The sequence below is a fragment of the Schistocerca nitens genome, chromosome 7 (genome assembly GCF_023898315.1).
Source record: "Schistocerca nitens isolate TAMUIC-IGC-003100 chromosome 7, iqSchNite1.1, whole genome shotgun sequence".
Lineage (NCBI taxonomy): Eukaryota > Metazoa > Arthropoda > Insecta > Orthoptera > Acrididae > Schistocerca > Schistocerca nitens.
In genome coordinates this window covers 175,008,343-175,080,431 of record NC_064620.1, presented here as the reverse complement: position 1 = coordinate 175,080,431, position 72,089 = coordinate 175,008,343, and the positions used below count along the sequence as shown (strand labels likewise).

The 72,089-nt window shown below is 41.2% G+C and overlaps 1 protein-coding gene across 1 annotated transcript; it reads left to right on the top strand.

Moving 5' to 3' along the window:
- The first annotated feature begins 37,040 nt into the window (after positions 1–37,040).
- Positions 37,041–48,817, top strand: LOC126195329 (protein no-on-transient A). The gene is made up of 3 exons (XM_049933899.1): positions 37,041–37,403; positions 37,597–37,718; positions 47,124–48,817. Exons 1-3 carry the CDS (start codon positions 37,304–37,306, stop codon positions 47,901–47,903), a joined length of 1,002 nt encoding a protein of 333 aa, XP_049789856.1. The 5' UTR covers positions 37,041–37,303; the 3' UTR covers positions 47,904–48,817.
- Positions 48,818–72,089: the final 23,272 nt, after the last annotated feature.

The window sequence follows — 72,089 nt, the reverse complement described above, 5'->3', positions numbered from 1 at the left end:
CGGGAGAAATTCTCCACCACATGACCGACAAACAAGAAACTATGTAAACTACCGACAAAACGACAGACCTGAATTCCATCAGAACTGGCGAGCTTCAAACAGAGCAGAGCCCTCTCGTCAAAGTGAATTTGTAGAAGTTAGGTCTCCAAACCCTAATAACGACGCGCGCCAACAAAGAGACAGACAATGACTCGCACAGCAGGCAGCCGCGTGCGCCCGCTGGCTCCGAGAAAAATAACATAGACGCTAACCTTGAGAAAAATTCCAGCATTCTTTACCGATGTATACCGCATGATAATTGCATTCAAGTTCAAACTCTGAGTACTATGAAGAGTAAAGGATTGCACCACACTTCACATATAAAACCGCTTACTGAGAGACAATCCGTTTTTTAACTTAGTCTTTGCCATAAAATTTTTCACTACACGCTACTAGTACAATTTGACACACTGAGAAACTGTTACCATGCAACAATGTTTGAAGTTAAATATCCAATCAAGAACCAAGAAAACTTATTTAAACAGAAATTACGAATGCTTTGTTATTGTGAACAGAGGACACAGTGTTATTGTGTGTGTATATTCTTGCTTGTTAGTTGCACGATTACGTAACGACTATAAGGCTTACATACTTAGAACATATACTGGTACTGCTAATGAGATTTTAATGCAACATTTTGGTTTACTTGAAAATACATTCTGGATTTAAAGTACTTTCTGTGAGATACCAGATGACACAGAGGTTAGTTTATGTGACAGCTACACGATTTTATCACGACGCTACTAATGAGTGACAATTTACAATGTTGCTTTTGCAGTGTTTCTGTTTTATTTCTGCACAGTTTTTCTGTATTATTCTGGAAAGTAAAACATGTTTTAGTAGTAACTTTTGTGGTATAGCTACAATGAGACAGCCTTGTCCGTGGCACAACAATACGTCACAGCACAGTACTTTCTTCATCACAACAATAAGCGTAATAACTAAGATATCTATACGCAAAGCATTTCACTTTTGTGTATCGTGAGGTAAGTACATTGACTTCTGCAGAACTTAGCTTTCGGAGGACGATAACTACGACACTTCCACAGAGATTATCTTACAACAAGACGCACAGTTTAGCGCTACAGTACACGCATTTGAGTGATTAATTTTGTACTTAAAACATTTATTTTTAAAGATATTTGAAGTACAATGATACAAAGGTATTTCGTGATACATTTCATTCCATTGCTGTAATCTGTAACACCTGAGGGTATTATTCATTTATCCTCAGGGGGGTACACGCTTACTTTGTGTACCATGTGTTTGGCGAGCACAAGGAGCCCTAGCTAATATGGTATTTGCTTATACAACTTTACACATCGGTACCATATTTCTCCAACACATAAATTACACAGCTATCTGATTATTTGACAGAGAAACAAACATTCTTTTTACTACGTCAGTGACAGATGTTTACGCAATTACACAGTTGGATAACTTCACACTTACGAAATTGTATGTTGTTTGTACTTTGTGAACTGTTCATATTTTTTCAGAACCATTGTGATACTATGAGGGCTTTGAATGATATATTTGGTAAGGGAGCATGATTTTAAAGTATGTTTGAGGTAGATGACACTTTTGACATGAGCAGAGAATTTTTTTAAGTTTTGATATTATTGGAGGAAGCTACGACGATTTTGAGAGTTGACTGAGGTGTTATGATGTTATTTTTACGACGACGATGTGTATTATGCTGTTGAGGTACGTTTATGATCAATAAGCTGATGCTATATAAGGAATGTGATTACGTGTTTATATGTATATGAATAATCAATAGAAGTTAGGGACTCTGGTTGGAAACCGAGAATCGTACTTTAAGAGTTATGAAATGTGTGTAAATGCGTGAATGTATCACAATGCCGACGAAAATCTTTTTGAACACTGTTATATTCATAGGATTTTTGTTTCTACAGATTTGTAACCCAATTCTTGACCTGTGAAATATTTTTATATGAGACTGTCACTGTAGCGGAAACTGGTGTCGTAAATATTTCGGTAAGAAAGTTCAGTGACCACCTGCACGTAATGCGTCGTGGGCACCCAGCGGAGCGGCCAGGTGTGTCAGATGCCTGGAGAAAAAGCCATTATTGCAAGCCCTTTTCAGCTGCACGGGTAGAAAAAAAAAGGGAGGCCATTATCCTCGCTATTGACGTTCCTTTGTAGAGAGCATCGCAAAAACGACACGGTCGAACTTGAAAACATATGATTACACTGTGAAGCTCTTAATTTATGATATTTACTAAAATGCCTAATGAAACGATGAGAAACATTTCACGGCTATTGTCGTGCTAGTTGAGAGAAATGCCATATGGCTTGCTTTATGTATTTATTAACTCATTTTGTTTAATATCTAGTTTCTAGCTGCACTGCAGCATTGGTTAAAATAAAATTTAATAGATGTACTAATATAAATATTTTATGCCTACAGATCCAGTAAATAATTTTATGATCTGTTCAAAAAAACGAAGGAGCATAAAAAGATATTTCCCTTCACAGGAATTGCATACGGAATTTTCTTTTCAACTACTGGGTAATTTTTTTGGCAGAATAACTTCCTGTGGTGCACCACTTTAATTACTTAGACATTAAGATGTGATTATACATTTCCCTTATCTGCATTGTTGTCTTTACTGTAATATTTTTCTGCTTGAGCGTTGTCATGTTTAGATATAATTTATTGCTTTTGCTTCTGCTGTTTGCCAGGCATAATGTTACTGAATTTGACTTTGTATTACGCTGTTAAGCCAGTTTTACTACTGATTTATTTTTCTTGTTTGCTGCGCATTGCCTCATATTAGTTGTAATGTTGAATTGCTTGGTAATTTAGATTTACTGTAGCTTGCTTTGCCAGCTTGAAATTTTTGTCACTGATGTTTGTGTTACTTGATTTGTGCTGCTGCATTGCCTCGTCCCTTAGTTTAGCATCTGAGCTCAGTAGATTTAAGTTAGCTTAAGAGGGGGTAGACTATATAAGAAACTAACTATGATGAATTGGAAGCAATGCATTAACAAGGTATATGAAAAAGATTTGGGCCTAAATGAGTATTGTACAATGAGCCATATTTATTTTGAAAGAAATATGGTTAGAATACAGAAAAGAGGTACAGATAGGACTTTTTGGGAATAATGATGAACGAAGGGAAATCTCCAAGAACAAAAAAGGTTTTGTTCGCAAAATACTGCAGTACCAAAAGTTACACTGGAAACGAACCCTGTCCTTTCCATTGTGTTATCCCCCTATGTGTTTGTGTACCCTTGTGTATTTGTTTTCTTCCTGTCTCTGTGTAGTTTCATAGAATTTTTTTTCTAATACTATTCACTATGATGAGGAATACTGTTATCCTCAAATATAATTGGTATTAATAATATGTTATTTAACTTGTAAAGATGCTTAGACATTATTTATTCTGTTTTGTTTTAATGCTCATGTGTGAAGTCGATGTTTCAATAATTATTCTGATCTTTTATGTATGTACTTATGTCATTATTTTTGTAACACTGATGTATATGTTTATTTCTATTCTTTTGTAAAGCCCCTATTACTACGAATGTTATCTGTACTATTATGTTTTTAATGATGTTTTCTGTATCTTTGTAATTGTATTCTCATGTTATAAAATTGTAATTGACACCAGGTCATCAAATTAAGTAACTTGTAAGTTACATTTCACTGCACACGTTTCTGTTGGTCATAGTATATGGACAATATGTGAGAAGTAGGGACTGTTAGTGTTTCTATGTGTGTTAATAATTCAGCAAGGGACTGGATAACAGCATTGCTGGTTCTAAGGACAATTCCAAAAACTTTGTGAGTGCACAAGTGGTGGTTATGGACTTGCTAAATTATCCGCAAGACTCTTCAATGGTGATTGTGCACCTGCACAGTCACAACGGATGGCTGCTGGCCATCTCTACAAGGACTACAGTGGGTCTACATCTTTGATGATCCATCAATACCATTATATCTACAAGGACTACAGTGGGTCTGCATCTTTGATGACCCACCAGTACCATTATCTCTACAAGGACTACAGTGGGTCTACATCTTTGATGATCCATCAATACCATTATTTCTACAAGGCATGCAGTGGGTCTGCGCCTCTGGTGGCCCACCAATACCGTAATCTCTACCAGGACTACAGTGGGTCTGCGCTGTGATGACCTACCTACCAATATTCTTCAAAACTTTGACTGACTCAGCTGTGGGTTTGCTCTGTTGTGGCCCATTACCTGCCGGCATGTCAAGAGTCAGCACTGTCTTTCCGTTGGAAGGACAACACTACTTCTTCAAGACTGCATGGAAATCCACTACTTCCGTGTGCATTTTCTTTTACTGCTCAGACTTTGAGAAAAACACTGCAATGTGATGAATGATCAGGACTGTCTTTATGGACTGTGAGAAAATTTTACTTTTTGACCAACATTGTATCAATAAGTGTGTGCATTTGATTTCTTTGTTATTGTAATTACGATTATGAAAAATTTTAACAAATATGTATTGGCCAGTGCCCAAAAAAATTTGTAAATTTTTTTGTGGGGAGCACGGGGGCTATGTAAGTAGGCTGTTTAGGTTTTTTTATTGGTAACGCCACCTCTGTATAAAAAAATCACTGGCTGTGCTGTGTGCAGTCTGTGGCTGCTTTGCATTGTTGTAATACTCGCCATTGTAGTGTTAGGCAGCTGGCTGTGAACAGCACGTAGCGTTGCGCAGTTGGAGGTGAGCCACCAGCAGTGGTGGATGTGGGGAGAGAGATGGCGGAGTTTTGTAATTTGTCATGAACTGCTATATATATGATGATATCAAGGTAAATACACTGTTTGTTCTCTATTAATATCTTTCATTTGCTAACTATCCCTATCAGTAGTTAGTGCCTTCCATAGTTTGAATCTTTTATTTAGCTGGCAGTAGTGGCGCTTGCTGTATTGCAGTAGTGGGAGAAACGAAGATTATTGTGAGGTAAGTGATTTAGTGATTTGTGAAAGGTATAGTTTAATGTTAGTCAGGGCCATTCTTTTGTAGGGATTTTGTGAAAGTCAGATTGCGTTGCGCTAAAAAATATTGTGTGTCAGTTTAAGCACAGTCTAGTAAAATTGATAAAAGGGGACGTTTCAACTGCTTTGCCTTTATTCATCTGTATTTTAGTGAAAAACTTGCTAAAAAAAGTTGTGGAATATCCATTTCATAGAATACATTTACTGATGCGAAGCGAACATACGGAGACCCGCGTAATCGACCAATACGGTCGGAAGCACTGTGACCACCCAATCGGCTGAAGATATCGGTTGACGTCTGTGTAAAATAATCTGACGACCGATGCGGGTTGCACTGTGACTGTACCCTTGTTCATGCAAGGATTATTTATTTAATTAATCAGAAGTTCATATTCGCGGCCTCTCTGGTGTAGTGGTTCGCGTTCCGAACTACTACGCCGAGGGGTTGCGGTTTCGAATCCCGTGGGTAAATGTGGGTGTGACGAGCACGAGCATTTATACCAACAGCATGGATTTTTCTGTGTGTTTAAGTACGTTTATTGCGTTGTCTAGTCGCCATAGTATACACTTCGCCTTAGTTTGGACGTGATTGTTGAAATATTTATTTGTTTATTATCTTTTCTTTCAGGTACATAATGGCTTCTGTGAGACTAAATCCCATCTGGGAATATTTTTTGGAAAAACAATGCTAAATCAACATGTACAGTACGTAATAAATCACTCTCTCTTAGTATTGCCTTAAAAGAGAATGCCATTACTAATATTAAAAATAATTTGTCAAAAATTCATAAAAGTGAATGGACAGCTTATTGTAAGACCGGAGTTTGATCAAAAATGAACCAGAGACATTTAACTCTTCGTAAGACAAAAAGGTAGTCAATCTACTTTACCCGATGTAATGGAAAAAAAGTAGCTCTGGAGTAGCCTGATAATCAACCGACATCGTTGCGAATCGATAAAAGTATTATGAATCTCATTATCGTCGACATGCTGCCATACAACCTTGTTGAAGGGGATGCATTAGGTAAGCTCAATTTGACTGACCCTGACACTCCACCCAGGTACAGGGAAAAGCCTGAGAAATATTTTAGAAGACTTTAATGCCAGCGACGTACGACGAAGTAAAAGAAAAAGTCGTACCTCTTTTAGAAAAGCCTGGATGGGTCACCTTTACCACTGACGTATAGAGTAATCAAGCAAAGACATGCTAATCGCTGAGCTGCAAAGGTCACTTCATTAAAGACCCCAAAAGAGAAAAAGTTATACTGGCAGCTAGTGTCTTGAAACAAGATCACATAGGGCAGCATATTTAAGAGAAACTTAACCGAATTTAATTTAGCAAATAAAATCCACATGGGTATTTGCAACAACACTTTTAATATGCAAGCAGCCACGTGTTGTGGAAACTTTGCTTATACTGATTGGATGTGTGGCTCATACGCCGAAGCTAGTTATTCATGATATGTTCAAAGACGCTGCTGTAACGGATATCATATAAAAAATGACGCAATATCAGAGGGCATTTTAAAAGAAGTGATCAAGTTCCCCGATATTAAAACAAATTTTACGAAACACACGATTTACCCAAACACGTTTTGATTCTTGCTGTTGAACTCCCTGGAACAGCAATTATTTAATGCCAAAGCATCGTCGAACCAAAAACTGCTTCCAATTTATGCATGGCAGAACGCGGTGGGATAACAGTCCCAGCTGCAGACGAATGGGTACAAATAACTTACTGTATAACAGTACTTAACTGCTTTCATCAGACAGCACTTGATATTTCAAGCGACTCTTCATCGGTGCCGGCCGTGGTGGTCTCGCGGTTCTAGGCGCGCAGTCCGGAACCGTGCGACTGCTACGGTCGCAGGTTCGAATCCTGCCTCGGGCATGGATGTGTGTGATGTCCTTAGGTTAGTTAAGTTTAAGTAGTTCTAAGTTCTAGGGGACTTATGACCACAGCAGTTGAGTCCCATAGTGCTCAGAGCCATTTGAACCATTTTCTTCATCGGTATCTTTAATAATACCATTGATCGTCATGCTTAATTCAAAACTGACCACAAAAGATGAAGATCCTGAAAATGTAAAGCTGCTCAACATGCAGTTGCGCAAGTCTGTTAACGGGAGATTTTCTTACACAAGAAATACTCAGCATTTATTGATTGTAACTGTAATATATCCCTGTTTTAAAACAAAGAATTTTACTAGCGATGAAACGGAAAACAGAAAGACTCAAATATTATCATTTCTACGACAGAATGAGTCTCGGTCGAGTCAAAAGCTCGCATGGACGTAGATGTTGATGAGCGTAGACCTTCCTGTTCAACGTCAGACGCAGATATCAAAAATGCACCCTCAAAAAATAATGATGATTTATAGGATTCGCATGCTAAACTTGCATTGGCTGTCACAAGTGGTAACGATTTGGACTTGGAACATCACTATCCTCCTTTTGCAGAACATGTAATTTAAAAAAAAAAAAAAAAACCCTTTGCTTTTGAGGAATGCTGAAATTTATGAATTTATGCTTCTAATCCACATACTTATCTACGCCTAGCCACACTTAAATATTTATCTGCTCCTCCAATTGGTATTCCTAGTGAACAGTTGTTCAGTGCAGCGGGACAGATACGTGCAGACAGGCGATCTAACTTGATTGGTGGAAATGTGGTCAAATTACTATTTTTAGCTTGCAATATATGACTGTTTAACTTTGAGTAATTCTTTTTCATTGATAGGTATCAAAACGCCAATGGAAATTTAAGATTCATTTGGTTATTATTATGTGTTTTTCCAATTGTAACGGTTCAAGAACTTTTTTAAGTAAATAAATATTACAATTGGTTTTATTTCAAAGTGGTGTTATTTCTGACAGCTTGCAAGGCAATTTTAATCATCTAGTTAAATTGTTTATATTATATTCCTTTATTCACATTTTGCTGGTCTTGAACGGAATTTTTGGGGCTATTCAACATTCGGCTTCGGCTGAAGGTTAGGGCGACAACCGATTAATCGGTTTCGGAAAGAAATCGACCTTCGGTCGGACACGAATCAGGGGTGACAGTTCGTCGCCGTTTACTACGACATGGGTTACGTGCGCGTCGTCCACTTCTCCGCCTACCTTTCCAGAATGTGCAGAAACATGCTAGACTGCAATGGTGTATGGAACGACGTCACTGTGGGCAGGAAAGGCATCAGATAGTGTTTTCGGACGAATCCAGGTTGTGTTTCTTTCAAAATAATGGCCGCATTTTGGCTCGCCGCAGACAGGGGGAGCAGCATCACAGTGACTGCATACGCACAAGACCTACAGAGCCACCTCCAGGACTTGTGGTGTGGAGTGCTATCACGTACAACCACAAATCACAGTTGGTGCATGTTGTAATGGTTCTTTATTTACGTTACCATTACGGCACTCCTACCCCAGTTCTCGATACCAGTAATATCTTACTACTTTTCTGCGAAGTAACAGACATATTTTTGTGACAATATTCACATTTGGTTTTATTACTGTATAGGTACTCCGATGTATCGATATATTATAGTGATATGGTTCTTGCATGTATTTATTTCTGTAAGACTGTCATAATCTTTGACTTACTTGTAACCGTTTTGGCGCGAATGCGCACAGAGCAGTCTTTGTTTCACTTTGCAGAAGTTAATTTGTTATTTCGCTTTGTAAAAGAACAGTCAAGTCTTGTGTTTGGTTGAAGTGGAAATTAAATATATGAAGATTGATACAAAACTGTTTCCTTCATGATGTGACAATTAAGAAGAAGTATATGTGAATTTACAAGAAGTTTGATAAAAATGTGGATCGTGAACACCAAGTGAAAAATTATTTCTACCAAACCATTGTTCTGATCTGGGATTGTTTGATCGTTAAGAATTTCCTGAAAAAACGCATTTGTTAGGTCTTCAAATATTGCTAAAATACGGATCTGGACCTTCTAGCAGTCAAAGTGGAATCACCCTAGAATAAACAAGATGAGCCATAACAACTTCGACGAAATCTACGTGGGAATCCATTCAAGATAAGTGCCAAAATTAATGACTTTTTTACAGTGACTTCATTACTTCCATTCTGACGATACCGTCCACAGTTAATAACTTTGTTGTTGCCCGATAAAGCGAACATATCCTGCGTGAGCAACATCATTAATCTGATTTCTAACCTACTTTGCAAGTGGTGGTATTGTTAGAATGTCCAGGGCACTATGAGCAGTGTGCCCTACGCGAATGACATCCTGCGACTCGTAGCCATACCCTTTCTGCCCAACACACCCGACGCCATTTTTCAGCGAGACAATGCAAGACCATCTGTTGCTCCACGAACATGTCCTGTGAATATGAACGCCCTGTCTCTAGTCGTTCAAGGTGTTCAGTTTTTTCTGAACATGAATGCAGATTAAATAAAAAAAAAACAAAACGGAATAGCTTCTTGATTTAGACCCCACAGGAGACACATGTGCCGGGGAAGATATATTTACTGCTGTTCAACATGCTGTTACGAAACTGAATCTGTTCTGAAATGCGCTCGTTTCCGTCGCCACTTAAGGCGTCTCAAATATGGCTGGCAGTAACGTGGGGTTTGTGGCATGTCTAAAAACAAGAGGAACTTTGTGTGAAGACTGCGCAGTTTGACAGGGTTATGAATGTCTTTGTTAGGACTGTAAATTTCGTAAGGACTGCAGGATTGAATCACAGACAGTTTCGAGAATTAATGGATTGACTGGACTTCAATGATATATCCTACTTTCTGTCAGGTAGGAAGGCTGAGTACGGGTAAAACCCTCGAACGTTTCCTCCTTTTGCCTGAACAGGTAAATCTTTTTACGGATATGAAAGGACTGTCGGTTCCTGATCTTTCTGATCCTCAGTGGCTTATTAACCTAGCATTTGTTACCGACATGAGTTATTTAAAAAGTCTCAATTCTTCGTTGCAGGGAGGTCAGTTAATTGAACTCTGTTTTCTAAAATTCTCGCAAGGGAAATCGGAGATACGGAGGACCGTAATTTCATGGATTGTCACAATGTGAAGCGATTCGCGGCTAAGATTAATGATGACTTTGTTGCGTCATTGTTTTATTCTTTCGATAGTTTGGATGCAGAAATCGGAAAACAGTTCGAGGATTTGAGGTCACCTGAGCCAGATTTTAATACCTTCATGTCACCATGCTAGATGGACGCCAGAACTATGTCCGTAAAGGTGCAATTAGAACTGACATACCTGTAATGTAACCGCTTCAAGGTTAGAATGGCGAATGACATCTTTCAGTTCTCTTCTTACCTTCCACGGAATAGATTTCCTCCACTACATGCGATAGCAGCAGCTATAATGTGCTTGTCAGGTTCTACTTATTTACATGAACAACTTTTCTCAACCTTAAAGCTTTGCAAAGTGAAATATAGATCAAAAATGACGTATAGCCATCTGAGGACTGTTCTTCGTTTGCACACCAGAAGTACACTACTGGCCATTAAAATTGCTACACCACGCAAGATGACGTGCTACAGACGCGAAATTTAACCGACAGGACTAGATGCTATGATATGCAAATGATTAGCTTTTCAGAGCATTCACACAAGGTTGGCGCCGGTGGCGACACCTACAATGTGCTGACATGAGGAAAGTTTCCAATCGATTTCTCAAACACAAACAGCAGTTGACCGGCGTTGCCTGGTGAAACGTTGTAATGCCTCGTGTAAGGAGGAGGAATGCGTACCATCACGTTTCCGACTTTGATAAAGGTCGGATTGTAGCCTATCGCGATTGCGGTTTATCGTATCACGACATTGGTGTTCGCGTTGGTCGAGATCCAATGACTATTAGCAGAATATGGAATCGGTGGGTTCAGGATGGTAATACGGAACGCCGTGCTGGATCCCAGCGGCCTCGTATCACTAGCAGTCGAGATGACAGGCATCTTATCCGCATGGCTGTAACGGATCGTGCAGCCACGTCTCGATCTCTGAGTCAACAGATGCGGACGTTTGCAAGACAACAACCATCTGCGCGGACAGTTCGACGATGTTTGCAGCAGCATGGACTATCAGCTCGGAGACCGTGGCTGCGGTTACCATTGACGCTGCATCATAGACAGGAGCGCCTGCGATGGTGTACTCAACGACGAACCTGGGTGCACGAATGGCGAAACGTCATTTTTTCGGATGAATCCAGGTTCTGTTTGCAGCATAATGATGGTCGCATCCGTGTTTGGCGACATCGCGGTGAACGCACATTGGAAGCGTGTATTCGTCATCGCCATACTGGCGTTATCACCCGGCGTGATGGTATGGGGTGCCATTGGTTACACGTCTCGGTCACCTGTTGTTTGCATTGACGGCACTTTGAACAGTGTACGTTACATTTCAGATGTGTTACGACCCGTGGCTCTACCCTTCATTCGATCCCTGCGAAACCCTACATTTCAGCAGGATAATGCACGACCGCATGTTGCAGGTCCTGTACGTGCCTTTCTGGATACAGAAAATGTTCGACTGCTGCCCTGGCCAGCATATTCTCCAGATCTCTCACTAATTGAAAACATCTGGTCAACGGTGGTCGAGCAACTGCCTCGTCACAATACGCTAGTCACTACTCTTGATGAACTGTGATATCGTGTTGAAGCTGCATGGGCAGCTGTACCTGTAGACGCCATCCAAGCTCTGTTTGACTCAATGCCGAGGCGTATCAAAGCCGTTATTACGGCCAGAGGTGGTTGTTCTGGGTAGTGATTTCTCAGGATCTATGCACTCAAATTGCGTGAAAATGTAATCACATGTCAGTTCTAGTATAATATATTTATCCAATGAATACCCGTTTATCATCTGCATTTCTTCTTGGTGCAGGAATTTTAATGGCCAGTAGTGTAGTATATGTCCGGACATTCCCTCGCTTGCATAAAAACGTGGGAAATATGAATTATAATATATAGGCTAACAACGTCTCCATTTTTGTATGTGATGTGATTGTAAAAGTAATAAAATAGTACTACTAGAATAGTATTATAGTAGTAAATTTAACCTGCTGCCAATGAATCCTTATCGCCGCAGAGCTGTATTTTATGTCCAGAATGTAATTAACCTAATGTAACCGAGAACGGAACATACACACGTCCGAAAGACGACTCGGGCCTCCAGCCGCAGTAGCCCCACGTCTCCCTACCGCGCCGCGTTCCACCGCGCGGCGACGGCGGCCGGCCGCTATCCCGCTTCTTCACGCTACCACGACCGACTAACATCTGCCGTGTCTAGCTGCACTGTGACGTATGCCTACTTATGCGCTACATGCAGTTACGTCATGTCTGCCCGGCTGCACCTGGCTACAGGAAACGGGCGTCCGGCTGACCAGCTCTATAATCTAAAGAGTGGGGCTAGTGAAACACCGAGTTCACCTGCGCCTACACTGCATTCGGAAGTCTTCCGTTCCGATCCGGTCCGACGCCGGAGTAAAAAACAAACACCAGGTGGCTAATGCACGTGCCTACATTGGAAGGAGAAGCGCAGTACGACGTCGTCCGGCGCCGGACTGCCGGATTGGCCGACCAAACATGTTTGTTTCCAGTCCGGCGGTGCACCTTGGGCGAATTGATCGACAATGAATTTCTAATTCAACTCGTGAGGAATGAGCCTCGCCTGTGGGACCAGCAGATTAAAGACTACCATAACCGGGATATTAAGCGAGAACTGTGGGAATCTGTTGGGAAGCAACTATCAGTAAATGGTAAATTTCTAAATTATGTTGCAATAGTTTTAATACTTCCTTTCAAATCACTAAATGTTACGACAAAATAGTACTAATTTCAATCATATCACTTTTAACATATATTTTTTATCAAACTGTTAAAAAGAAATAAGCTTTTAATTGCTAAAATATTACTCGATGCGTTCGTTTTACCACGGAACGGCGCCAATCCCATTGAAGTATGACTTGAATTTGTTTCCGATAATTTGAGCCTGTTGTGACGGTCTGTTGAGCGTTCTTGATGAATCACTTTCTTGACGTGGTGATGCACTTACGTCTTCTTCTAAATTTGCAGAGTTGAAGAAGTCACCACCTTCAAGGTCAATAATTATGTTGTGCAGTAAGCAGATATATTTCACTACCTTCTCCGCTTTGCCAGGTTCTGTTTCAATACATTTTCCTAGTAAGCGCAACTTGACAGTCATGATACCGAAAGCACACTCCACACATCTTCTAGCCCTCGATAGCCTGTAACTGAAAACTTTTTCTTCGTGTGAGAGATGTCGTTTGGAATAAGATTTCACGAGATAAGTTTTCAAAGAATATGCATCATGTCCAAGCAAGACAAACGGCATATCTATAGTAATTCCTTCGACAGGCGAAGGTTACAGTAGCGTAGCATGACTGTTCTCCAAGAATGCAGACAAAGTAGAAGTGGAAAATGTTCCTCCGTCACTCTGTTTTCCATAACCTCCCATATCTACAAAAATAAATCGACAACGGTAGTCCGCCAACCGAAGTGGCCGAGCGGTTCTAGGCGCTACAGTCTGGAACCGCGCGACCGCTACGGTCCGAATCCTGCCTCGGGCATGGATGTGTGTGATGCCCTTAGGTTAGTTAGGTTTAAGTAGTTCTAAGTTCTAGGGGACTGATGACCTCAGAAGTTAAGTTCCATAGTGCTCAGAGCCATTTGAACTATTTTTGACAACGGTAGTCCGCCATAGCTGGTAAAACTATTGACATAAACATTTTGTAGTTAAAAAACGTAGTTCCAATTTGTTTTGGACATTTAATTCGGATATGCCTGCCATCAATGCATCCAACTACATGAATAAAATTCCACCGCTCGTGGAATCCTCTCGCTATTTCTTCAAAATTTTTCGGATCAGGAACGGGTAGATGTCGCTCACAGAAATTCCTCAATATCGCACCCACAACAGCCGAGACACACTTGTCTACCGTGTAATCACTCAGTCGAAATGTTAGACACAAGGACCGAAAAGACATCCCTGTTGCTAAGTATCTGAAACAGTGAAATGATATTGCAATATTACTCAAATGATGTGGGTACCTACTGTTAGTGATATTTTAGGAATCTTAAATATACATAAACAACAACACAAGATTTGTTCCAAGAACGGAGTACACCTCCTGTTCTGATTTTGTGAGATTTATGTTTCCCTTTTCAGGTCAACAGGCTCGGAGAACGTGGCAGAACTTATGAGACACTTTTAGAAAAACAATATAAAACACAACATGACTCCAAGAGCGGTCAGGAAGCTACTGCATCTGATAAATGGCCCTATTTAAAAAGCATGCTGTTTTTTAAAGACATTGTAACACCTGGGCCCAGCTCAGGAAACTTGCCTGCCACAGAGAAAGAGAATGGGCCTTCTCCACGTGATAGAAGTCCCATCACCGCAAGTGAGAAAAGTACAAATGATAGTGAAATGAGTCTCTCTTTAGAAGAACAAGAGGTGTCTGCTTCTACGTCGTCTTCTGTGAAAGCAGACAGAAACAGACCAAAACGTCATCTAAAAAAAATATGATTATGATTCACAGGCACTGGACACTGAGAAAAGAAAGATCGACATATTTGAGCAACATGTTTCTCGAAAACAGAAATATCAGGACGATGACGACTACTCCTTCTTCATGAGTTTTTTGCCATCAGTCAAGCAACTGGATCAACTGGAGAAAATGAGACCACCTATGAAAATCTTGGGAACGTCACCGAAGCCTTAGAAGCTCACAACTTCAAAAATGATGAGGGATCGTCACGTTTTATACAGACACACACTGGATGTCCTTTACCATCGTTACAACCGTCACCTTACCCACCACCAGGTGCATCTAATTATGCCCACGATTTGTCTCCCTTTGTGAGCGTAGTTCAACTGTGTCCTCCTGCCCAACAACCTGATGGCAATTATTTTAATGGGCTGTCCCTAATGTACTGTTAATATGTTTTTATGTATAAACTACACGTTTATTTTCCACAATTTTCCTCATCACATTCAACGCCGATATTTGTAAGTCTTGAACCAAACAATTGTTTTATTGTGAGTTTCAGATCGTACGTAGATACTTCGTAACAGTTGCTTATTTGCTAATAACATCTAATATTACTGTTAAAGAACGTCAACAAATATATGTCTATGTTAATAAATATATTTTATTGTAACTGGTGCCAGAATTTATTTATAATATTCTAATATTATTTGACCAGTTATGCCACTCACAATAACAAAAAGGCTATCAGCTGTTTTTAACGTTGACTTACCTGATTGCGAAAGTAAGTTTTTTCTTCTGGAGTGATACATTCCCTAAAGTTGGAATGGCCAGTTATATCGTCTCTTATGCCTTCAAGTATACAGGGTGGTCAATTGATCGTGACCAGGCCAAATATCTCACGAAATAAGCGTCAAGCGAAAAAACTACAAAGAACGAAACTTGTCTAGCTTGAAGGGGGAAACCAGATGGCGCTATAGTTGGTTCAAAATGGTTCAAATGGCTCTGAGCACTATGGGACTCAACTGCTGAGGTCATTAGTCCCCTAGAACGTAGAACTAGTTAAACCTAACTAACCTAAGGACATCACAAACATCCATGCCCGAGGCAGGATTCGAACCTGCGACCGTAGCGGTCTTGCGGTTCCAGACTGCAGCGCCTTTAACCGCACGGCCACTTCGGCCGGCCGCTATAGTTGGCCCGCTAGATCGCGCTGCCATAGGTCAAACGGATATCAACTGCGTTTTTTTTAAAAATAGGAACCCCCATTTTTTACTACATATTCGTGTAGTACGTAAAGACATATGAATGTTTTAGTTGGACCACTTTTTTCGCTTTGTGATAGATGGTGCTCTAATATTTACAACCATATGGCTCACAATTTTAGACGAACTGTTGGTAACAGGTAGGTTTTTTAAATTAAAATGCAGAACGTAGGTACGTTTTAACATTTTATTTCGGTTGTTCCAATGTGATACATGCACCTTTGTGAACTTATCATTTCTGAGAACGCATGTTATTACAGCGTGACTACCTGTAAATACCACATTAATGCAATAAATGCTCAAAATGATGTCCGTCAACCTCAATGCATTTGGCAATACGTGTAACGACATTCCTCTCAACAGCGAGTAGTTCTCCTTCCGTAACGTTCGCACATGCATTGACAATGCGCTGACGCATGTTGTCAGGCGTTGTCGGTGGATCACGATAGCAAATATCCTTCAACTTTCTCCACAGAAAGAAATCCGGGGACGTCATATCCAGTGAACGTGCGGGCCACGGTATTGGTGCTTCGACGACCAATCCACCTGTCATGAAATATGCTGTTCAATAACGCTTCAACCGCACGCGAGCTGTGTGCCGGACATCCATCATGTTGGAAGTACATCGCCATTCTGTCATGCAGTGAAACATGTTGTAGTAACATCAGTAGAACATTACGTAGGGAATCAGCATACATTGCACCATTTAGATTGCCATCGATAAAATGGGGGCCAATTATTCTTCCTCCCATAATGCCGCACCATACATTAACCCACCAAGGTCGCTGATGTTCCACTTGTCGCAGCCATGTGGATTTTCCGTTGTCCAATAGTACAGATTATGCCGGTTTACGTTACCGCTGTTGGTGAATGGCGCTTCGTCGCTAAGTAGAACGCGGGAAAAAAAATCTGTCATCGTCCCGTAATTTCTCTTGTGCCCAGTGGCAGAACTGTACACGACGTTCAAAGTCATCACCATGCAATTCCTGGTGCATAGAAATATGGTACGGGTGTAATCGATGTTGATGTAGCATTCTCAACACCGACGTTTTTGAGATTCCCGATTCTCGCGCAATTTGTCTGCTACTGATGTGCGGATTAGCCGCGACAGCAGCTAAAACACCTACTTGGGCATCATCATTTGTTGCAGGTCGTGGTTGACGTTTCACATGTGGCTGAACACTTCCTGCTTCCATAAATAACGTAACTATCCGGCGAACGGTCCGGACACTTGGATGATGTCGTCCAGGATACCGAGCAGCATACATAGCAAACGCCCGTTGGGCATTTTGATTACAATAGCCATACATCAACACGATATCTACCTTTTCCGCAATTGGTAAACGGTCCATTTTAACACGGGTAATGTGTCACGAATCAAACACCGTCCGCACTGGCGGAATGTTACGTGATACCACGTACTTATACGTTTGCGACTATTACAGCGCCGTCTATCACAAAGCGTAAAAAGTGGTCCAACTAAAACATTCATATTTCTTTACGTACTACACGAAAATGTAATAAAAATTGGGGTTCCTATTTTTAAAAACGCAGTTGATCTCCGTTTGACCTATGGCAGCGCCATCCAGCAGGCCAACCATAGCGCCATCTGGTTTCCCCTTCAAGCTAGACGAGTTTCGTTCTTCGTAGTTTTTTCGTCTGATGCTTATTTCGTGAGATATTTGGCCCGGTCACTATCAATGGACCACCCTGTATAGGCAAACGTTTCTGTAGACATGCGGTAGTAGTCTTTGAACTTAACTGGAAAATTTCGCAATGACTGACAAGTTGTAAAAAATTCCCCTGCAGATCTGTCCTCCTTAAAACGATGAACCCAAGTCCTTTTCCTACGCCGTTCTTGTCTAGCAGCAGCCAACACAAAAAATCATCATCCGAATCATTCATGATAGCTTCTCATCAACTGCAAATGCTGACCTATAGACTGTAACTGAGTCCAGTACGGAAACTCATGAATGAGGACAGTACATTTGGTTGATGCTCAGTGTAATCTCTTCCCGTCCCACGTGCGACAGGTACTCGCCGTTGCCGGATCGGCTCGGACCCAGTGTAGGCATTCACGTCGGACAGCCAAGCCTTGAAAGGCAGACATGGGGCAACCAAGTAAGCTTGTTGTCAAAAAAAGACAAAAGAAGCGGAACTGGAGGATCACGGTCAGGTGTTGGGAATTGAGGTAGATAAATGTACTGTAGTATGGCAGCAGAAATGCACCACCGGTGGTGATTTAAGGGGGGAGAACTGAAAACAGTGAGAGAGGAAGTGCACCAATTGAAACTGTCGCTCCGCAGAAGCCACCAAGTGGAAACTAGCGCAGATACAAAGTTTCACATACAGAGCAGGGGTAACCTGTGGTCTCACGGAGGCCATGACTCCATTAATAGCGATGAGGGAAATGACACTCAACACAAAAACCTGTGAACACTATTGTCCTGGAACTGCAGTGAGCTGAGAATGGTGACAACTTGAACTCGGAACAATTGGTGGGATGGGAACTGGCGAATAAAAATCGAAAAGGAGGCCCCAAAGACCCCAGTCATTGGGTGTAAGTAAGATGTGATGGCGTCAAGCCATGTCGTAGGCCTTACTGAACTGAAGAAAACAGCAACATGATGGCAATGCTGAGAAAAGGCCAGCCGATCTGCGGTTTCCAACTGGAGCAATGATCAACTGAAGGCTGTCCCTCAGCAAGGACATTGACAAGGAGACACAAGGTTCCTAAATTTAAGGGCCCAACAGAGCCGATGAGCCACCACCATTCAGATAACTTGCAGTGGATGTTGGCCAAACAGATCAGCCAGTAACTGTCGAGGGACGACAGATACTTAATGAGCTTAATCACAATACCACCCCTTCACTGAGAGACGAAACCACCTTGAAGCCAAATATGATTAATCAGCCAGAGGAGATACTGCTGTTGTGGAGGACTGAGGTGTTGAAGCAACTGGTTATGGGCGGAATCAGAGACAGGGACTGAAGAGCAGAGGGCCAGAACAAGTTCACATTCAGGAAAAGGTTCACTGTAGGATTCTATTTGACAAGGGGTAAAACGTAAGTGGGAAGCTTAAGCCCAATGTCTCCAGAGAGAAACGTGACTGGATAGGAGGCTGATGCCAAAGATCAGTCACAAAATGTTACACGAGGGCTGACGGATCCATACAGAAGTCATCCGAGAGGACAAGGCCCGAGATGGAAGACGGCTGTTGGCAACCTTGAAGGTGTGGAATGTAGCCCACACCTGTGATGAAGAACCTTGGGAAGAGACAAAGCATCCCCAACACACCTGTTTGCACTGTTTGGTTAAGTAACGAAGTAACGAGCTTTGGTGTGAAGGCATTTAAAAGTAATAAGACTAGCAGAGGATAGGTGCTGCTTTAGGTGTTGCAAGGCCCGATGGCTATAATGGATCACCACGGGACCGGCCGGTGGCGAAACTGGCGTGTCGAGCGTGGGAGGGCAATGCCAGCGGCGCGAATAATTGTATCACGCACGTCATGGACGACTTCATCAACAGACTGACAAAGTGGGTATAAACATGACTTGGGAGGTATGGAAACCCCAGTGAAGAAATCTGGCCATCGGGAGACAGGAAGAGAACAAATCAACAGGAAGAGCTCACAGTCACGAAGGTCATTGTGCAGCAACCTGTGTAATGAAGGGAGAAGGGTATGGGAAGTGAGCGAAAGATCAGTGACAGAGAAAGCGCCGTAAGTAGCACTAAAATGGGTAGAGGAACCATCATTAAGTAGGCACAGGACGTGGTCTGCTAGAAAATGAACTAAGAGTAGACCCTGACTTGACTAAAAAGCACTGCTCCATAAGGGATAAAGGGCATTAAAATCCTCATAGACGAAGGAAGGGGGTTGTTGCTGAAGGAGGGCAGTTACGGAAGCAGGCATAGGTGGCCTTTCAAGAGGGAGACTCAGACTGCAAACTGTGACTATGGAGCCCAAGTCGACCTGGACAGCAACTGCTTCCAATCAGGTACAAAGGGGGATCCATATACGAGGGTCACTGCAAAAGAAATGCACAATATTTTTGTAAAAATACAGTTTTCATTCTGCATGTCTGAAAGTTTTACAGTGTGTAGATGCAGCCTTCCCGCTTGTTTTCAAACTTAGTTCAACCTGTTCGCGTGAGTGGCGCCGTCACAGCATGTCTTTAAGATGGCTGCTACACTTGACGTCTGTGAAAACGAGACAGTGGGAAACGTCCACAAGAGGTTGAAAAAGGTGTATCGAGATGCTGCTGTCGATCGCAGTACAGTTAGTCTGTGGGAAAGCAGGTTACGTGATGAAAGCGGGCACGGCAATATTGAGGATTGTCCTCGCAGCGGCAGGCCTCACTGCACACACTCCAGACAATGTGCAGAGAGTTAACGAATTGGTGACCACTGACAGACGCATCGCAGTGAACGAATTGTCACGCTACGTTGGGATAGGGGAAGGAAGTGTTTGCAGAATACTGAAAGTGTTGGCGTTAAAAAAGGTTTGTGCCTGGTGGGTTCCCAGGATGTTGACAGTGGCTCACAAAGAAACAAGAAAAAAGGTATGCAACGAACTTTTGGAACAGTACGAGAATGGTGGAGATGAATTTCTTGGAAGAATTGTGACAGGTGATGAAACATGGCTCCATCGTTTTCCACCAGAGACGAAGAGGCAATTAATGGAGTGGCATCATGTAAATTAACCCAAGAAGAAAAAATCAAAACCACACCTTCTGCTGGAAAAGTTATAGCTACAGTGTTTTTCCATTCCGAAGGACTCTTGCTTGTGGACATCATGCCAAGTGGAACTACCATAAATTCTGATGCATATGTGACGACACTGAAGAAACTTCAAGCTCTACTGAGTCGTGTTCGACCACATCGGCAAAAGTATGATGTTTTGCTGTTACACGACAATGCACGGCCACATGTCAGTCAAAAAACCATGGAAGCGATCACAAAACTCGGATTCACAACACTAAAATACCCGCCTTACAGTCCTGACTTGGCTCCATGTGACTATCATCTCTTTCGGAAACTGAAAGACTCTCTTCGTGGAAGTTTTACCGTGTGGATATACAGGCGCTGGTTGCAAGATGGCGTAAGGCAGTTGAGAGGGATGGAAGTATGTGGAGAAATGAAAATATTGATCCTAAAGGATGTATCTACACGCTGTAAAACTTTCAAACATGTAGAATAAAAAATCGATTTAAAAAAAATAGTGTGCGTTTCTTTTGGAGTGACCCTCGTACTAACCTCTGGGTCACCACCTATCACTGGGCATGATATCCATAACTGAGAGGTTAGGCTAAGAATGCAAGGGGTGGGGCGCAACGGAGGGGCCTTGTCCTGGGACTTATATTTCTTTTTCTCTTTCTTACGTTGAAGAGGGTAGGACCTGGAGAGAGAGCAGGCTTCAGCCAGATCTGGATCTGGAAGTGAGAGAGCAGGCAACCTTGTGGCACATGGGCTGTGAGTCCTGCAGTCAGTGTATGGCAGCAAACATCTGGTCAGGGAGACGCTAATGGGGAACAGTCCCAGGAGGTGGCCCCATCACCAGTAGATGCTGAAGGAGGAGGACACTTCTCCAGCCAGGTGGGCGGGGGGTGACACCAAGTGGGAAGGGCATGAGAACTGCAAGGGAGCAGAAGAGGAGAGGAGGTGGGACTGGTTTAAGGAGGAATGAGCAGTGGGGGAAAGGACAGAACACAGGAAAAGTTAATCATAGACACTGGGCGAACATGGTCATGTTTCTGACAAGCCTCACAGTTTAGGATAGACGATCAAGGGACTTACACTCCTGTATCTTCTTTTCCTTCTTATAAACCAGCAAATCTGTCGAGCCTGGAGAGTGATGGTCGTGACAATTAATACACACACAAAGTGGAACACAAGAGTCCCCTCATGGAGTGGGTGTCCACATTCACCACACAGAGGGTCTGCTGTACAGCTGGAAGAAGAGTCCAAAACGCAAACACTGAAACCGCCTCATGGGTGGCGAAAAGTATGACTTCACATGACACCAATAAACTATTGGGAGCACATCCCTCTCAAAGGCGCCAATATCAATGCGATTGTCCTTACGGCCTTTATAACATGCCAAGCAAAATGAGTGCCCCGCCATTCAAGATTGAGTAACTCATCAGTTTGAAAGATGAGATCCCTATGAAAGATGACACCTCAAACAATATTCCACGACTAGAGAGGAATAATGGAGACCAGGGTGTCACCAAGATGGTCACAGGTATGAAGGGACACAGACTGGGCACTAGAAGAAATTCTGATCAACAGCGAACCTGACCACACCCCTTACTCACAGAGCCCACTTCGCCAAACTTGTTTTCCATAGTTTCTATGAAAAAAGCGGCTTGGTAGCAATGAAAGTGTCCCCATCAGCTCTGGTATCAGGGAAAGCGTTTCACCCCAAGACAGTGAACCTGGTCCCCCCCCCCCCCCCCTGAGGGTAGCCACGGAACGGAATGCCACAGGATCATAACAAGCAGCATTAAAGGATCCATTCCCACTTAAAGAGATGGCCTTAGAAGGACGACCAGTTTTTCAGTGATTAATACATTTCATACACAAAGCGTCCGCTGTCATCCCACCCAGCCACGGCAAGGACCATCTGGCGTAGCGGCCGTTGCTGACAGTTCCACTGCTACAGAACACGAAACCACTCCCATGCATATACGAGAAGGTAGTAAGTAGCTCAGGTAACAGAAGTGTGATTCCTGTGTTGCTAATCGGCCCAACCAAAAGGGTACATATCGTATCGTCTCCCCCACAGGGGCTGGCTACTGTTCTGACTATACAGCATGAAAAGGACAATGGCATCGAGTAAAAGATGGAAGAGGTAGTAAGGACACATGCCAAAGATGTTAAGTACTGTATCTTCCCCAGTTGGCTCACCCTACAGAGACAAAATTTAGAAGGGGAGATCGAACACCAAAGGGAGGCGAAAAGCAGTAATAAGGAAAGATGGAAATAAAAACAAAATGAACAAAACTGCAATGGGTAGCAGAACCAGGAGGATAGCTGTGCCATTGTAAGCAAGGACACAGAGAGAGAGAGAGAGAGAGAGAGAGAGAGAGAGAGGAATGGGGACAGAGAGGAAGAAGCCAAGACAGGGAGCGAGAGGCATGGGAAATGGAATGCAACTAGGAAAATAAGAAAGATCCGCAATAGCTCGGGCCCCCCTGCGTGCCACACACGAACTCACAATAGAGCCGTGAGCCCAGAGGGAGGGGGGGTTCATGAAGATGTGCATGTGAAGCCTTGATCGAAAACTTGCCTCATGACACTCTTGTATTTTTCAGTGATTAGGCACATAATCATTTGATACAGAAATGCGACTATTTGCTGTGCTTTATCCAAAACTGGCATTATTGGCCCAGATGGTTTGCCGAAGAGACGATAGGGCAGTTACAGTCACTTCTGAGTGTTATGTCCACATGACTGAGGAATTTTTTTCTTCCTGAGCTTCGAGAAATGGACGTGGGGATTGTCTGGTTTCAACAAGGCGGCGCCACGGTTCATATGGCGGCATGAGCGTCGATGACTTCCCTGACAGTCTGATCTCTTTGAAGGAATCTTCTGTGGACACAAATTTAGCTCCAGCGAGATTTTCTTATGGCACTATCTTAAATCCTTGGTGTACACAACGGACTCTGGATATCTGCGAAACAATATTTGTATTGCCTGTTACCAACATTGACGAAGACATGCTAAACGAAGCGGACCAAAATTTCGACTCTCCAAATGCACAAAGCAAAACAGTAGTCACCCGCAAAATATCATTTTAAAAAACTAAATTAAAAGAAACTTATGTACTCCATAGAAAGAAAGAGTATTAATTTGATATCACCAATGAATACTGTTTTATGATTATTTTAATGTAAGGAAGTTCCCGCGCTGCAACCAGTTATATAATCTGTTCATCATAAGAATAAACCTGATGTAAACAAACACAAACGCGATGATTGGACAGAAGTCCAAGCACACGTACACTGGTGTAGTTACGCTCTTGGGAGTAGGTCCTACTTACGTATTAGATCTTATTACTAAGTTACGTTAAATGAAACTTTAAGATATTCAAATTTATTAACAGCCATCAACGTTATTCTTAATCACGTTTTAGCTAAGTAGTTTTTATTTCAAAAATCGTGCAGTCACAGCCTCTGCAGCGTAGAGCTCTGATTTTCGCGCTGTTAATGCGCAGCGTGAAAAAGACTGAGGCTGCTTTTATTCCGTAGTGAAACACGCGCGTGGAACACGGTTAGAAAGTGCCGAGAAATAATAGCCTGTTCTGAATGTTCTTCATAAATTTACGCAGAAATTTGGCTCTCAAGTATCGTATAGGCATTCATCATTCAACGTGCAGTTGGTAGCGAGAAGGAATGTGAACCAAATGCGTTTATACGTGTGTTGGATCAAACTCTCCAATATCAGTTTTTTTTCTCGTTCAATTTGAAATAGCTACATCTCGTAATTATAAAACTCATAATCATTTTTTATGAATAATATACGTCTTTTTGTTTCTAATTACATATTGAACGCGAAATTCCTGATTCCATTTCAAATACAAATTCTTAATTATCGATGTTTTATGAAAGACTGTTGTATAAATTAAGAAAACATAAGTTTAATTTGTAAGGCAAAAATGAAAAACCAAATCCTCTTTATTTGGACTATGTCCATCGTTTATACCACAGAGGTATGTATCATAGAAACATGAAAAACCATCATTTTCACAGCATCAAGTACATCATACAAACGCTGCGTTTTTACCTTTGCTACTGTACCATTACAATATGAACCCAACAGACCTGATTTGGCGCCAAGCTGCGGGATTTGGCCCGAGAAGTAACAAGACTGTTAAGCTGCCAGACGTACTGGAACTAACGCACGCAGCTTTTTCACATGTCACTGCCGAACTCTGGCGGGATGTAGAACGGCTCGTCATAAAAGAAGAATAAACAATGCTGCGTCTAGCTGGCTTCGTGGGTTCTGTTGTTGACAGGCTCATTATCAACGTATCAGGTGACACTTCCAGAACTGAAATGTATTTCTCGGATTCGGATAAGGAAGAAGCTAAGAGATTACCAGATGACTAACAGTGATACCTTCAGTGGCTTCAATATTTACCTATACGGTGACAGCCTTCAGTACTCTCTTACCGTTACACACAGCTTATGCATAAAAATTACCCTGTGGTTAGATCAGGAATTTTCATCATTCTTGTTTTTAATTACAATAGTATGTTAGCTAAAAACGATGACGTTTTGAGGTTTTGGTGTAGTCGTCTAAGGGGCGTATTGTGGGAGATTTGCAATGTATTATTTCATTCTGCTTAAAAATTAAATGACATTCGAAGCTGTATTGCCCCTCTGCTCGTCTCTTCTAACGTGTGAACTGCAGCTGGCGACGTCACAGTAGGCTAATTGTACCAGCTGACTGGCCGGTGCTGTCCCAAGTTAAATGCGCCGATAAAGCTGTTGTGTAAGTCGACGTGCGCGTAACGCACAGCACAAAACGTACCCTTATTATCGTACTTGACAGTACTCCAGACAGCTTGGCTGCGGTCCCACGTGAAACGGAAATCCAATGAGGTTCCAGCAAACGCGGAAGAATACACAGTGCGATGTTTACAACAGGTTTATTCCTATGATGAACGGATTATAGGAGGCTTCCCCTTTCATTCCCTTCTCCCACTGCATATTCTTCTACTACTTTTCCTACTACCGAATTCGTCATCCATCACAATTAAGTTTTCCTCTCCCTTACGTATCTGAATAATTTCATCTCATCATACATTCTTTCAATCTCTTTATCATGGTTCAAATGGCTCTGAGCACTATGGGACTCAACTGCTGAGGTCATGAGTCCCCTAGAACTTAGAACTAGTTAAACCTAACTAACCTAAGGACATCACAAACATCCATGCCCGAGGCAGGATTCGAACCTGCGACCGTAGCGGTCTTGCGGTTCCAGACTGCAGCGCCTTTAACCGCACGGCCACTTCGGCCGGCTCTCTTTATCATCTGTGGAGCTATTTGACATATAATATTGTATTACACTGGTGGGTGTTAGCTTTGTGTATATCCTGTGCACGATAATACGTTCACTATGCTGCTTATAGTGGCTAACCTGCATTTCCATTTTCTAATTTATTATTAGACCTACTCCTGCATTACCTCAATTTTATTTAGTATTTATAACGCAGTACTCACATAACCCAAAGCCCTCTTCATCCTGCCATCAAACTCCCTAATCCCCACTATATCTAATTTCAACCTACTTGCCTTTTTAAATGTTCTAACCCACATACATGGTTAATGGGGGTAACATTCCATGCTCTGATTCCTAGAATGCCAGTTTTGTTTTTCGTGGTGACGACATCCTCCTGAGTAGCCTGCACCCACAGATCTGAAAGGGGCAGTACTGTAGTCACGAGGATGCCATTTTCATTTAGCCATAAATCAGAGCTGCATGTCCTCGGGAAAATCTGCTGCCGTCTCCCCTTGCTTTCAGCTGTTCGCGCTACCAGATTGGCTCATGTTACAAGGAGAGATCAGTCATTACCCAGACTTTTGCCCCCGCAACTACTGAAAAGGCAGGAACCGTCTATTGCTGATTACTACGGTGGACCTGTACAGGAGCTCGGTGTGGTGTAAATCAACTGTACTCTCCTGACTACCTTTCGGGATAAGTCTCTTTTCTTTAGCCTTTTCACCTCTTTATGCCTCATGAAGTAGCAGCTGTTAACATGTGGGATCTCTTTTGTTCTGTACCTATTGGTGGATTGAAGTCCTCCCTATATTTTATTATAATTTCATTTATAAAGGTACTTTAATCGTATTTTCCTTTAAATTCTTCGTTTTAGCTACCAGTACCTACACAGAAAATTGCGTTAAGTATGGAGTGAACGTAGATTTCGATCTATGATTTCGACTAGTTTGTTCCCATAGCCTTTATTTTGTTTCACTTTCATTTGTTCACAAGTACTTTGTAGCCTCCCAGCCTAATCCGAACCTTAAATTACGTTACAGATCAGCCTGTCAAAGTAGTCAACGTAACTTAGATTCCTGCCAGAGGAATGATATAACGACTATCACATGCATCTAATGTGTACACTACCACAAGTGAACTTACTCTGCTCAAAGTGATCTGTTGGCTTATTAAATACAAAAATTATTAATTGTGGCTTGTGCAATCTAGTCAAATACATTTACTGAACAGCGAAGTAGATACTCTTCTACAATGAAATACACTGAACATGAGCAGTATTCTCGCTTCTAAGACGATTTAAGTAAGGAGGTAACAGGAGTTTACAACTCCCACAAAACTGAATGCTAAAAGGTATTACGGGTACTGTAAAACTATATATGAAAGGAACACAATAATTAAATGAGATTAGATGATAAACTGAACAACTCGAAAAAAAAAGCCTCAAGAGGGCTACAAAAACCAAACTAGTAATATACGTGGCCAAGGCATTTTATTTAGATTTGAACACCACCTGTCTTCTCCATAAGTCCAAGTGACCTTATTCAAGGAGGTTGGTTGGTTCATTTTATTTGTTCATCTGAAGCAATCTCTGTAACTGCCCTAAAGTCACTGTAGACCAATGAACTCCCAAACACCAAAAGAGGATGTTAACCATTGTATCATCTTGCTTAGTTATCAGAAACTGAGAAACAGTTTGTTCTCAAATACCTCAACACATCAAGTTACAAGCCTCCATTTATAGCAGATGCACAAGGAGTCAGTGTCTAACAGAAATGTACAACATGTTTCACTAACCAGCCAATGAAAAGAAGATTCTGTTCATGACGCTGGGAAGAACACGATCACTGTATCTCCAACTCAGTGGAACCACTATTTTGATCACAAAGAAAATATCAAATGGTTCAAATGGCTCTGAGCACTATGGGACTTAACATCTGAGGTCATCAGTCCCCTAGAACTTAGAACTACTTAAACCTAACTAACCTAAGGACATCACAGACATCCATGCCCGAGGCAGGATTCGAACCTGCGACCGTAGCAGCAGCGCGGTCCCAGACTGAAGCGCCTAGAACCGCTCGGCCACCAGGCCGGCAAGAAAATATCAGTTTGCACACTGATTTCGGGTCTAGTGAAACAGGGGATGCAGCCCGTCGGCTTTGACCAATAACGTCACACATTACTCATAGATAATAATGTCTTCACTTTCGGCTAGAGATAAACAGTTCTGTGCTCCGGATAAGCGCTATCATTGTACACTAAAATAATTCAATGTGATTTTAAAAGAGATTGCTACATATTGCTCAAAATATTCTTCGTGTGCATTTTTAAAAATAATTGACTGTTTGCAATTCATTCGGTATTTAATTTCATTCTTAGTGAGTTTGAGATAATTTGGACTATTAGTATCTCATTTTCGTTTGTAGGTATGGGCGTTGCATGTTGGCCACGATTTGTTTTTTTTACAAATGTGTGGTCTCGTTGCCGAGTATGTTCGATGTCGTGAGTGCGGCGAACATATGCGCTTCACAAGTGTATCTCGTCACCGAACTCACGACATATTCGTATGGCGCTGCAGCAAAGTTCGGTTGTGGCGGTCCATTAGACGAGGGAGGAGGAGGAGATTAGTGTTTAACGTCCCGTCGACAACGAGGTCATTAGGAAAGGACGGGGAAGGAAATCGGCCGTGCCCTTTCAAAGGAACCATCCCGGCATTTGCCTGAAAGGATTTAGGGAAATCACTGAAAACCTAAATCAGGATGGCCGGAGACGGGATTGAACCGTCGTCCTCCCGAATGCGAGTCCAGTGTGCTAGCCACTGCGCCACCTCGCTCGTCGGACGAGGGACGTGGTTCGAAAAATCTAAGCTCGCCTTGAGAGACATTATGAAAATCACGTACTGTTGGTGTTTGAGATATCCTGTGTGTCCATTAATGTCGTGTGAGTAAGCGTACAGTTGTGGATTGGTACTCTTTTTGTGGGGAATACATGAAATATAGAGGGCCGTTGGGGGGGTGGGGGGGTGGGGGAGTTATGGTCGAAATTGACGAGTCGCATTTTGGCAAAAGGAGGTACAACAGGGGAGAACCTCCGGTGGGATTATGGATTTGGGGGTCTGTATTTTCAGGTCCAGAGTGTGACGATGTAGTGTTTAAAGTAGTACCCAATCGAAGGAAGTAAGTTTTGGTCAGCTTCATTGAAGATCACTTTGCAGAGGGTTCCATTGTAACTTCATATGGTTTTTCTTCATGTAGGGATTTAGGGGAAAGCATCTAGTAGTTAATCACAATATTGAGTTCAGTTCATTATTCAGTGGGGGGGTGGGGGAGTTATGGTCGAAATTGACGAGTCGCATTTTGGCAAAAGGAGGTACAACAGGGGAGAACCTCCGGTGGGATTATGGATTTGGGGGTCTGTATTTTCAGGTCCAGAGTGTGACGATGTAGTGTTTAAAGTAGTACCCAATCGAAGGAAGTAAGTTTTGGTCAGCTTCATTGAAGATCACTTTGCAGAGGGTTCCATTGTAAATTCATATGGTTTTTCTTCATGTAGGGATTTAGGGGAAAGCATCTAGTAGTTAATCACAATATTGAGTTCAGTTCATTATCCACGGGCTTGCACAAATAGCATAGCTGTGAAATCTCCTGTAGGGAAGGGGAAACGCCGGATTTCCAGACTTCAAAGTCGCTTAAACTAACATTCATGGAGGCGTAGTATTCCCCGCACATATTGCCCGTTTAAATGTTTTGTTAACGTGTTGGGCAAATGTACCGTCCGAAATATGTTAGCTAATTTCACATTAGGATGTGGGTGAAAGAGTGAGTGTGTGTGTGTTTTCGTAATGTTTTGTTTGTTGTGTATGTGGGTATGTGATTTTTGTTGATGTCTTGCTAGGCGAGCTTCGGTTCTTTTAAGAAGTTCCCCTTGGTAAATTCAGTTTTCCATTTTCTCTTTTACTGCATTTGACTATTTTGACGTATTTCATTGTTGTATTACACCGTTAGGTATGTTTCCGTGTACTCCAGTACGTAATAGAAATTTCGCAGCTGTCGTTTTTTCGTTTCCCAGCACTAGTATCAGTACGATTTTTTCGAATCTATACTAAGGGTGAAACGGTAGTACTAGTATCTACGTAAGAACAAACTATTAGTGCTTGAGGATGCGAAAGAAACAAACACATGTAAAATTTGTATCCCGTGCTTCAGTTGACATAGAGTGTTCAACTGAGCAACAGGATATTAATGCTAACGAAAACGAAGAAATCGAGGTATGCTAAACCTGTATCTGGTACAGTTCGAATGATGTTCGAGGTACAACCCATATATATGTGACGTGAGGTATTCTATGCTACCCATATTTCCATCTAATTTTTCCCCTTCATTTGTCACAGAAATAATTCGAAACAAACACGCCGTATCCTTAACGTGAAAATACTATTGCCTTGATATATGTCTGTTGTAATTTTCGTCTCTCGTATTCCTTTGTTTTTGAACAGTCTTGTCAGCTCTTTCACCTGTGTAATAAATTCTCTCTGGCCAATTCTGACGTCATTGGTAAAGTCGACTGGTTGTATCCCCTGCTTCACTAGACCCCTGATTTCTCCCAGCCAATAGCCTCAAAATAGTGTGGTATACCATTGGTGCTTTAAAAGGTAAATGCAGGTATCTTGCTCAGTGCAGAGAGTTCTACCACCAGTGTGTATATGCGGCCAAGAAGAACAAATTCTCGGATTGCCTGGTTAAAAATAGTTTCCCAGGTGAAAATACACTTCTTCCTGGGTGAAAATACACTGTACCCTGTGTGAAAGTACATTTTTTCCAGGTTAAAAGGCAATATACTTCCCTCGAAGCTGTAAAACTTAGGAATTCTTTGAATCGTAAAAGTTTTATAAAAATGGTTCAAATGGCTCTGAGCACTATGGGACTCAACTGCTGAGGTCATTAGTCCCCTAGAACTTAGAACTAGTTAAACCTAACTAACCTAAGGACATCACAAACATCCATGCCCGAGGCAGGATTCGAACCTGCGACCGTAGCGAAAAGTTTTATACATTTGCGTAGAACTTCCAGGTACTTCAGAAACTGAAACCCAGCAAAAAAACTACGCGTTTGGGAAAAATCTTTGATGCGCCTCAACATATGTACACTGCATATTTTCATAGTACGAAAGTATAAATACGAATTTCATCAAATACAGCACGGTAGCTTCCGTAGCATTGAAATCAAGATTAAAATACGCTTTTGTTAGACAGTCATTGCTCACGTCACGTGATCTTGCTCGCCGATGATACCAGATATTCAGAGCATTGCGGTGGTGTAGTCAGCCAATAGCTACATCACTGTTAAGTAGTGCGAACCCACAAATATCAGACGCAATATACGCCGTGAAATAAATAGGAAAAAGCAGCAAATCGACCCACGGCAAATAATGTATAACTACCAAACACTTCCAGCTCGTTTGAAGTCAAAGAAGAACATCCAGACAGTACGGCTAACACCAGCCTGCACCCCACAGAGCAAATCACACAAGGCCAACAACTACCGGATGCTACATGGTGAGCAGTGAATAGTTTAAGAACAGGAGTCGCAAAATGCAAAGTACACATGGTTAAATGGGGCCCCTCAGAAGATGACCAGTGTGAATGTGGAGAAACAGAGAGGATTGCACATTTGTTCATGTGGACACGGATGGAGTTTGTTTGCATGCGGAAAATCTATTTTTGTGCAATAACAAGGCCATTAAAGCTGCAGTGTTTTGTAAGAAGGGAATTTAAATGTTCTTGCCCGGACACGTTAAGTGAATTCAAGTACACAAATACGAAAACTTGATCGTTTAAATTAATGTACATACAGTATAGTTACAACGAAAACCTAAGCTTTCGCATTTAATATTGGTCATCAATTTCTTTTTTTTCCTAGGGTTTGGTTAGGCAGGATCATAAGAGCACAATTTAAACTCATTATCATCATCAGTTATCTGCTATATTAACAGGTCCTTTGCCTCTCCATTTTCTGCGATCCATTGCTTCCTTCTTAAGGCTGCTGTATGTTGTACCGTCCATCATGTCATCCAGTATCTGGAACCTCTTCCTTCCTCGCTTCCTTTTCCCTTCTACATAACCTTCTAAAACTGTTTTTATCAGTCCGTCATTCTTTCTTAATATATGCCCAATCCAATTTCTTTTTCTTCTCTTTATTACATCTAGTAACTAATTTAAACTGTAGCAGCTGTATATTTCTGACAAGCACGATTTTAAATTTCACTGCTGTGTACCGAACATTTCGTGTTTTACCTGGCTGAATAAATGCACCACCCATATAAAAGCCAGTTACGTGTAGAACTGCTCAAGAACTCACCTAGCTCTTATTTCTGAAGAATAATTATACTTGTGCCATTGCCATTGCATAGTTTGTAACCTATGAAAGAACTAAAATAAATATGAAAACTAACCTTGGAGCTTGGCCTTTTTTAGCGTGTGTTATACTCTTTAAAGATATATCAAACACAAATGCGCAAGTAACATTTTAAGTAATGGGACAAACGGCTGGTCTTCTGGCCCCGAAATTTTTCTAAGCGGCAGGTCCTCATAGCGTTAAGTTCTGAATGAGAATCACGCATTCCATTCGTCGCACAATCTCACAAGTAACATAATTCATCTTGCATAAAAAGTAATTTGCTCTGAAAATAACGCTTCTTAAATAACTATCTGCAATATTTTCCCACGACGCGTTAGAAATGTATACAGTTGGGACTTCACGCTCATCGAAAACAATCTGTTGCTACGGAGTAGTATTCGTCCTAGAGCCTTCGACACATTTTGCTGTCGGCAGACGCTTGTATATGCAGTGTGTTTTATTTATTTCTTTACTGTCGTAAAGGGCGCGTTTTCTTCACAACTAAAGTTTTATTTTGGTATTATTCTCACGATATGTTTTATTGCTACAGTATTATTCCGCAGTAGCGGACTGAAGTAAAATTCTTTGTTAAAGTATCAGATGTTACCAGCAAAATAATTTATCTCAAAATTAAAACAAAGTAAGTCTCACAACAAACTTAATATGTATCAGAAATAAAAGACAAAAAAATGAAGAAAGACTGTTGCTTTTTTACAGGGGACTGACAGGTGGCATATATATACATTTTTTCGGATGAAAAAATTCCCGTGTTTTCCCCGGTGCGTATATACGCCAATCACCACCAAATCGGCCACTGATTATTCTTATCCTAAACTTTTTTTCAAGATGTAGCAGAATCAGTCTTCATACTCACGAAAAACAGTAACTCTTAAGACCACAATGACAGACCGATCTCCTCATTGCCGTGGTACACATCTCAGATGATTTACTGTCTACAAAGAATCACTATGAGCACTAAGTGATCTGCAAAAGTCTGTACACATAATTTCACACCTTTACAAAACATTTTCTGGCTGATGACCCCCACAAAAATGTTGAAAGTTAATTGCTTATTACATTTTCGCTGTTCATGCAGTATAACTGCTACATGAAGCATGATGTTTTATTACTTCTTTATTATTGTGTTCATAACATTTTGCAGATAGTAAACACATACACCACTGCACGTACCAGAGAAATTACATCTATTATATGACACTGTTTCGAAGATTGATGTCATGAGCACTGACATGCGTCGAAAACTACCTCATTATGCAAGACATTTAAATTTATTACTTTGTTACACTTTTTGCAGGGCATATCCACATCTGCCGCTGAATGTATGTACCACAATAGATCATTGTACAAAACACAGTTTGGGCGATAAGCACTGAGATGTGTGAGACACTGCCACAACACGCATGAAGTTTTAATTTATTTCTTCTGTACTACGAACTTTATTCATGACATGTTTCGGATACAGTAGGTACATATCATTGAATGTATCTGCAAAATTATATCATCGTACAGCATATCATTTAGGATGTATGCCAAACATTAGCTGGGTGAAACTGGCTAGACATACAGACAAATATGTGTACAAATGAGTGTGAAAATATGTTAAATATGTGTTTAATATAGTCAATATGTGCACATTCAGGCAAAGCCACAGGAAAAAAAGTTCACCTTAACCCCCAAATAATTTCACCCGAATTTGGCACACATATTTGATACAATTTGGAAGAAATGCTGTAGGGATAAATACCACCAGCCTCCAACAGAGTTGAGTGTGATAACTTGGAAAGAGAACGGAGGCAAGGAGATCGACAGATAGTGATGGGGAAGGAGGAGAGTGGCACAGATACAAGATGGACAGAGATGGGAGGGGGAGGGAGAAGAGATAGGCAGAGAGGGGGTGGAGGGGGGAGGAGGAGATGAACAGATCAAGGAGGAGGAGGAGGAGGAGGAGGAGGAGGAGGAGGAGGAAATGGACAGAGAGGGAAGAGGAGGAGCTGGATAGAGAGGGGCAGGAGAAGGTGGAGGGGCAGGAGTAAATGGACAGAGGATGGGAGTGCAGAAGGTGGACAAAGAGAGAGGGCAGTGGAGACGCACAGATAGAGGGTGGAGGAGGAGAGGGATTAGTACAAGACTGGAATAAATAAATATCTAGGCAACACCAAACAGTCAGGTAGTTAGCAATAAGATCGATTCAGCGAGTGCATGTAGTTGGAACTCGGCAGATGTACAAAAACCTTCTGTCACATCACTGTCACAGCCATCTTAACCATCTGTGAGTAAATCATAAAAATGTCTAAGACAAACATAATGAACTGACAATAAAAAAAAAGAAACTTAGAAGAATTATGTGATAACAATAATAAGTTATGCGTCTCATTTAACATAAATGAAGGAAAACGAATTTTTCTATCATCTATCAGGTCCACATTTACTTACTTCAAACTTATAAAAATATTTGCATATGTATCAGTCTTTAGTGTAGTGTTGGCCATATTTTGAACTAGACAGAAGAACTAACCAAGCAAGCCATTTACAAACTACAGTGATTCGTTCATTGTAATTTCATAATTTCATCTGTAGTCAATTTTAGTATTCATTCCTAAGATGGGTACTAGGAAATATACAACACTGCTGTAACAGAAGTGTCTTCTACTTTTCAATAAATCAACAATAACTGGAGCACTGTTGACAGACATATAAACCAAGAAAAGGAGTTCACAAACTAGATTTCACAACCGTTTGTTACTTCACTGAAACAAAGATTTTTCTCTTTTTGAATCTGATGACATTAGAGCATCCATATTTCTCAGCGGAGGTTCCAAATTATCAAATTGTCTAGGTTATCATAAATAGTACACTAAAATATAACTCAACAATTCAGTGTGAATCTTTTTTCACACATCTCAACACAAACTGAAATTCATAGCTACCAGTTTCTCACTAACAATAAATTTGTGATTAAGTGACAACTGCCACTCAGCAAAGTAAGTCTCACAACAAACTTAATATGTATCAGAAATAAAAGACAAAAAAATGAAGAAAGACTGTTGCTTTTTTACAGGGGACTGACAGGTGGCATATATATACATTTTTATGATAATTTCACATGGCGGGAATCTAAAATGTGTATGAGATCCACAACCAATATGTCATTTCAAAAACTAAATTTTTCAAGAGCATGCTTGCAACAATGTTTCTGGTGACTATAGAACTGGAGATATTAAATATCATTGCTCCTAAATTTTTTTCTGATGCAAGAAAGGTTAGAAACAAAATAAATAGGCCTATGGCACCAAATATGGCTCCATGAAGTGTTAATCACTGCAGCTGTAATAATCTAAAAAAATCACCTATCCTCTTTTTTTTATAAAAAAAAACTGAGGAGAAAAGGAATATGCGGCACAAGTTAGATAAAAGGAGGGATCAGCTGACAGGATACCTCTTAAAGCATAAAGGAATAGTTAGTTTGGTAAAACTGCAGAGAGAAAACAGTAAGCAGGTTAATATGACAGTAGGTTGCAGTATATAGTAATGCAGATATGGAAATATACTTGAACAAATTATATTTACATGGGGAGCTGCATCAAACCAATCTTCTGAGTGAACACCAAATCATTCATGTTTTTTGCAGTCTAATATGACAGTGTTAAGTTAGCAAATAATTTATTCCACACATCCTCAACATACTGTACTGAGAAATGACACTATTTGTTGCAGTCTATCTATCTCTTTTACGCAAATTAAAAGGTACATCATTGTAGTAGCTGCTTGTTTTCAACCTGAATAAATTAATAAAGGTCTCATTATCAATGGAAATTACTTTGAATATACCATAATCACAAAGTATTATTTTTTTAAAAGAGCCCTCTATTAACGGAATGGTACTAAAGCTCAAATAATTTGGTTCAAGATTTTGGTCCACAGAATCCTCAACAATTTACTCCAGTAATCCCCTCCTGCACAAATTTTATTTTCTAATCATTGGAAAATTACATCAGTAATGCAGTCGCTCGAGCTGTTAACGAATTTAAAATGTAATTAAAATCTGCCTCATACTACCACAGTTGTGATTTCACTAAATTCCTTGCACAATATATTGGAAACAGATAAGAGACGACGACAAATTTTCATCACGTTTACCACTGTCATTCTTGACATTGATTTTTCTCAAATTACTGCCCATTAAGTAAACAATGCTGTTAAACACTGCTCTGTAGAAAAGTGTGAGCATGTGTTCGATCTCAGGTTTATGGAGCGTTCGTACAGTAATGAGCTTTTCTACTCTTACACTCATACAGTTTGTAAGCTTAGCTTCGTACACGAGCAAAACTATTAAGTGACATTTGGTATAATGGACGCTATTTCGCATCTTTCGTCGACATGTGCTCAACGAATCTTCGAAACCAACTCAAAAGTTGTTACAGATTACGTCTTTGCAATGACACGTTCACACAATCTGGAATAGTTATTGACAGATCAGCAGAGCATACACAAATATCCTATTTTACGTTCAAATATCCGCTCCATGGCTCTAGGCTGCAAAAATAAACAATATAAAGCTTCCTCCCTTTCTCCAACACTATTTCACTTAATGTCAAAATATTGATGGGCAAATGTTTCAAGACAGTAAAGTCAACAATAAAATAACAATTATCCTGAAAGTTATACAAGACGCTACTGCATACAACTATCCTAATAATCGCAGTGAAATTACAATAGCTACACCCTTTTATCTTCGTTTGTGGTATTTTGATGCACGGTGTTGGTAAGAACCACCTGCAAGGTAAAGGTATGCACGTGTGACTGACTATTTAATATAAACAGTGTTGTATTTTTCGATTGCACGATTAAGTACATAATCCAGATGCACTGAAAAATGTCATCGGGTACTCACGGATATTCTCCGTCATTATAATCCTAATAGTAAAAGAAAAGTAATATTTAAAATGAAACTTACCTGCCGGCTGGCCGTATATTACAGGTGTCTTCTGTGAAATTTGAATTGGCGTTCGAGGTTTGTCTTTTTTAAATCGAGTATTGTACTTTCGATACAAAATTCGATTCGCAGCAGAAGGCTGGTGTAGTGCCGGATAGTGCATTAAAAATGGTGGTGAAAGACAAAGAAGAAGTTTCCGAGCAGATAGAATGGAATGTCGAAACAGAAGTGCAGTTATTTTATGCTATGATTGGCCACAAACCCGTTGGTGAGTAGTTTTCATCCTTCTCTGTCTTCAACGTATCTATTCTCCCTAACCTAAACATATGTAAACAATTGAAATGGAATTGTATAATTTTGTCGTTTGGCAACCATACGCTTTTTTAATGAATGATAGTAGTGTAACTTAGGCAAATTACACTGCTCCGTCTTTCAATTAATTCATTTTGTGTATTATTCAGGTGTTAACAAGCACTTCCAGATGGCTTGCATCCTTGAGAAGTTCAGAAATGCTCTGAATAAAGACGTTTCATCAAAAGTTATATGGGATCATTTGGACACAATGTATGACATGCAGGCCTTGGTATGTATGCTTATTTAATACGAACCAAATAGCAATAGAATCATATCTCTCTCTCTCTCTCTCTCTCTCTCTCTCTCTCATATTATATCTCCCTGTGTGTGTGTGTGTGTGTGTGTGTGTGTGTTTTGAGAGAGAGCGTTCTGCTGAATCTTGTCGGTGAAATCTTGTGAACATATATGATTGAGGCTTTGTTATGTACTGCCAATCATGGAAGAGGAATTACAGACCTTGGTTGTTGTTCTGCAGACTGATCTACAGCTTAGCTTGAGGTCTAGGCTATGTTGTGTAAGATAATTTGGTTGATAGTTGGCAAAGCTGAGGACTGTGAATATGAAATAAAGGTAGCAATACCAGGTGATCTGTAACACACCCCAATGCCTATGTTTGCATGACATTTAACTCAATTTTCGTAACAAATAAATGAAATTGAAATGCAAAATCAGTAAAGGTTTATTACAAAACAGGCAAATCTCCTGTCAGTATGTTGGTGCTTATACAGTACATCTATTATGAAAAATGCATGGAGGGCATTAAATATTTCTTATCAGTTTTTTAATCTTATTCATTCACTGTTACTACTTTCATCTATTAACAACAGTCTCCAGATCAAAAACTGACATAGCAGCAGATGTAACATGTAATAATGTATATGTTGAGAAAATATCCCCCATCAGAAAAAGTAGTTTTCTTTCACAATGCATGTTTTTTCATGTGCCGTAAGATGTCGAATGGCATGCTATGTCAGTCTGAAGATGATTATTGTTAAGATCTAAACACAGTCATCAATTTCAGTGTGTCCACAGCATAAATTGAGGTTTTAGAGAATAGTTCTTCTGGTGTATTGCGTAATCACTGTCTTTCTGCAGTAGTTATTCAGTATGTCTACAAATATTATTCAATGTACTTTACAGTGAATACAGTAAAGGACAAAGTCTCTTAAAATCTCATAGAATGTAGTCTGTGTGACACCAAGCTCCATGTCTGAGCATGTACAAGTATTTGCACATTAAGTAAACATTATAGAGATGGTTACTGTCATGCTGAGTCAGTATAGATAGTTCAACATGCTATTAGTGGACTAGTGCAGCACTGAACGTTCTGTCAGAGATTTTACAGGGAATAATGTCCTCTAGCTCGCAGGTAACAATGCAGGGTCAAGAAGAAATTTTTGGTACTTGTCATCAGTTTTGGCCAGTGATGTAATGTCAATGGCTGCTGTCCCATCATCTTTTGGTGCACATATTCATAGTTTTGTTGTTTGCTGATGAAGCCAATAAATGTGATAGCAAAAGAAAACAGGTTGTGGTGACACATTGATCTGTAGCTTAGTGTGAGGTATAGTTTAGACTGGAAAATAATAGTTTAGTTGTGAGTTGGCAAAGCCAACAAATGTGATACTAAAAATACCTGGTTGTGGTGACAGACTGATCTATAGCTTAGACTTTTAAATTGCTAAGAACATTTCATTGTTGTCGCCATGTTGTTTATGGCGTTTGTCACTTCAACCAGTGATTAACTTCGTGAAAATTAACTGACTGGCACTGCCTAACTTCAAAATGTAATATATGATTTAATTATTAGATAACGTTGTCAGATCTTACAGAGAACTACTGCTGTAGATTGGTTATAGAGGCCACTTGCAGAATAAACTGAAGAGAGGTTGTAGGACACAGTTGTCATTATTCTAGAGCCAATGAGAAGCCATTACTGTATTAAAAGGCTTCTTCCTATTACATTTAAACTTTATATGTAGGTTTTCACAGGCTGGATTTGTCTTCCAAGTCTGCGCCAGTTCAGGTTTTCCTCCATCTCAGAGATGGCCCTCACAAACCTGTGACCTTTCATGCCATCCTTCTTTGTATAGGTCCAAACTCTCCCGTCAGTCCTATTTATTGTGTGTCCCGTACACTTGAGCAAAAGCCTAGGCTGGGTCATGTGAGTGTTTTGTAAGCAATCTCCTTCGTAGATTGATCGTATTTTTGCAGTATCCTGCCAATGAACTGAGGTCTGGCACTTGGTTTACTTACCACTGAGCTGTGTGAATGTTCTGCTTTATATCTTCTCAAACTGTTACACGCATGTATTTGTATTACTTGACAGGTTCCAGTTGTGACTCATTGTTGTCAACAGATGATAAGTTACATTTTGTTTTGTCAACTGGAAAATTTTACATTTCTTACTTTTAATGTTTGAAGAAAATTACCACTCATTGCATCACTACAGAATGTTACGAAGATCTGACTAAATATTTGTGTTGCTTTTTTCAGACAGTACTTCCTTATAGATAACTGCTTCATCCACAAAAAATCTGAGTTGATTGTTAATATTGTCTGCCTGGTCACTAACATACCACATGAACATGAATGGTCCCTTAGACATACTGAAAGTTACTTTTGCATTAGTTGATGGCTCTCCATCCAAGGTAACTTGCCACATTCTCCTGACAAAGAAATCCACAATCCACTCACAAATTTTACTTGCTACCCCGATTGATCGTAATTTTGTCAGTAATGGTTGGTGTTTTACTGAGTTAAATGCTTTCTGGAAATCAGGAAATACTACATCTACTGACTGCTTTGATTAAAGGCTTTCAGTATGTCACGTAAGAATGGTGCAGGCTGGTTTTCACATAATCAGTGTTTTCAAATCCTTGATGCTTGGAATGGAGGAAGTAATTATATTCAAATACCCATTTGAGCTGCTCATATGGTGTAAAAGTCTACAACAGATGATTGTCAATGGTATGGGATAGTAGTTTTGTGGATCACTTATGCTGACGTTATAGACAGGCGTGACCTGCTCTTTCTTCCAAATAATGGGAAAAGTTTTTAGTTAAAGAGGTCTATGGTATACTATTTTTAAGAGGGCTACTCACCTGCAGGTGCAAATTCGGTGTAGAATGTGATAGGGTTTCCATCAAGCTTGAGTTTTGTTCAGTTTTGGCAACTTCAGCTGTTTCTCAGTGCCAGTGACACTGTCTGTCTCACTCTTCTTTGTTACTCAGAGAGTGTTAAACTGTGGTACACTTCTTGATTTTTCTTTGTGAAGAAACATTTTGAAACAAAGTTTAGTACTTTTGCATTTGCTTTGCTTTCCTCAGTTTCAGTTCCTGTGTTATAAGTGACTGTCTTGACATTAACTTTGGTATCACTGATGCCCTTTACATTTAACCAGAATTTATTTGGGCTTCATGAGAAGTCTTTCAATATGCTTCTTCTATTATAGTTGTTGAAGGCTCCATGCATTGCCCTTCTGACAGCCAGATGCATTTTGGTTAGCATTTCCCTGTTAATACTTTTATGCTTTGTTTTACATGTGTTGTGCAGTAGCCACTGTGTCTCTAGAAGTATCTTTACAGAGATTGTATACAATGGACTGTCCCTTCCATCACAAAACTGTTCCACTAGACACATACAGGTATGTATCCAGTGCTTGGTCACCTGTTCTTCTAAACTCCTACCACACTCACTCTAAATGTTCCTGGTGAGACCTGAATGTTTTAAGTTCGTAATTGAGTTATGACGTTATTGCCTCTTTGTCTAGTTTGAAGAACATGTAACAATGTCTTCATCTTTTAGTCACAGCTGCCTCGTGGTCATTACTACCAGTTTCCAAGCAGACATCTTAAAGAGGTCAGGTGTATTTGTCATTAGATCTGATTTAGTTGCAGCTGAGTGGGCTTCTGAACCATCTGTTGTATTAGTTTTGTATATTTTTTTGATGGCACAATCAAGTAGCATTTTCAGTGCCATAACCAGTTTTGACCAGCAAGTGTTCATCTTCAAACCAAAGGACCATTCTCCAAGAACTTTTCATTGCTTTAACAGTATTGTATTGTTGACAGGGCAAAGGAAGCAGCATTCTTAATGGAGAGCAATCTACAGATTTAAAAGTATGTTGGGTGCACCCCAGGGACGTGTGACAGGACCATTACTATTCACAGTATGTAGAAATGATGTAGTACATAACATGGGAAGCTCCACAATGTTATTATCAGGTGATGCTGTTATGTACAGAGAAGTCACGGTGCTGAAAAATTGTGGTGAAATGTGGGAAGAGCATGGAGGATTGATGTGCGACACAGGGATTACCAGTTGACCTCCGATATAACCAAATGTAATGTATTGCACATGAAGAGGCAGGATTACACATTATTGCGTTATTACACAATTACTGAACAGTCACTGGAAGCTGTCACATCAATTAAATACGTGGGTGTATGAGTTCAGAGTGATTTCAAGTGGAACGATTGCAGGGAAGGCAGATGCCAAATTGGGAGTCATGTGTAGGTAGCGTATAAAATGTGCATTCAGCCAGTACTTCAGTATTGCTTCTCAGGCAGGGACCCTTACCAAACAGCACTGATAGAAGAAATAGAAAATATCTAAAGACAAGCAGTGTGTTTTGTCACAGGTTTGTTTAGTAAGCAAGAAAAAGTCACAGGGATGCTCAGCCAACTCCTGTGGCAGACTCTACAAAAGACGCATTGTACATTACTGTTAAAATTTGTGGAAGAGTCAAACAATGTGTTGCTTCCTCCTACATATCTTGAAGAAGACCATGCAGCCAAGATTATAGAGATATTTGAGCTCTTATAAAGCCTTACGAACAATCATTTTTTGAGTAGACAATTCACAACTGCAACAGGAGAGGGGGGAAGTGTCATTGGCACCCAAATAACCCCCACCACACACCATAAAATGACTTGTGAAGTATAGATGTACATGTAAGTGTAGAGCATTGCAGGATTGCAAGAATTGCAGTGTCTTATCTAGAGTGGGTGACTGCAAACAGCATCTGACCCAGAATGAGCATCAGAACCTAGCTGGAGCACTCTTCCTGCCTATGTGGAAAGAAGTGAGGAGTTGCCACACTACTTTTTTATTAGACGTACATAACATGAACCTTTATATAAAAGATTCCAGAGCTAAAATTTCCACTTACTCAGATCTCCCAGAGGGGAATTTACCAAGGCTATATACTGAGAGTGAAAAGGGGGGGGGGGGGGTAGAGGAAAAGGAAGGAAAGGAAAAACCATAATGGTTGGAACATGGAATGTGCGGACACTTCTAGAACAAGGCAAATAAAAAAGAAAAGTGAAATGGACAAAAACACACGGGTTGTACTTGCTATGAGTGAAGCAAGGTGGGGAACTGGTGGAGAGAGTAAGTTTTGCTACTTATAAGAGAGCTGGCTCTTATAAAGAGTTGGAATACTAATAGTCAAGAAAATAAATGGAAATGTCATAAGAGTTTGAGTGTAAATGAAAGACTGAAAGCTAATTGACATCCTGACAAAGAGTTAGAGGAGTGCTATGAGTAGATAGGGAAAGTAATGGAAGAGGAGGAAATAGGAGCATGCATAATAGTTATGGGAAACACAAATGCAGTTGTGTGCGAGGTAAGAGTGAGGGCAAATTTCTTCTAGAGTGACAGTTGTGGCTGGAGGAACAACAAAGGATAGGTGTTAGTAAACTTCTATAAAAGGAACAATCTCATGGTAGGAGGCACCTTGTTAGAGCACCACACAAGTAGGAGGTAAACTTGGAAATCAAAACTCAATGACTGTTTATGAAACCAACAGAGGTCTACAAATAGCTTGAGAAATGCTAAAAGTTACCAAGAAGCAGATATCTGCTCAGAACACAATCTAGCTATTGGAAAGCTACATATTATTCTAAAGATGGTCTAGGAAGGTACAAAAAGGGTAACATTAAATTTACAAACAATAAAGAAAGAGGGAAAACCTGAAGTAAAAGATTACTTACAGTAAGACTGAGAATCAGTGAGCCAGGCAATATTTTTGATAGACTGAAAAACTTTAAAGAGTTATTGGAACAAGTGCTATGAATAAAACCTAGAGAGAATGGGGAAAGTATGGATAACAGACAAAATGAGTTGTAAAGTAGAGGAAAGAAGGAAGTGAAAATTATAAATACTGAAGAGGGGAAAAAAGAATGTATAAGACCATAAATAATAGCATTAAGAAAGCTGATAGGTTGAGCTAGATAGAAGTGAATTGGGAAGAAATTAACATCAAATGATTTGTTAGAGATGACAGGTATTACTTAGTTTATAAAGAAGCATTGGGGTTGATGTGTGAAAAGGAGAGATGAAAGAGGGTCGTGGAGATAGAAATGGAGGACTGTAGGATGGTTAATGAACCTCATAAAGTAAAGGAGAGATGGAAAGAATATGTCATTTTGTTATATGAATACAGTGAAGACAAAAGTCAGAGCAATTTGAACTGGAAGTAGGTAGGGCAACAACATTCTATTTGAGTGAGTTGGAGTTAGCTCGTAAGGAGGTGAAAAATGGGAAAGACACATTGCTTGCTGTATTGCCTGCAGAAACATGTAAAACCTTTGATGAAAAAGGAATGGAATAGCTGTTCGAAATAAGTAGGGGAATATACTGAAATGGAGAGTGGCCTAACAACTTCGATCTTGGTACCCTCGGAAAGAAAAACAACATAAGAAAATGTAAGGAATATAAAACTTTAAGTCTGACACCACATGCGACCATTGTTTTACTGAGAGTGGTAAACAGAAGGATATATAGCAATCTGAATAGCTTCATGGGTGAAGAGCATGTGGTTTCAGAAAATGGGTAGCCACAAGAGATGCTGTAGGCTTACTAAAAGTTCTAGGAGAAAGGTACATTGAAAAGAATAAGGAGTAAATGCTATTTTCATTAATTTGGGAGAAAGCCTTTGCTAGGATGAGGTGGGATAAACTCATGCTTAACCCAAGAAAACACTGCATTGACTGGAAAAAAAACTAAAGTGGCTAAAGAGTTATATTTAAGGAAAAATCTGGAGATGCTTTCTCCAGCAACAGGACCTGTCTGTATGCAATAGCATTCATATTACTGAATGAACACAACATTTTTGTTGATAATTTTTAATTTTATGCGATAAAGATTGAGTGTTAATATTAGTGAGATTGCCAGTGTGTGGATGTAAATATAAATGGGATTTCGTTTTGCTGATGAACTCTAAGAAAATAAAAAATATATATATAAAAAAACTGACACATCACAAAGGATTTATCCAGATGGGATGGATATCAGTAGAAGTGATGTGCATGTACAGACAAACAAATTAGAATTTTAAAAAAATGGAAAAAATGGGTGATTTATTCAAGGGAAAGAGCTACACAGATTGAGCAAGTCAATAATGTGTTGGTCCTTCTCTGGCCCTTGTGCAAGCAGTTTGGCTTGGCATTGATTGATAATAGTTGTTGGATTCCCTCCTGAGGGATATAGTGCCAAATTCTGCCTAATAAGTGCATTAGATAATTAAAATAAGGCTGGTTGGAGGACTTTACACATAACACCCCAAATGTGACCAATTGGGGAGAGATCTGGCGACCTTTCTGGCAAAGATAGGGTTTTGGCAAGCACAAAGGCAAACAGTAAAAACTCCCATCATCTACGGGCAGGCAATATCTTGCTGAAATGTACCCCAGGATGGCTTGCTATGAAGATAAACAAAAAGGAGTGTAGAAGATCATTGACAAATCACTGTGCTGTGAAGGTGCTGTGGATGGCCATCAAAAGGATCTTCCTGTGAAACTAAATGGCACCCCAGACCATCACTCCTGGTTGTCAGTCTGTATGGTCAGGTTGGTATGCCACTGCTGTCTGGGGCATCTCCAAGCACGTCAGGCATTTCCAGAAACATCTTTACTATTCATCAGCACTCATTTCAAAGTGTGAAGACTATTTTACTCCACTCAATGACATTCCAGGCTGAAGACTTGTCTGGAGACATCCCAGACAGCAGTGGGATACTAACCTGACTGTCACGTACTATACAGAAATGAGTGATGGTCTGATGTACATTTTGTTTTTACAGCAAGGGCCCTTTGGTTGTCATCTGTGGCATCATTACAACACAGCAGTACGTTGGTGATACTCTATGTCCTGACCCCTCCACCCCTTCCCCCCTTCATGGAGAGCCATCCTGGGCTTACATTTCAGTAAGATAATGCCGGCGTGCACACAGTGAGAGTTTCTACTGCTTGTCTTTATGCTTGCCAAACCTGACCTTGGCCAGCAGGATTGCCGGATCTCTCCCCAATTTAGAAAATGTAAAGCGTTATGGGCAAGACCCTCCAACCATCTCATGATTTTGATGAATTTGGCACGATATGCTTCAGGAGGACATCCAACAACTCTACTAATTGATGCCAAGCAGGATAACTGCTTGCATAGGAGCCAGTGCTGGACTCACATGTTATTGACTTGCTTAATTTGTGAAGCTCTTTCTCTTGAATAAATAACTCAGTTTTTCTAAAATTGTAATCGTTTGCTTGTATGTACATGTAGATCACATCTATTGATTTCCACCTCATTTGGATAATTCCTTCATGCTGCATCTCTCTTTCTTTCTTTTTTTGTCTTGGTGTATTTTACATGGATTAAAGCTGTGTGCTGCACTAAGGCTATGATCCAAAACCTTGCAGTCTGTGGGCAAGGCTCTAACCCATTTAATTCCCAAATAAGACCCAACCCATCCTCAAAGCTTCACTTCTGCTAGACATCAGTCTTATTTTACATACCTCATAGAAACTGTCTTTCGTACCTTGCTGGAACAACACTCCTGGAAGAAAGAATACTGCAGAAAAATTGTGGGCTGTGACTATGCCATTTCTCCGCAATATTCTTTCTTCCAGGAGCCCTGTTCCGGCAAGGTATGTGAGAGTGTCCATGAGGTATGGAAAGTAGGAGTGAGAGATAGCAGCTTTGAGGACAGATGGAGAGTCATGCCGGGGTAGCTCATTTAATCTTATCCATAAGTATCAAGTTTCTGGGTCCAGTCCCAGTCTGGCATACAGTTTTAATCCCAGGAGATTTCAAAGCAGCACGTTCTCTTCTCAGAATATTTTAATGAGCCCCCAATAACCATTGGTTTTTGAAAAAACATGACCATCAGTATACTCCGAAGGAAAAACGCCCTACTGACTGTTTAATTAAGATCTTTGTGTATACCTAAATCATTTGAGGTGATGCTGGAAAAGGTCCTGTGGAGAGTTGACAGTAGATGCAACTGCCCTCCCCCAATCTGTCTCCAGTTAAGATAACATTCTATCTCTAATGGCTGTGATGTAAGTGACACGTTAAACTTCAACCTTTCCTTTCTAGTACCTTAAAATTTCCTGACGTTTTCTCATTTTCATATGAAGTAATAAAGCTTATGTCCAAAGCCAGTGTCGATATTTCACGTCACTATTGGTGCTTGATCGTTGGAATAGTGCTCTTACTTTGGTTTGAAAATATGTTATTTTAGATTACTTATAAAATTGACATTACTTATATTTTTTGTTGGAAACTTTGTTCTGCTTGTACATACTTTTGATGCCACTGTTTCTTTTCTCATCATATCTTCCTTTTATCTTTCAAGGATGACACCGAGAACCTGCCCTTTCCTAATGATGATAAGGACTTTTGTCTTCCTGAAACAGAGTTTGGTGATTTGATGGAAGAAAAAGTGAACTCGGGCTCTAGTATGGAACAATCATCCACAGATAATGAGGTCAAGAAAGAACCAAAAGCTGTGAAAGATGTGATTAAAAAGGAAGTGAACAACAAAGAGGTAAAGGAACCTGTTGTGAAAAAAGAAGGAAAAGAAATCAAAGACACATTCAAGGAAATAAAGAGGGAGTCCAAGGAACATACAAAGGAACCCAAGAAAATCAGCAAAGACAAAGACTTTAGAAGAGAAAGTAAAGACAGTAAAGATGGAAAAAAGGAAAACAAGAAGGAAGCTAGGGAAACACCGAAAGAAATTAAGGTAGAATCTTTGGAGAGTAAAGATGTCAGGTCACATAAGGTACACCGAACAAGCACAAAAGAAAGAAGGGAGAGTAAGAAAGATGATACAGACAAGGATGATACTGCAGCCACGTCTTCCATAAAGAAAGAACGCTCCAAGGACTCACACGAACATAGACAGGAAGATACCCCAAAACGTATTGCTAGTGGTGTTGGGAACAGTAACAGTGGTGGGGGTGGTGGAGCAAACAGTGGGAGTGGCACTGGTGGAGGTGGTAGTGGTAGCAGTAGTAGCAGCAGCAAGCGTTCAACAAGGGGTGCTCTGAAGCCAGATGATGTAAGTTCCAGCAAGTCATCAAGTCCAATCAGCGCACCTACTCCTCCCCCATACAAAAGGAGAAGAACATGACAATTACGGCGGTTTTAGATGCTTCCAAGTTTTGTTTTGTGAAGCACCTTGAGACTTGCAGTATTTGTATTAGTAATGTCTTAAACAGCTTTACATCCAGAAGGAATAATTTCTCTTTCACAAAGAGATAATTTTACCATTCTTTAAAGGAAGTACTGTTTCTGTGTGCATGCATGAGTTGAAATTACAAATGCAAGTAATTCATGTTGAGGAAATTTATGGTTAAATGGGTCCAGGCAATAATATTTCAAGTTACATAACAGGAAGATGAAATCATATAATCCTAAGAAGATCCCATACCAATGTGTATAAATGACCACTTGTAGGAAATATGAAGAAGCTTACAGAAAAAGATGATGGCAACTTCTGATTCAAGACAAACATCCATCACTCTCAACAATGACTGTAATCTTAACCTCTTTGTGTACTGGCAAATAGGCTGTGTTTGATGTACAAGACATATTACCTTGCTGGTTGGTGTGTGTTTTATGCAGGCTATGAAGCTTGTTTATTTGTTCTGTAGAAACAATTTTGTTATATTTTGTTGTTCTTCGCTTGCGTGCTATTATGTAAGAAAACACAAATTTTCCTGTGATTTGGTTGTTTGAAAATGTGGATTGTGACTTTAGTATGGTCTTCTGCTTTTATAATTAGTAGTCATCATGAATCTATTCTACAGCTAAAAAGTATGTATCTCAGTAAGATCTGACTATAGGAAAAGGGACATAATTGTGTTGTATCAGTTAAATTATTCAAGTATTTATTTAACATATTGTCTGATCATAAATGCAATGAAATATTTTGTGTACAGAGCTGCCAAGGAATAGATGCATTGTTGCATGCACACCATATCCTAATGCAGTATTTGAGTAGTGAAATTGTGTGCAGCAATTAATAAAAGCATGTTGAGTTTAGCAGAAGCAAAATCATTGATTGTGAATGAGGTTTGTATCAGTGTGAGAGTAACGTAGTTGCATAATTTTGACATCAATTCAAATAGTTTATGGTGCTTGATAGAATTAGAAAACAAATCTTAACACACACTTTAGGTACAATAGGTATCTTGTGAAATGTCACACAAAACTGGAATTGGTTCAGTTAAATGTGCAACGTTTCTGTAGTGCAGAGTAATCTATAGAGTTGAAGTTAGTTATAAATATACAAAATATTGGCTATAGTGGTGCATTTTAAAATTGGCTCAGAGACTGGTAATAAATATGTTCTTAATAATATCAGTGGCCACAAGATAAAAAAAAAGATTCTGAAATTTTCAGAACTATAGAAGTTGAATGTAGAGTAATTCAAGGAATTAAAAAATTCTGTGGAGAAATAGATTCCTCCGTGAATTCTGTATTATCAAAAAAGCAGACCATACACAAGTATTTCCAAGATCAGTGCAAAGACAATTTCGAACAATACTGAGAGCATGAAACTAATAAACTTAGCCAGGCAAATGATGATCTTTATTAGTTTCTCCATGTTCTGATGGTTCTAATTCTGCTACTGTAAGTTCAATTAATAAAAATCTGCTCTAGTTGCTAATAAGAATGTTATGAGGTCCACAGCCGGTTTGACATTGCCTCTTTACAGCATATTTTTCAGATCTCTGTGAAAATGACCTGGTGTAAAGGCCGAAAACAGTCAAGGACTTAAGTTCTTATTACCAACTGGAATGGTTTTTCATTAATTAAATGATCAACTAACTAATGACAGTGTGGCAGCTGATCTGAAATTCAAATCATTGGCCACTAAATTTAACGAATTCTTCCTGAAAATAGCTGAAAACATAGACAAAAATTGGACCATCAAAAGACATTGGATACTTTGCGAACAGACACCCTCACCCCGCCTCACACACACACACACACACACACACACACACACACGTGCACACATACATATTTCAATTAATCTTGGCAATCATTCAATAAGTCAAACTATATTTCCTCAAAAGCTGAATACTAACAGTTTATCATGACTAGTACTGACTGACTCATGCTGATAACTGTGGTGTTACTTTTAGATTATAAATAGAAAAAAATATGTCTTTTGAAAGGAAAAAGAGAGCCCCAGCATTTCTGGAAATTTTTGAAATGTGGTACTACAGAAGAATGCTGAAGATTAGATGGGTAGATCACATAAAAATCAGGAGGTATTGAATAAAACTGAGGAGAAAATAAATTTATGGTGTAACTTGACTAAAAGAAGGGAATGGTTGATTGTGCATATTCTGAGGCACCAAGGAATTGTTAATTTATTATTGGAGGGAAATATGGAGGTTAAAAATAGGCGAGGAAGAAGAAGAGGTGACTACAGTAAGCAAGGTCGAATGGATGTGGATTGCAGTAGTTATTCAGAGACCGGCACCGGATAGAGTAGTGGGGAGAGCTGTATTAAACCAGTCATGGGGTTGAAGGCCACAACAACAACAACAACAACAACAACAACAACAACAACACACGTAACTGAGTCGGCTTCAGTGGCTGTCTCTACCTGTTAATGTGTAACTCGATCCGATCCTCATTCCTGAAGGACCTCCTTTGTGTCTGCATTCTGGAACATTATTTATGAATTAAAAATGAATGAATGAAATAGACTGTGACACAGTAGTTTCAAGCAATAGCATTTTTCACCACTTTTTCCTGTATTACTCCCATAGAACAGTATTTCTTGAAATTTTTTTAAAAAAATTTTTGTACTACCATTGCTGATGTTTCCAACACAGTTCGCATTAATATGAAAAGTAGCATTTTAGTTTTCTTTATTTACATTGTAGTGAATATATCTGCTCATTATTATTGTGTATTCATATTTATTTTCTGTGATAATACTGATTAATCCTTGTGTTGTTTCCTTATAAATTGCAGAAGTACTTTCTGTTCACACAGCTTTTCTGGCTGATAACTATAGTAGGAGTTTTTACTATTGACTCTCTCTTAGCTATCAGACATAGTCCTTTATGGAATGTAACAATATTATGAAAAGGATGGTTGCCTCTCCCACACAGCAGAGATTCTAAGTTGCAGAAAGGCGCAACAAAAAGACTGTCAGAAAGTTAGCTTCCGGCCAACAAGGACTTTGTTAAAAATAGACAACATACATGCACACACGCAAACCCAACTCACGCACACATGACCACAGTCCCTGGCAGCTGAAACCAGACTGCAAGCAGCAGCACGTGATGGGAGAGTGAGCCAGGTGGTGAGGAGGAGGCTGGGTGGTGAGGGGGAAGGATACCGGGGGAGGTAGGTGCAGTTGGGAGATTAAATGGTGGGCTGGCGGGGGAGGGTGACAGAAGGGGGTAGTGAAAAAAGAGAGAAATAGAAAGACTATTGGTGAGTTGGTGGAATAGAGGGCTGTTTAGTGCTGGAATGGGAACAGGGAAGGGGCTAGGTGGGTAAGGACAGTGACTGATTAAGTTTGAAGTCAGGAGGGTTACAGAAACGTGATATATTGCAGGGAGAGTTCCTGCCTGTGGAATTCAGAAAAGCAGAAGTTGGTGGTAAGGATCCAGATGGCACAGGCTGTGGAAAAACCATTGAAATGAAGAACTTCATGGTGCATGGCATTCTCAGCATTGAGGTGGTTTTCTTGACCACAGTGTGCCGGTAGCCATTCATGCAGACAGAGAGCTTGTTGATTGTCATGACCCCGTAGAATGCAGCACAGTGGTTGCAGCTTAGCTTGTAGACCATCCAGATCAAGCCTGCCAACCGCCAGCAATACCTCCACTTCGACAGCTGCCACCCATTCCATACCAAGAAGACCCTTCCATACAGCTTAGCAGCCCATGGCCGACACATCTATTGTGACGCGTATTCCTTCACAGACCACACTTACCCTCCCAACCTTATACAAAAACAGATCTTCCTTGCCTTAGCTTTCCAGTCACCCAACACCTCCTACTGTCCAGCTACAGAGGAGCATTCCCCTTGTGACTCAGTACCATGCAGGACTGCAGCAACTGAATTACATTCTTGACCACAGTTTCAACTACTTCTCATCGTGCCTTGAAATGAGAAATGTCCTACTCGATATTCTTCCCACCCTTCTCACAGTGATACTCCGCCATCCACCAAACCTACGCAATATCCTTGTCCATCCCTACGCAACAACTGCTCCCAACTCCTTGCCTCAAGTCTCATACCCCTGTAATAGACCTAGGTGCAAGACCTGTCCCATACATCCTCCCACCGTCTACTCCAGTCTGGCCCCAAACATTACCTACCCTCTCAAAGGTAGGCCTACCTGTGAAACCAGTCATGTGATCTACAAGTTAAGCTGCAACCACTGTTCTGCATTCTATGTGAGCATGACAACCAACAATCTGTCCGCATGAATGGTTACCGACAAACTGCGGTCAAGGAACAGCTGGACCACCCTCTTGCTGAGCAAGCCGCCCAGCAGGACATTCTTCATTTCAATGGCTGCTTCACGACTTGTGCCATTTGGATCCTTTCCACCAACACCAGCTTTTCTGAATTGCACAGGGAGGAGCTCTCCCTGCAATATATCCTACATTCCCATAACCCTCCTGGCCCCAATCTTATCCAGCCATTGTCCTTACCCATCTAGCCCCTTCCCTATTCCCACTCCAGCCCAACACAGCTCTATATTCCAACAACACGCCCTCAGTATTTTTACTCCTCTCCTTTTCCACTACTGCCTCCTCTCCCCCATCCTTCTAGCCTCCTGCCTGTACCTCATCTGTGTACGCTCCCAAAAGCAGCACTTTACTGTCCCCCACTCCTACTCTGCTATTCCTCCCTCTCCCCACCTCAGCCTCCTCCTTACCTCCACCACCCAGTTGTCTGTCCCATCATGTGCTGCTGCTCACAGTCTCACTTTAACTGCCAGAGACTGTCTTAATATGTGTGTGTGTGTGTGTGTAAGGGGGGGGGTTCTATTTTTGACAGAGGCCTTGTTGGCTGAAAGATCACTTTCTGACAGCTTTTCGTTATGCTTGTATGCGATTCAGCATCTCCGCTACACAGTGAGTTGCAACCATCCCTTTTGTGATATTGAGACATAGTGCTTTTGTCACATGAAGAAAAAAAAAGCGCGCGCGCCCACACACACACTCTCTCTCTCTCTCTCTCTCTCTCTCTCTCTCTCTCTCTCTCTCTCTCTCTCTCTCTCTCTGCCCCATGTCCCAGATACAGACAGTGGCCATATCATTGATATCATTGTGTGTGTGTGTGTGTGTGTTTGTGTTTGTGTGTTTTGGAGGACATTGTCAGAAGCTAAGAAACTTCCAAAAGTGTACTTTTAAATGTGTTGGTCCACTACTCAACACCTCCTGTGTGGTGAATAGCAACCTGTTGTAACTCATGTTGCTATTCCATCCCAGATTTTCCATTATTTGAACACAGAGAACTTTGTTCAGATTTTGTGCTGTCAAAACTCTCAGTTATCACTGTGAGAGTCTGATAATGAATTACAAAATATCAACTATGAAGTGAAGTATAAAATAAGCAGCAGTTGGAAGTGATGAGGAATTAATTGTTAAGTGTACATATTGATGTACGATTGACTGCAATAATTTGATGTGTTTTAAAATGTTTTCTACATGTAGTGGATTGCTATTTACAGCCATTAGAAGATGAAACTAGTTGTAGAAATTTTTTTGCTGAGTCAGCAGTATTTTGTTCACAGATTGAAAGGGCATTGATGGCCCCTTTAATATTTCAATAAACCAGCCATTATAGCCAAAGGTAGCAAGTGTAGTAAAGATTAAATTGTGTTTAAACAAATGGTGTGAGTAACCTTTCTGTATGATATTTTCCACACAGCCTCCACCAGTGTTGAAGGTTTGAGACAGAATTTGTAAATAAAAATAAAAATGGTCAAGTAACAGGCAGTGAATAGTATGTGTGCTAGATGAACATCTCTGCGAAAAGTGCTGTTAAATCTTCAGTCTCACTTGTAGTATATGCAGTGGCACTAAGGACAGTAATTTCAGTAAACTGATGTAAGTACCTGCACCATCAAAATCACTGCATGTTAAAAGGGTATTACATTTTGGCCTAATGAATGATTTAGAATAACTAAAATATGATTTGTAAATGTACACAAAATCTCTCCTATTTGGAGAAATGGGTTTGGTGTTGTGTATCTCCTATTGAGTTGGATCTGCAATTTGTGTAGAATGATAATTTAAACTTACTTTATGGATGGACAGGCTGAGACTGGAAAAAAGGAAAAATTTAAAACCTATTAGTGTGTTTGTCAATTTTTCTGTGATATTTATGTGTGATACTTGACGCTCAAGATTTTTGAAAATATTTTCTAGGTCACAATAAATTAATTTAATACGGATGTAGTTATTTTGTGAAATAATTCCTTTCTAGTTACTCAGTGACACATTTCTGTACCCTTTTGGGAAAGCAGGATGATTAAGTTTAAATGGACACCTTCCCAATTACTGGTTAGTAACATGTCATAAACACCTGCAATACGAAATTGTTCCCAGAATCTGAAGAGAGCATCAGGCGGCTTTTTTTCCAGGAGCAGTCCTAGAACGCACTTCCAGAAATAATTGTCACTGTCAGTGGTCTCAGATTTAAAGTTGTGTATTTGGGTTAAATATGTTTTGCTTTGAAATAATCTATGTAGCCTGAAGATACAGCATGAAAATTATGTTTATGTGATACTTATGTTGTGCCTGTATAATATAGTCATGTTTGAGTCAGCTGGATGACTTTGACATCTTGCCTCAGTATTTAGACTGCTAACTATTCAGCCATCTTCGGGTGATTGTTTCACACTGGAGATTGCTAGTTCATGTCACTAATCTTATACCAAAAACTTGTGCAGAGTGCCAGTGTGGCAAAGCTACATGGGTCATACCACACACACAGTATGTGATAGGTGCATTGAACTTCATTGCCAAACTAATCTTTCACATTCCAGTAAATTAGGCGTAGATGATTGTATCTGCACTGGACATTCTGTGGATTGTCCTGCCACAGAAATACTGGCTTTGACGAGATCCTTCTCAGATGCAGTTACTGTGGAAATACATATGGCAGAGGATATTGTTAATCATGTAATGGCCTTTCCACTGAATAAGGCATTAGGATCCAATGATTCCTTTAGTATCATTAGAAACAGGATGTATAAGGTCTGGGACAACTGGTAAATCCGGGATTTTTTTTTTATCTGGGAGAAAACCAGAAATTTTTTTTAAAAATTCCGAGAATTTTTCGTTGTCTTAGACTCGAGTTAAATTTTTGTAAGTTTGGCTGGTAAGAACAGATAATCTAACAAAGAATTTTACTGTATCCCACTACTGCAGAATAATACTACACCAATAAAATGTAAACAAGAGAATAAAACCAAAATAAAGCTTAAGTTGCGAAGGAAATGCACCATCACACAAACGCCTGTGTAAAGCAAACTGTGTCAAAGGCTTTAGGATGAAGGCAATAGAATATTTTGTAACAGCAAACCACTTCCGATGAGCGTGACGTAATAATTGTTTACAATTAAGTTCATTTTGAGTAGTCAGCGGGCTCCTGCGCGCGCACAGCTGAGGTGCATAAGAGCAATACCTTCCGCTTCTGGCTACTTGAACTGTGGCTTTAGCAGTATAAGAAGCGGTCACACTAACCAGAAAATTTTTTCTGATGCACCTAAGCTGCCAGATTCTTGCATGCACAGAACAGTTTGGGTTGTAGTGGGGGGGGGGGGGGATAGTGACTTGTGTTGGGGGATAGTGACGTGTGTTTACGTGTAGTGATTTTGCTGCATTTTCTTCTTTTACACTTCACACATCAAATGAAAACAAAACGGATTTTTGTGGCTTGGAGGTACCAAGGGAATTAAGACATTCACATAGTTATGGAAGGCTAAAATATGTTTCCTGATTTTATTTTATTTCCACATTTTTGGCAGTCAAGCATTAATCGCCTTGCACAACAACGATGTTATTTTTGTTAGTTTACTGAATAAATGTGGCTTTCATTTATATTTTCTGCAAATGCAGTCAATTTATAAGAAACGAACCATTTCACATTGTTTGGCTAGTTTCAACTGTCCACTGAATTTCAAGTACACCATTTTATCTTCTGGCACGTATGGCATTATGCTATAATAAAGAACCAAACATGAGACAATACATTACTGGTACTCCAAGAAAATTTCATCCTGAAAAGCACACTGAAAACCTTAATATAAAGTTGGGGCCTACTTCATTGCAAATCTGTACATTTGAATGTGTCCTTTAAGCCGAATTATGCATTTTGGTATGGTTTACAAAATTCCTATGATCTTGGAGTATCCTCTGAGTCTTATTTCTTTTACCGTCATGTAAGAACTCCTAATACCATATGTGTATGAACATACGGGCTTCCTATGTCATCGTAGCTGCCCACGCGCGGTAACATCTGTTTTCTGAAGCTCTCTGGCATCTGCTGAAATGAACCCATGTTGAAGAGGTCATGGGAAAATATTGCGAATGGTTCTTTGAAAAGCATTATTTTCAAAAGAAATTTTCTTTTACACAGTATGAATTACGTTATGTGTGAGAATGTGCAATGAATTTCTTAAATCACAGAGCATTTGAGTCTCATTTAAAACTAACACTTTTAGTACCACTTACTTGGAATTATTTCGAGCCTAGAAGACTAGATATTAATGTCACTGTTCAAAATTTTACCAGCATATTTGTGTCACGTATCTTAAAGTGTAAAACACACGAAAAAGACCAATATTATATGTGAAAGCATAGCTTTTCTTGTAGCTACATTATGTACATTAATTTAAACCATAAACTTTTCCAATTTGTGTGTTCATGCATCTTCACAGTAATGTTGCTATTGGCTTACTACATCACGTATCCTATGCTCTGAATATCTGCTGTCGTTGGCTGGCGATATCACATGATGTGATTAGCTTACAAAAGCGCATCGCAATATCTATTTCAATGCTTTGGAAATTAATGTACTGTATTTGGTGGAATTCGAATGTATACTCTCGTAATACTGAGAGATGCAGTGTATTGTAATATGAAAATACACAGCGTACATGTTGCCGCACATCAAAGATATTTCCAAAATGCGCACCCCCCGCCCCTCCCTCTTGCCGAGTTTCATTTTCTAAAGTGCCGGGAAGTTGTACGATGGTGTATAAAACCTTTACTATTCAAAGGATTGATGTTTTTACTGCTCCGAGGGAAACTGCACTGTTGGTTATCATGGAGAAAGTTTATTTTTTACCTTGGAAGAATTGTATTTTCATGTGGGGAAAAGTGCGATTTTAACTGGGAGATCTGGGAAAAATGTGGGAATTTATTTTCCTTGTCTGCGAATACACCCTGTAGAAAGAAAACATTTTATGCCTAATGAAAGATCTAACGACAGGTAATTTTATTAATTTGACTTCCGAATTTTTTTTCCCGCATGCCCACATTCACACAGGCATACAGTATTGCCTTTACCTATTTGGCTGTATTCCATACATCAATCAGTATTTGAAGTGGGCACTAAACTCGGCATGTAGTGGCTGCCTGTGTACGTGAGTCTCGGCACCAGTTTTTGGTATCACATTAGCAACACTTAATGGCAATTTCAAGTCTAAAACACTCTCCAGAAGATGGCTGAATACTTGTCGGCTGAAATATCATGTCAAGATGATTGAGCAGTCCACAAATGTGTCCAATGGGCACAATATTTCGGTGATCAGACATGTTGCCATCATCAGGGGCACTGACGAACTGAGGTCCTGAGGGCATGTGACCAACTTATATCCCCTCCTCCCACTAGCCGTTTCCTCTGTGGCCACACGGCAGTGGTAATGGAGATGCTAGCATTAATGTCTGTGGTGGCGTTGACGTAGGTGCTCTGCCCGTCTTGGTCACTAGATCAGTTTGTTACTGGTACTTAAGCCTTGACAAGATTATAGCCACAGTCTTGGTTGATGAGATCATCCCTGGTGCGAATATCTGGGGCCTCTGTAATGACACTGTCCCAGTATTTGTAGCTCTGTGACAAGATCCCGGTATGTCCGTTCTCCATCACGTGAGTCTCGGACAAACATTGCTCTGTGACTGCTGACTTGTTGGGATGAATTAGTTAGTGTGTGCCTCTGGTTTCTTGGCAACAATGTTCGACGTCTGTCCACTATATGTCTTTGCACATTGACACAGAATCTGTTATATGCCGGCCTTCCACAAACTGAGATCATCTTGACGCCTCCTAATAATGATGTTGTTTCACAGAGTATGCAAAAGACAGTTTTTATTCAGTGCTTCTTCAGTATGCATTTGATTTTTCCTGATGGTGTTCCAGTGTACCATATAAAGGCAATGGCTGCCTCTTCCTTAGTGACTACTTCCTCTCCACGAGTTGTACTGTTGCTGTGGTGCAGAGAGTGTGCCTAATCTGCCACTCCGGCTGCCCGTTTTTTCTTAATACAGTTCTGAGGTGTTCCAGCTCCTGGTGCAGACACTCTGCATTTTAGATGGTGTGCACCCTGTGTAGTAGTGTTTTCTTCTGATACACGTCATGACATAGGGTGCCATCAGCTCTTCTCTTGACCTCGACATAGGAATGGTAATCTTCCTTCTGCTTCGGTCTCATAGTGAATTTGATGTTGGGATGTATGGGATTCAAATGTGTAAGGAAATCAAGGAGTTTGTCCCTTCCATGGGGCCAGATGACAAACACGTCATACACATAATGGAAAAAACACTTGGTTTTTCCATTTGGATGACACCAGGGCTTCCTTCTTGAAGTACTCCATATACAAATTTGTGACCATAGGCACGAATGGGGTGCCAATTGCAACTCCTCCTGTCTGTTCACAGTCCATTAAACAGAAAATATGTGGAGGTCAAGACATGCTGGAAAAGGTCGGTGGTCTCCTGGCAACATCCAAATGGAAACGCTTTTGGCATATTCCAGATTCCGTGTCAATGTGGAAAGACATATAGTGGACACACATCGAAGATCGAGGTTGGAAACACCAGAGGCACACTCAACCGACGAATCCCAACAAGTCAGTGGTCACAGAGCATTGTTTGACTGAGAATCACGCAAAGGAGTACGAATGTACTAGAATCTTGACACAGACTTCCAAATACTTGGACATTGTTGTAACAGAGGCCATAGAAATTCACACCAGGGATGATCTCATCAACCGAGATTGCGGCTATAATCGTGACACGGCTCGAGTACCAGCACTGAGTTGAATTAAGAAGACTCTCAGCAAAGTACACGATCTGGGAACCAGATTGGACAGAGCACCTATGTCAGTGCCACCACAGACGCCAATGCTAGCATCTCTGTGACTGTTGATGCTCGGCTGTGGGTGCAGACTGCGGAGAAACAGCTGGCAGGAGGAGGGGTTACAAGTCTGTGTGTGCCCTCAGGAGCTCAGTTTGTTAGTGCACCTGATGACGGTAACATATTCGATCACCGAAATATTGTGCCCGTCGGACTCTACGAACCGGCAGTGGCCCCGTGGACTATTTGATCGACAAATATGCTGGGAGAAACTGAAGAATCGTGTCATGGCAAGATGTTGATGTCATCTGGTTGAAATCCCAGAACTTCGTGGAATACGGTTAACACCGGGAAAAGTTCAAGAATCACATCAGATATCTCTTTGGGAAGGAGAATGGCATCAGACATTGAGATGCTGGAAAAGTTACAGAATAAACGAACAAGATTGTCAATTGCCTTTTGTTTCTTACTGAAGTGCTGACACACTGAACTCATTCCAAAGTTTGCCACAGTGACACATTTTATGAAGTCTCCCACAGTGAAGTTCATCCTGTGTAAGGCAAACCTAGCACTCATGAACTCATTGTGAACTGGATAACATTTCAAAATAGCTGTTTTACCTGCACACGGAGATTACATCCAATATCCCATCCCTCTCCTGGGAGTGGGTCAACGGTGTGGCCTGGGCACAAGTGGACCGGGTCTATAAGGGGTCGGCTTCGAGGGAATCGGCGATGTTTGCTCACGTGTCAGCTGCGTCACTGCAAGCAGTTGCTTTTCGATACTTTGTGGCCAATTGTACGGATAAGGTTTTTTACAGCAGGACACTATTGGTGCTCTGGAAAAATTGTGGTCGTTCCAGTGGATAAGGGAAATATCACTGTGCTGTTGCCACATAACATCTATGATCAGAAGATTTATAGCTTGTCAAATGAACCAGTGTACCAGAAGATCAATAAAGACCACACAGGGAGACTAGCAAGAAGAACATCGTTGTTTTTGAATTAACTCTCTCTCTCTCTCTCTCTCTCTCTCTCTCTCTCTCTCTCTCTCTCTCTCGCCCATAAGACATTGGGTGTGAAACGATTAAGAGCTTGCAGCTGTGTTCCACCAAGGACATGTGGCCTTCCAAACATTTACAAAGAAAATCGAGCGTTATGCCCTGTCGTGAACAATATCAGTGCTCTGATGTATAACTGGGCGAGAGAGACTGCTTCATTACTGAGTCCTTTTGTGGGAAAATGATTGTATCAAATTTGCAACTGTGGTGACTGTATCAATAGACTGAAGTCACTACAACTCAATAAATTGGACCTATACAAGTATCGATGTTGTCTCATTCTTCATTAAGATCCCTCTCGTGGATTCATTTTCACTCATTAGCAGTAAGTTCAAAGCTGATAAAACGGCTGTATTTTGTTCGTATCCTTTCTTCGACCTACTTTTTATTCGACAGTAAATATTTTGAGCAAATTGACCGTGTACCGTAGGTAATCTGTCTCCCCCTTTCCTCTGATAGCAAACTTTTTTTTAAGGTAGACTTTGAAGAGAGGGCAGTTGATTTGGTAGAACTTAAACCAAAAGTCTTCTGGCAATAAGTTGATAAGTTTTGTAGTGTGATCCGATGGTGAAGAACTGCCAAGATTTTTGCAGCATTTGAATTGAATACACAAGAAGATCCAATTGACTATAGAAGTGGAGGAGGGCAGCCGTATGCCATTTTTGGATGTTTTGGTCAGTGGATGGGTCATTGGGCATTCCATTCATTGTAGATTCCATATTCCTAGATTTTCGAACAGCACTTACCACGGTGCTCCAATGCAGAATGTTAATGAGCATACATCGTAGGATACCAGATATGCCAGTGTCTCGAAGGCTTCTTAAGTAATAGAGTGCAGTACATTGCACATTGAGTGTGCATCGGAGACAAGAGTATCGTCAGAAGTGCCCTGGGGAGATATGATAGGAATGTTGTTACTTACATAAATGACCTGGCGGACAGGGTGAGTGGCATCCTGCTGTTGTTTGCTGATGACGCTGTGGTGTTTGGGAAGGTGTCATCATTGAGTGACTGTAGGCGAATGCAAGGTGACTTAGACAAAATTTCTAGTTGGTGTGACGAATGGCAGCTAGCTCTAAATGTAGAAAAATGTAAGTTACATGAATAGGAAAAACAAACCCTTAATGTTCGAATACAGCATTAGTAGTGTGCTGCTTGACACAGTGATGTCGATTAAATATCTAGGCGTAATGCTGCAAAGCAATATGAAATGGAATGAGCTTGTAAGGATTGCAGTGGGGAAGGCATATGTTCCACTTCAGTTTATTGGGAGATTTATTGGAAAGTGTGGTAAAGAAGGCCACATATAAGACATTAGTGCAACTTCAGTGCTACTTGAGTGTTTGGGATCTGCACCAGGTCAAAATGAAGAAAGACACCAAATCAATTCAGAGGTGGGTTGCTAGATGTGTTACTGCTAGGTTAGAACAGAGCAAAAGTATTGCTGAGATTCTGTGGGAACTCAAATCAGAATCTATGGATGGAAGACAGCACTCTTTTTGAGGAAAATTAATTGAAAAAATTTAGATAAGTGGCGTTTGAAGCTGACTGCAGGACGATTCTCCTGCCGTCACTGTACATTTTCTGTAAGGACCCTGAGGATAAGAGAAATCAGGGCTTACACGGAGGCACATAGATAGTTGTTTCTCCCTTGCTCCATTTGCGATTGGAACAGAAAAGGAAATTGTGGATACACTTTGCCAACCACTGTATAGTGGCTTACAGATTATTTATGTAGCTGTAGGTTAGTATGTGTGTTTGCAGGCATCTAGCTGTCACCACCATTCACAAACTACAAGCATCCTTCAAACCTTGGTGCACCCAGCACATGTTGTGTCTGATAGAGACAGCGTTGCAAAGGAGCTGGAACATGTACAGTCTGTATTCAAAAATAATGGATATTCTCCACATAAAATCAGCCTAGCTTTAAGGAGGAGGGAACATGACCAGCCACAAGATCAAGGATCTGTTAAAATCATGGGTGAACCTACCATATGAGCAAAGTCAGCAATATTTTGTTGAAAGTAGGCAGGATGTGGCAATGCCTACATTGGTCAGATCAGTATGTGAAAGGTGCACCAGTCGTGATTGCCTTTCACAGACAACTAAGTCAGCGATAGCTGAGCACTGTATCTCCACAGGACATTTTATGGATTAGTCTTCCACAGAAAAATTGGCCTCAGCAAGAGCCTTCTGGGATTCAGTTATTAAGGAATGTGTGGAAATGAGTTTGCCAGACCTTATTGATAGTGATGAAAGGTTTCAACTAGGTAAGGCATGGGACACAGTGATTTCTTTAATATCATCAGAAAGAAAACTTTTTTGCTTAATAACACATCTGTCAACAGTTAGTTTTATTAATTTGACGTATGGATTTTAACTGGGAGCTCACAGTCAGACAGAGAGAAACACATGTGGTATCACTTTTGCACACATGCCTGCCTGCCATAGCAATAACCAAAGAAGACACTGAACTCTACAGTGGATGCACTTGTAGTGGCTGCCTGTGGGCATGTGTAGCTGCACCAGTTTTTGGTGTAATGTTTGTGAAGCCTACTAGCAATCTCCAGTTTATAACACTCACCTGAAGATAGCTGGATAATTGTCACCTGAAATATCATGACAGGATGTCTTACAAGGGGAGGCCGCCAATTGTGAAATTCAGATTCGATTCATACTGCGCATAATAAAAGCTCATGGCCAGAGGTGTAATGTGGCAAAGCACCAAGATGCACTTCTCAGCCGTTGTCGAGAAAATCGACAGTTAAAAGAAACCGTTGCGGTGAAATACTCTCTACGATTTATAATCTTCTACAGCGTCGTGGCGCAAGGTAAGCTCTCGGGTTCGTAATCCGAAGGTCGCCGGATCGAGTCTCACGCCATGCAAATTTTTTTTATTATTATTTTTTTGTAAAATATATATATATATATATATATATATATATATATATATATATATATATAAACACATTTGAATTACAAAAAACAAATACTAAAAAAAAAGGTTGCATGGCGCGAGATTCGATCCGGCGACCTTCGGATTACAAACCCGAGCGCTTACCGCTGCGCCACGACGCTGCAGAAGATTATTAATCGTAGAGAGTATTTCACCGCAACGGTTTCTTTTAACTGTCGATTTTCGCGACAACGGCTGAGAAGTGCATCTTGGTGCTTTGCCACATTACGCCTCTGGCCATGAGCTTTTATTATGCGCAGTATGAATCGAATATGAATTTCACAATTGGCGGCCTCCACTTGTTAGTCATCCAGCTGCAATCCTGAAAGTTCGTGGAATACAGTACGTACAGACATATGTAGCTGTCACTGTTGAGTCTGGTTCTGAAGCAATGTTGGGAGTGAGCGATTGTGTTATTTTTTTTGATGGGTTTTGTTAACCTATTATATAAGAGGCATTCAAATGAAAATGAGATGTGGAAAAAAGTAGGTAAACTATTGATTGTTTCAAAAGTAATTGCCAGAACTGTTAATGCATTTATCCCACTGAGACAAGATGGTCAGTACCTTCATGGAAAAATGTTTGTGGTTGCTCGTGGAACTAAGATTGTACTCAGACATGCACGTTTTCATCCAAAGCAAGTTGATAACCATGAATGCCTTTCTTTAGAGCACCACAAATATGGAAATTCCATGATGATAGCTCAGGACTGTATGGAGGACGTGTAAGAGCTTCCTCGTGAAGCTTCTGCAGTATGGTTGAAACAACAAGCATGCCAGCTCCTGACAAGTCATGATGAATTTCTCCTTTCTTTCTTTCTTTCTTTCTTTCTTCTTCTTCCCTCCCCCCCCCCCCCCCCCTCCAAGGGCCCACAGCTTATTGACATAACCAGGTGCCACAATTAACACACGGTTGTATATGGGCACCTTGCAAAAATTGAAGCACTCCATCAAGTCCAAACGCACACGAATGTTGACAGATGGTATCATTCTGTTGCAGCATAATGCCCGCCCACATTTAAGGGTTCACTTAACTTTTATAAACAATTTTTTATGATCAAGTTAGATACATCATCAGTGATATTGCCAATCCATATTAGACTCCATGATGTTAAAGCAGAGAATTTCCCAGTGGACGCTTCACTTATTTGCAGAAGAATGTTAATTCATGAAAATTTTGGAATTCGACTGGAGATGCCATGTGTCAACTATGACTGAGGAGCACATTAACTATGTTTGTTGTATGTTTTATTTTATTGTAAAACTACTAAAAAAAAATATGGGCAGGCAACTATTCAAAGTGCAGGGCTTGGACAGTGGCCCATATGCTCACCTAAACGTGGGAAAATCGTACAAGTTATATATGTTTTTTAAACTCTGTCTCTATCAAATGCACTAGCCAGTGTTGTTGTTGCTGCTGTCGCGACAGCCTTGAGTCCAAAGACTGGTTCTGACTAGTTCTCCACACTAATCAATCTTATTCAGGCTTATTTATGCACCATTTTTCATCTTCTGTGCTTTCCTTGAGTGCCAGTCAGTCCTTTGATGCCTCAGGATGGGCCCTATCAACCAACCTCTTCTTTCAGTGAGGTTGTGCCATAAATTTCTCTACACCCCCCTCCCTCCCCCACTCCTTTCCTCTCCTCCCAGTATCACCTCATTAGTTACCAGATCTATCCGTCACTCCAAGACGAGTGACCTGCGCAAATTCCTAACTTCTCACTGAAGAAATATTACTCCCAACAGCTAAGTAATAATCACTTTTTTTGTGTGTCTATCAGCACTACTACACATTTCACTTGCTGAAAGTAAGTCCTGGCCACCAATTCTGTCTCAGCATTTGTCCATTTTCTCGACTGCATTTTCCTCCGTTTTCTTTGGTGCTGCTTCAGTTTTGTGAGAAGGTAATAAAGGTGTTAATCGAGTTTTATATGTTGTGAAGCACAACTCTCACATAACTTTGTTGCACAAATATAGTGGAAAGCTTTAAAAGATTAACATTTATTGTTATTGAGCTTATTAGAAACAGAACAGTAAGTTAACAAGAATGTGGGAAGTAGTCAGCTATGGCACTTTTGAAAGAACTACCTTAGTATTTTTTGGAAGTGATTTAAGGAGCCAGAAAAACCTAAGTAAGGCTTTTAGTTCCTAATAAGTGCAAGGCAGGCAGTCAACATGACTCTTTCTGAATATGTTTTGGGGGGAGGGCAGGGAGGAAGATGGAGATAAAGTGGCTACTCAAAAGGAAATTGAATTTGCACCAAACCATGGTTGTTCATACAAACTTGCTTCTTACACATTTTAAATCTATGTTACCCCTCCAAAGACTTTTAAATGAAAAAGAAAATAATATATAGAAATGAATGCATTTTTCTGCTGGAGCACAATGTTTTCAATCAGATTTTTGTATTAGGTCAACTATAATAGAATAGACAACTTTAAATAAAAAAAAAAAATTAACTAATCATTCACCACAAAGAAATATAATTAGGAATGGTACCTTTGTATATAAGAAGGTTTAGAAATCAATCTGATTTGTATATTATGGACGATTTATAGAAACAACTTAACTCCTATTGGTGTGAGCATCTTAGTCACTTTTCCCAAGTGGACGCCATATTGTATTGACATTAGTGATTCACAGATGACTGGGGAGGGGGGGGGGGGAAGTGTCCTCTGTCAAATTCATTAACGAGAATGATGGTGCATATTTGAACCTGTTTGACACCTTCTTGACAGGCAGCAGCACTCCACCTATGCCTATGGTAATACATTTACTGTTGCAAAATATTGTAATTGTTTTAACTGCCTCTGGCTGTGATGTGACGAGGACTCCTTAGGTATTGTAAATTTGTAAATACCACTTCCCCTGCAGGTTCGGGGGCTAGAACAGGCCCGAGGTATTCCTGCCTGTTGTAGGAGGTGAGTAAAAGGAGTCACCCATTTTTTGGCCTAATAAGTTCTGATCCCCTTTAAGGGTTTGACCTCACACTTTCAAAATTCTACAGAAGTACAAGCCATTTGGAAAAGGATGCCTTACATGATGCAGCAGATATCCATCGTGCCATTAGATCTAATGTGCCTCTTATTGTCATGGCTCTGCGACTCTACTTGCAGTTCAGCTGTTTGGGCAAGGATGCCTTCCAGTTTACTTCACCTTTGCTGTCCTTTTTTGCCCCCATGACAATATTGGATTTCTCTGCACCCAGTGTCGAGCATGGTAGCCAGTACATTGTAGTGGGGCCATCATGTACCCATTTAGTGGTAGTCCCTGACAACACAGGGATCACACTGCTGATGCCTGAGCTGCAGGCTCCTCACCTGTGCCAAGGAGTAGATGCCTATCTTCTTGGAGCATCAGATCTCCCAGCAATGGCCAGCGTGTCAGGTGGCATTTGCTGTGGCTGGGTGGCGCCCATGGGGAAAGCCCCTGATAGGAGTGGGTGGCATCAGGCCAGATGACCCGAAATGAAGCGGGCCAAGTCATCTCTTGCTGGTGACTGAATGATGCCAGCAGTCTCTAAGTAGGGAAGGATAGAATACATTGCTGACAGGTATGACCCTAAATCGTTCCCCTTCCTCGCTACACCATGGGAAGAATGTAGAGCTACAGAAAGAAGAGAACCACATTCACCTCGGTATTTAGTCTGCAGCAGAACAGATGGGGACTCCTTTCTAGCTACAAAGCCTTTATTTTTTGTTGAAAATCTGGAGGATAAGTCCTGGGCGTTGCTTGCCTGTGAACAGCTGGGTGATATTACCATTTCCGTCACTCCCCATAAAAGCCTCAATATGGTTCAGGGAATTATTTTCTTTCATGACTTTCTCTTGCAGTCTGACGATGTGCTCCATGTCAATTTAGAATGGCGACATGTTCGCTTCATCCGGCGTGTCTATAGGGGACCCAAAGACAACAGGGTTGCTACCGGTGCATTAATCTCGGCCCTTGAGGGTGATTCTTTGCCTGAAAAGGTCAAGGTGATGGTTTATGATGTGACATAAAACCATACATCCCTCCACCTATGCGGTGCTTCAAGTGCTGGAAATTCGGGCACATGTTTTCCCGCTGCAAATCCAGCACCCCATATTGAGACTGCGGACGTCCACTGCATCCAAATACTCCATGTGCACCTCCTCCCACTTGTGTCATCTGTGGAGAGTACCACTCCCCTGCTTGACAGACTGCACAGTACTCCAAAAGGAGTGGAAAATTATAGAGTAAAAGACCCTGTACCAGTTGATGTACCAAGAGGCTACATGTAAATTTGGTGGTTGCACCCCACTTGCTTGACATCTAAACATTGGTGCAGCTATGTCGACGTCGCCCTTAGTGATGGTAATTCTGAAGTGCCTGCCGCATACAGTGGGCTCTCCAGGCCCACTCGAATACATCCGCCCACTTGCTGGTTTGGGGCATCTCCTCTTCCATTGCTCCCATAGCTCCTGCTTTGGGAGCAAACCCCTCCAAACACTGGGGACATCAGTCCTCTTCCCAAAGCCGGAGAGATCACAGCCTCCTCTGGCTCCTATCACATGGAAGGGGTCTCTTGAGGCTCTTCCTTCCAAGGTCTCCACTAATGCCACAGTGGACACTCACCAGTGGCTGAAGGAGCCACAAGCTGCTGGACAAAGGGCTTCATGGTGTTCCTCCGTGCCTGAAGCTAATTTGGAGAAGTTCTCCCAGCAAGCCCCTAAAGAGAAATGCAAGGTCAAGCAATTGAAGTAATAGTACCCGTCAGGGTAGCCGAGAGCGCTAACGCGCTGATTCCTGGACTCGGGTGGGCGCGCCGGCCCCGTATCGAATCTGCCCGGCAGATTAACGACGAGGGCCGGTGTGCCGGCCAGCCTGGATGTGGTTTTTAGGCGGTTTTCCCCATCCCACTAGCTGAATACCAGCTGGTCCCCAAGTTCCGTCTCAGTTACACGCGTCACAGACATTTGAAACACGTTTGCACTGTTTCACGATTTACACTAGATGCAGACAGCTGGTGTACACTGATTCCCTCCCTGGGGGTCCGGGGTGGCGGCAGGAAGGGCATCTGGCCACCCCTAAAACCTAACCTTGCCAAATCTGTTCTAACCACACTGACCCTGCGATCACTGCAGGACTATGGTGTAAGTGAAAGAAAGAAAGCAAATGAAGTAGTAGTCTGCAATTATGAAACAGGATCCTCCAGTGGCTCCAACACCACCACTCCATAGCAATTCTGCGTCTGAGGACGAGGTGCATATTTTAGCATCCCCCAAGGACCTGGATCTCGGTGACACCTCACCCACAGTGGCAATGGATACAAATACTCAGCTGGTGATGGTGATGTGTAACTGCCTCCTTGGTCACTTTATGCCCTTCCCGACTCCAGAAAGTGTCATCCTCCAGTGGAACTGTGGTGGTTTTTCCTCTCACCTAGCTGAGTTACAACTCTTAAGCATTACAGCTGTTTTTTGCACTGCCTTTCAGTAAACCTGGTTTTCTGCAATGTGGACCCCTGCCCTTTGTGGCTGTCAGGGGTACTATGGAAACCATACTGACTGCAACAAACTGTCAGGTGGAGTTTGTATCTATGTCCTTACCACTGTCAAGCAAACCTCTGCCTCTCCAAACACCTTTCGAAGCTGTTTCTGTCAGGTTGAGAACAACACAAGAAATTATCACCTGTAACATACCTCCCTCCAGATGGTGAAGTGCCGCCCCATGCATTGGCTACACTAATTTCCTAACTCCCCCCACTTTTCTGCTTCTGGGTGATTTTAACGCCCACAATCCTTTTGGGGGTGGAACCAAAGTTAATGGCTGTGGTAAAATGTCGAGGATCTACTAACTCAATTCGACCCTTGCCTCCTGAATACAGGTGCCCCCACACATTTCAGTGTGGCACATGGTACACACTTGGCCACTGATCTCTTGGTTTGCAGTCCTGGCCTTCTCCTGTCTATCCACTGGAGAGCTCACAATCACTAGTGTGATAGTGACTACTTTCAGCTCTCCCTGTCCCTACTCCAACATCCCTCATCTGGATGCTTGCTCAGAAGGGCTCTTCCCAAGGCTGCCCGGGATGCTTTCACCTCTGCTACCGGGGTTGAATCTCCATTGCATGGCAACATTGCTGAGGTAATCAACACCATCATTACTACCATTGTTGCCGCAACTGAATTGGCAATCCCTTGTTCCTCAAAAGTCTGCCTTGGTGGTCACTAGAAATCACTGCGGCTATTAGAGACCATAGGCTGGCCCTCCAATGTCATAAGCATCACCCATTCCTGGAGAACCTATTGCCTTCAAATGGCTCCATGCCCAGGTCTGCCTACTCATCAAATAATGGAAGCAGGAGTGTTGGGAATGCTATGTCTCCATCATTGGAACAGGAACCTCTCTTTCTCGGGTTTGGACCAAGCTCCGATGACTTTACAGCTACCAGACCCATGCATGTGTACCTGGAATTTCTACACATGGAGCTGCATCTGCCGATCCAGATGTTATTGCAGAGCCTCTTGCCAAGCATTTAGCTCACACCTCTGATTCTGAGAACTACTGCCATGCCTTTTGTCTCCTCAAACAGTGGGTGGAATGACAACACCTATCTTTTGCTCCATGCCACCCTGAGGCATATAATACTCGTTTCAGTGCCCTTGCCGAATGTCCTGACACATCCCGTGGCCCAGACTGCATCCATTCCCAAATGCTTCCAGTGCTAAAGCTTGGTAAGAACCCGCTAGAAGTGGATAACTATCGTCCTATCAGCCTCACCAATGTTCTGTGCAAGCTACTCAAACATGTCATGAGTTGGTGGATCTGTTGGCTTCTTGAGTTTCCGGGCCTTCTGGCTCCATCCCAGGGTGGTTTTCGCCAAGGGCGCTCCACCAACAACAACTTGGTCCACCTTGAGTCTTCCATTTGATCAGCCTTTTCGTGGCTGACAGAGACCTACGATACCACTTAGTGACATCGTATCCTCACTACTCTGCATGAGTGGGGTCTCTGAGGCCCGTTTCTGATTTTTATACATGACTTCTTGTCGTTCCGCACTTTCAGAGTTCTTGTAGGTGCTTCTCACAGTGCATCCCATATACAAGAGAATGGGGTCCCACAGGGCTCTATCCTGAGTATCCCACTATTTTTAATTGCTGTCAATGGTCTCGAACTAGCAGTAGGGTCCTCAGTATTTTCCCTCCTATACGCTGACAATTTTTTAATTTCCTTCTGCTCCTCTTTCATTGGTGTGACTGAAAGTTGGCTGCAGAGAGCCATACAGAAGGTGCAGTCGTGGGCCCTCAGTCACGGCTCTCAGTTTTCAGCTGCCAAGGCTTGTGTCATTCTCTTTCTGTCATTGTCGTATTGTTCACCTCCCTCCAGAACTTTACCAAGATGACCAGTTATTTGATTTAGTGGAGAATTACCACTTATTGGGACTGGTTTTCAATGCTCGCTTAACTTGGCTTCCCCATCTCAGACAGATTTAGGACATTTTCTGGTGGCATCTTAATATTATTCGACACCTGAGCCACACTGATGGGGGTCTGCTCATCATACACTGCCGCAGATGTACAGAGCTCTCGTACAGACCTGTATTAACTATGGGAGCCTGGTGTATGGTTCAGCATCTCCCTCCGCATTGCGTCTGCTGGACCCTATCCACCACTGTAGAATTCAGCTTGTGGTGGGAGCTTTCCGAAAGAGCCCAGTGAACAGTCTCCTTGTGGAAGCTGGCATTCCTCCATTGTGGCTCTGGTGGAAACTACTGCTCGCATGTTATACCACCCACATTCTTGGTTCGCCTCACCATCCAAATTACCAACATCTTTTCCCTAATGCGGTGATCCTTCTCCCACAACGGTTGCCCAGAACTGGGAATCCTGGTCATTTCTTACTAATCTTGACGCATTACCACCTGTTCTATGGGTCCACACCTCCATGGTCCATGCCTCGGTCACAGCTTCATCTGGACCTGTCACAAAGCCCAGTTCCACCTGAGTGCCTTTGCCAGCAATTTTTCTTTCTTCTCGGCAAGATCCAGGGCTCAGAAATAGTCTACACTGATGGATCAATGGTCAACAGTCTTGTTAGCTTCGCTGACACTCACGTTGGACAGACTGAACAGCGCTCCTTGCCAGATGAGTGCAGCGTTTTCAGTGGAGAGTTGGTAGCCATCTTCCATGCTCTTGAGCATATGTAATCCTGCGCCAGTGAGTCCTTCGTCATCTGTAATGATTCGTTAAGCAGCATACAAGCTCTCGACTGGTGCTTCCCTTGACATCTTTTGATAATGACTATACAAGAGTCTGTGTATGCCCTCGGCAACAGTGGACATTCAGTGACCTTCATTTGTAGCCCAGGACATGTCAGAATACCAGGCAATGAACTTGCTGACAGCCTAGCCAAACAGGCTACCAGTAAACCGACTCTGGAGATCAGCCTGCCAGAGAATGATCTCCAGTTGCTCTTCTGCCATAAAGTTTTTGTGATCTGGGATGCTGAATGGTGCACATTCAGTATACCAAATAAACTCCGTGTTATCAAGGAGATGGGAAAAGTGTGGCAGTTATCTATGTGAGCCTCACGCAGGGACTCTGTTGTTCTTTGCTGGCTCTCCATCAGCCATACTTGGCTGACATATGCTCACCTCCTCCATCGCAAGGACTCACCTCGGTGTCACTGTGGCTCCCATATGACTGTTGTCCCCATCTTGTAGGACTGACCAAATTTAGCTGCTCTACGCCGGACTTTTAACCTTCCCAGCACCCTACATAAAGTGTTGGGTGACAGTGCCTCAATGGCTGATTTCATTTTATGTTTTATTCATGAGGGAGGTTTTTATCATACAATCTAAGGGTGAGTGTCTGCCCTTCTCTCCCAGGTCTCCACCTTCCCTCCATTTTACCTCTTCATCGCTCTTTCTTTGCATTTTGTTTGCCTTGGTGTCCCATATTTTCCCTATGTGTGTTCATCTG

What these genes read in the sequence shown, in the direction of transcription:
- LOC126195329 (XM_049933899.1), top strand. Translation starts at nt 37,304, where the DNA reads ATGGTGGTGAAAGACAAAGAAGAAGTTTCCGAGCAGATAGAATGGAAT. An exon ending in GATTGGCCACAAACCCGTTG is followed by an intron (nt 37,404 to 37,596) that starts GTGAGTAGTTTT and finishes TGTATTATTCAG; the next exon opens with GTGTTAACAAGCACTTCCAG. An exon ending in TGTATGACATGCAGGCCTTG is followed by an intron (nt 37,719 to 47,123) that starts GTATGTATGCTT and finishes TTATCTTTCAAG; the next exon opens with GATGACACCGAGAACCTGCC.